This window comes from Ailuropoda melanoleuca, chromosome 11 (genome assembly GCF_002007445.2).
Source record: "Ailuropoda melanoleuca isolate Jingjing chromosome 11, ASM200744v2, whole genome shotgun sequence".
NCBI lineage: Eukaryota > Metazoa > Chordata > Mammalia > Carnivora > Ursidae > Ailuropoda > Ailuropoda melanoleuca.
Genome location: NC_048228.1, coordinates 73,781,105 through 73,853,193, shown reverse-complemented (window position 1 = coordinate 73,853,193; position 72,089 = coordinate 73,781,105). Strand labels below are relative to the sequence as shown.

Below are 72,089 nucleotides of genomic sequence, written 5' to 3'. Positions count from 1 at the left end.
GAAGAATTGGAAAAGTCAATATAGACAAATTGAGGAATTTTGCTGTGGAGGTAAACACAGATATGGGGCAGTAGCTGGTGGGCACAAAGTGGAATGGAGTCAAGAGATAATTTATCTATTTGTGGTGTGTTGGTTTTAAGAGGAAAAACACCAGCAGGTTTGTAAGGTGATGGAACTAATACAGTAAAGTGCAAAAGATAATCATGTAGGATAAACCAGGGAGAATTGCTGGAGTAAGATCTTGAATACATGAGACAATACATGGTCTACTGTATAATATATATATATATATATATATATATATATATATTATATACCAATATAATATATTAACAATGTAATAAACACATGCTTATGACATCTAAGATAATTGCGGGAAAAGCAGAGGAACTGGGTGGACATTTTGAGAAATGGATGGATAGGGGACAATGTGAGGATATTATCTGAGGATATTCTCAGTCAGTGACCAAAAGCTAAATAAGAATGAGTTTGGAGCTTTGGAGATTACATACAAATCAAGACTAGAGGACATAGGTACTCCAAAGGCTAAAAAAGACTTGCTTTCTCTCTTCCCACCATTTCTCCTAAACCCCCCAACCCAGATGTGATAAAAACACAACAAACAGAAGGCTTGAATCTCTTCCTCTCTATCTCTCTTTGTCTGTCTCTGTTTCTCCCTTTTTTATCTGCCCCAGTCACAATGAAGAAGTAATAACAAAGCATCAGGTTTACCACATTTAGGATTTGTGCTGGAATACCACCATCTAAACAAAGGGCAGTAGGTTATTCCTCCTCAAGGGAGTGAGGAGAAAAGGTGAGGCAAAGAGATCTGGGTCATTATGCCTACTAAAAGAGAGAAATATGGAAGAACAATGGGCAAAGTCCAGAAACGCAGATCTGTAGTGAACATCTAGTAAAATATCCTTGGGAAAAAAGATTTGGACTCACAAGAGTTATCTCAGTCGCTTATTTTTACTGTTATCTTTTAGATACCAGCCTACCTATTTACTGATACCACTTCTAGATTATGAAGTCATATAATCAGCTAAAAGGAATATGTGTTTTTTAAAACGTGAAAGACCAGCTTGTCTCTCCCTGTACAGCTTTCCTACCTCCTGCACGATGGCTTTTTTTAATGAAAACAAATTAATTTTTAAATTAAGGAATTAAAAAAATTAATGTGAGCTTCCAGTATACAAAAATACTTTCTCTTTACCGGAACGTTTTGTATTTTTTTCCTCAAACAGACATCAATTTGACAGAATGTTAACTTTTATAGATAAAATTGATTTACATTCATAACCACATTCATGAAATGGCAGATCGTTTGAAAACAAATAAGTAAAACACTGATAGCTACTATATTTGAAGGCTTATTGAAAAGCAGATGTTTGTTAAAATACAGTAAACTCGATTATCTTTTCTCAGGAGTGCAAAGGAGTCTTCTGTGCTTACTCCAGTTTCTTCTCTGGTAGGTGACTACATTTCAGATCAAGATGAATGTGCCTAGTTCTCCCATTCTGAGCCATCATTCCAGTTCTTCTGTATTGTCTCCAGAGGGAGTCAGAATAATGCTCTCCTCAAAGATGTCCACACCCGAATCTTTGCAACCTATAAATATGTTACCTTACATGGCAAAAGGTACTTTGAAGATGTAATTAAGTTTACTGACCTTGAGATGAAGAGACTATTCTGGATTATCTTTGCGGACCCAATTTAATCACATGAGTTGTTAAAAATAGAGGACCTTTGCACCAAAAACAGTAAAATACTTAGGAATAACCTACCCTAAGAAGTAAAATATCTTTACTCTGAAACCTACAGAACACTTATGAAAGTAATTGAAGAGGACACAAAGAAATGAAAAAGCATTCTATGCCCATGGAATGAAAGAACAATGTTAAAATGTCTATAATACCCAAAGCAATCTACACATGTAATGCAATCCTTATAAAAATAGCACCAGCATGTCTCACAGAGCTAGAACAAACAATCCTAAAATTGCATGGAACCGGTAAAAGACCCCACCCACATAGCCAAAGCAATCCTGAAAAAAGAAAAGAAAAGCTGGAGGCATCACGAGTCCAGGTTCCAAGCTACATTACAAAGCTGTAGTGATCAAGACAGTATGTTACTGGCACAAAAACAGATACATAGATCAGTGGAACAGAATAGAGAACCCAGAAATTGAGCCACAACTACTGGTCAACTAATCTTTAACAAAGCAGGAAAGAATACCCAATGGAAAAAAAGACAATCTCTTCAATAAGTGCTGTTTGGAAAACTAGACACCCACATGCAGAGAATGAAACCAAACAACTTTCTTACACCATACACAAAAATAAATTCAAAATGGATGAAAGACCTCAATGTGAGACAGGAAACCATCAAAACCCTACGGGAGAACACAGGCAGAAACCTCTTTGACCTCAGCTGTAGGAACTTCTTACTTGACACATTGCCAGAGGCAAGGGAAACAAAAGCAAAAATGAACTGCGGGGACTTCATAAAGATTAAAATCTTCTGCACAGGGAAGGAAGCAATCAACAAGACCAAAAGGCAGCCTTCAGAAGGGGTGAAGATATTTGCAAATAAATCTGATAAAAGATTAGTATCCAAAATCTATGAAGAACTTATCAAACTCAACACCCAAAAAAACATACAATCCAGTTAAGAAATGGGCAGAAGACATGAAGAGATATTTTCCCAAAGAAGACATACAGATGACTAACAGATACATGAAAAGATGTTCAACATCACTCATCACCAGGGAAATGTAAATCAAAACCATGATGAGATATCACCTCATACCTGTCAGAATGAAAAAATTAGAAAGACAATAAACAGCAGATGTTGGTGAGGATGCAGAGAAAGAGGAACCCTCTTGCAATGTTGGTGGGAATGCAAACTGTTACAGCCACTCTGTAAAACAGTACGGAGTTTCCTCAAAGAGTTAAAAATAGAAATATCCTATGACTCAGCAATTACAGTACTAGGTGTTTACCCAAAGGATACAAAAATACAGATTTGAAGAGATATATACACCCCGATGTTTAGAGGAGCATTATCAACAATAGCCAGAAAGGTGGAATAATATAATAATAATAAATATATTATATAAAATATATAATGAAATATTGCTCAGCCATCAAAAAGAATGACATCTTGCCATTTGCAGTGATGTGGATGGAGCTAGACTATATTAGGCTAAGCAAAAAAAGTCAGTCAGAAAAAGACAAATACCATAGTATCTCACTCATATGTGGAATTTAAGAAAGAAAACAGATGAACATATGGGAAGGGGAGGAAAAAAAGGACAGAGGGAAACAAACCATAGAAGACTCTTAACTGTAGAGAACAAACTGAGGATTAATGGAGAGAAGTGGGTGGGCGATGGTCTAGATGGGTGATGGGTATTAAAGAGGGCACCTGTTGTGATGAGCAGCACCAGATGTTGTATGTAAGTGATGAATCACTCAATTCTACCCCAGAAACCAATATTGTACTGTATGTTAACTAACTTAAAAAAAAAAAAGTGGAGGAAATTTTCAGGTTGTGGTCAGAGAAAGATGTAACATGGAAGGAAGATCAAAGAAATATAACATTGCTGGCTTTCAAGATGGAGGAAGGGCTCATGAGCCAAGCAATGTGGAAGGCCTGTAGAATTTGGAAAGGAAAGAAAAAGGAGTCTCACCTAGTGCCTTCAGAAGGGAATGTATCCCTCTGACTCTGATTTCTGCCCTGTGAGCCCTCTGTCAGACTTCTTACAGAATTGTAAGTAATAAACTGTTATTTAAACCAATAAATTTGTGGTAATATACCCCTCAAAGGTAAAGCATTTCTAAGGTAATGGCTATCTCTTAATCCTGGCATTTTTTTTTACAATAAAAACAAATGTTCTGTGTTAAAAAAGAAACACCACATATAAATAGTCTGTGTTGATAAGTTAAGAAGTTCTAATTTACATTGAAAAATATGCTTTTCCTCAGGATGCCTTTAAAGAAGGGGGTCCCCTGAATTGTTTCAAATATAATGATTTAGATTACAATGTAGCTTTGTGGACTTTTTTTGTATCTCACTGGTTATATAGATAAATATATACAAGTAAGTTTGTTTATATGAAAGTCTGTTCATGCTTGGAAATAGTTCTTATGCACTAACTTGGTATTCAACTTTTCTGCTGGATGAATGGAGTGTTAAATAATGGAGGAGGGATAAAAGGAGTGAATGAATGAGTGAAAGATTTCTTAATTATGTTTTGTAACCATAACTTAAAAAATATCTCCCTAACTTCTGACTCATCTTAGAAAGACCCAACAGATTGTATCTCACCTGCAGATCTCTTTTCCAAAATCTAGTATCAAACACAGGAATAGTGAATAAATAAGTTTTGTGCTAGTCACATCTCATTTATGTTTTCTTTGATTAAACTCACACTAAACTTACTCAAGTATATCAATTTATTTCCTGTGTTTATTATTTTTTAATGCTATAGTTATTAAATTATATAACATAAAGGCTGTGAACATAAGGACACATCCAAAAGTCCATTAGTATCTAGGTTAATGTTTACTATTACTTAAATATTTACTTGAATTACTTAAAATTTAAAATATAAGGCATTATAAAAGAACCACTGCTTAGTTAAATTGTATTTTAGAATATAAAATCTCTTTCCAGTAGGTCCCATCTTGGGCAGCATAACACACCAAAGAAATATAGACATCTAATGAAAAGCTGATATGTCAACAATACTTCTAGAATTTATTTTCTTAAATTATTTTTTGTTCTTGTCTATATGTACCATATGTACTACAGAGTTGTTTATATGGTTGAAGCCATATTTGATCATAATATTTTATTATTTCATTTATATTTAATGGTATTTAATAGATAACTGTCATTATATATGTATATAAATTGTTCTCATAGTTTCTGATAATTTCATATTAGCTACTGAGATAGCATAATTTATTGTTACCTGCTGCTGGTAATTTAGGTTGGTCAGGTATGAAAGTCAATATAAAACTCAATTTTTTAAATTTTATATTGTGTAAAACACTGTTAATGTGATCAATATTTTTGCAACTGGCACACAAATAGAATGTGTGCTCATATTAGTGGTTAAAGAGAATGCTCTGTTTTCTGCTTTAAAAATCAATATGGAACGAACTATAAAATATCAACAACTGATTTTCTCCTGCCTCTCAGGAAGCATCATGGCTACCAAGATGATTTATGTGTTTTCAATGAATGTCAAATAATTTGAATATTGTCTAAGCTAAATAAAATTAAGAAACTTTCAGCTTAGGTCTGGAACAAAATCACATTGAAGCTAAGTATAAAAAAGCTTATATTTCTTGAATTTGCTGTGTCTATTCAAATCCTCCCCTCCACAGGTCTGAATAATAAAAGAAAAAAATTGGCTACACTTAGAAATTCAGGATGAGAATAAAGTAATAATAAATGTACAATGATGGGCACTGCATTTAGAAATAAATTCTGCCAAAATCAAATCTGTCGCATGTCCCCCTAGCCACCTCACTATTTTATTTATAAAACATAGAATCTGCATAAAGCATAAAGCAATCTTGTGCAGATGGACTTCAAAGTCCTCTCTATTTTTCCTGCCATTTCTCAAGAACAGCAAATCCCACTAATCCCTGTCATGCAGCATGTATTCCACTCATGCCAGTTTCTTCCTGGTCACCTACTGATACTCCTCTACTGTTGAAGCTTTTGTTGGTTTTATACAACTGCAGGAATATGAAAAGCAGTGCTGAAGGGTACTTTCTCTCCACAGTATTGAGCTTCTTCAGAAATGCTCAGGCATGAAAGTGATATTTATAGATTCTTTATTCATAAAATAGGGAAGGGATAGTTTTCATTTTTATAACTTACATATGTATGAACATATTTCCAAGTTAGATACAGTAATGTGACAATATATGGATTTAACCTTACTTTTTCTCTCTGTAAGAACAAGAAATAGATTTTATTCATCTTTGAGTTGCCATTGTTACGAAGAGTGCTTTGCACAGTGTTAAAAGCTATAACTTTGTCAGGAAAATGTGTAAGCACCCACTTAGCATGAGATCATTGTTTCAATAATCTTAGTCACATTTATAGAGCAGTTCTTTGAGATAGGAGAGTTAAATGTTTTGTCTCAATTTATTTTAATTTCTAAATAGATTCAATAATGTTTTTTTTTTTTTTTACAGATTATTTTCTAGTAAAAATTTTTGGATCTTACCACCACTAAGTTTCTGGGCACTTCTTTAATGTGTTCCAGATGAAACTTCTCACTTAGGAAGTAAAAAAATTATTATATTCTTTGACTATATCTGTATAAATACCCCAATGAACCCAGCACATTTTTATTTTCTACCACAGTTGTGGTCCTTTAATAAAAACTATATAAAGACTCTGCTTATGTTATACTTGCTTTCTCCATTAATTGCCATGAAATAGTTATGCATAATATCCTATTTCGTAGCCCAGTTGCCTGATGAAATTCTGCTAGAGTATGATTGACAGAAACCTTATCCCACATTGATCCTGAAGTAATGATTTGTAAGTGAAAGATAACTCCAAGATGTTTGACAATGAATCTAATCAAGTCTACATGACTTTGCTTTTCAATCCCTCAACATTTGATATGCTAAAGAATTGTTCATGCACATATGTGAACACAATTTTTTTCTCTTTATTTGACTCTATTATCATGTCTGGGAATATAACTACTCTTCAGAATGCTGACTTTGATTTTTACTTGTTCAAATGTTCATGAATCACTTACTTGATTGTAATGGCTGATAAAGTTAAAAAGATGATTAAATATTAAACCTAAAATGTAAAGGGATCACTTAATATTTTTTGGCTCATTTTATCTGTGTAAAAGTACTAGAAGAATATATAAACAAAATTGATCAGAATGTCCCAAAATATTGGTGCTGATCTTTTCTCTTCCATTTTATATTATTTCATTTTTGACTGCCTTTCAATAGGTCCTACAAGTAATTCTCCAGCTGATTACTCTTATTGCTTGAGTACTTATTTTATTATATAATTCTACATTATAAATGACACATATCTCCATTTGGGAATAATTTTATTTTGTAGTTAATGGACCATTACATTTGGCACATGTTATTAGCAAGCAGAGTATTAGGCACTGGTACTCCTTTGTTTCTCACTCTATTTCTTAATATTGTACAGTCCTTGGCCCAGTGGAGACTGTCTTTTCCCCTTCCCCCACTCCAGTCTGTTCTTTTATCTCATCCAGCAAGAGCCAGGGAGAGGAAAGTGGAATTTAGCAGAAGATTAACAGCACCGCTTTGACTTCTTCAAGGTTGGCTATAAAATAGACTATAGTCGGTATTTTTCAAGGGTTGTATTCATCATGGTGCATTCATTTTAAGCATTCACTGTGCAAACCTATTTTCTCTCCTTGCTACCTTCCCAGATCTCTGTGACCACTACTAATGATAATTATCACAAACTTTGAAAATAAATCACTGGAACGATACTTCTCCAACAATCAAAATTCATTTTCTTTTAGAGTTATGCATTCTGAAAGGAATTCAAGTTAGATGTGACACTAAAAAAAAGAAGAAAAAGTTGTGTTTTCTTTTTTTTTTTAGTCTCTTTTTTTCCTCCAAATTTTTATTTAAATTCCAATTAGTTAACTTGCAGTGTAATATTGGTTTCTGATGTAGTGTTGATGAACACTGGGTGTTGTATGTAAGTGATGAATCACTAAATTCTACACCAGAAACCAATAAAAAGTAGTTTTTAGCAAGAAAATATTCTTTGTTCTCATTCCATAGTTCTGGGCATTAAATTCCTTTGTATGAATTTAAATTCTTGAACTATGATTTTGGGAAAGCACTTCTACTTTTAACATGTCAAAGAATCTGATTCCCAGGTAAAAACTCATTTTAAGTTTTCCTCTAGTGAAATAAACATAGGAAGTTATGTTGTCTCTGAATGACTGTTATACACTGATAATTTCACTAAGGAAGTTATTTTTGTTTAAAAAATTAATTAATGACTTAATGTGATCTGAGCCTGTGTATAGGACCAAAAAAAGGGGGGAGGGCATTTCATTCAGAAAAGTCATCCTATATAATTTGGAGATAGATGTGTAATTTTCAAATTATATGAGACTATATTAAAATATGTTCCAAGCATTATAGTGTCACAGAAGAAAGAAAGACTAAAAGTATAAGACATGAAAATTAGGGGGCCAGTCTTTTCAGAATAAAGAATTTTGAGCTGGGTTTTAAAAGCCAGTAGTTGGAAATATATAACCGACTCTTACTAGTGAGTCTAGAGCAAAGAAATCAATTGAATAATTAGTGGTAGAAGGTGGTTAGAAAGTTGTGGAAGTAGAATAGTTGCAAAGTTTCGATATTTTAGGTTTGGGTATTTTATGTTGAAATCTTGTGGAAATCAATTTAAAAATTTTTGGATGATTTTTGTTGAAACAGTCAACAAAACTAAAAGGCAACCTTTGGAATGGGAGATATTTGCAAACACCATATCTGATAAGGGATTAGTATCTAAAATCTATAAAGAAGTTATTAATCTCAACACCCAAAAAACAAATAATCCAGTCAAGAAATGGGCAGAAGACATGAATAGACATTTTCCAAAGAACACATCCATATGGTCAACAGAAATATGAAAAGATGCTCAACATCACTCATCATCAGGGAAATAAAAATCGAAACCACAATGAGATACCATCTCACACTCGTTAGAATAGCTAAAATTAACAACACAGGAAACAACAGATGTTGGTGAGAATGCAGAGAAAGGGGAACCCTCTTGCAATGTTGGCGGGAATGTAAACTGGTGCAGCCTCTCTGGAAAAAAGTATGGAAATTCCTCAGAAAGTTTTTAAAAAGTTAAAAATAGAACCTCTATTACTCAGCAATTGCACCCCTAGTTATTTACCCAAAGGATACAAAAATGCTGATCTGAAGGGACACATGCTCCCCAATATTTATAGCAGTATAATCAACAATAGGCAAATTATGGAAAGAGCCCAAATATCCATCAACTGATGAATGATATGTACAATAGAATATTACTCAGCCACCAAAGAGAATGAAATATTGCCATTTGCAATGATGTAGATGGAACTAGGGGTTTATTATGGTAAGTGAAATAAGTCAGACAAATACCATATTTCACTCATGTGTGGAATTTAAGAAACAAAACAGATGAACATAGGGGAAAACAGAAAAGAAGAGGGGCAAACCATAGAACAGACTCTATAGTGAGGGTTACTGGAGGGGAGATTGGCAGGGGAATGGGTTAAACTGGTGATGAGTATTAAAGAGGGCACATGTGATAAGCACTGGTTGTTGTATGTAAGTGATGAATCACTAAATTCTACTCCTGAAACTAATATTATACAATATGTTAACTACCTGGAATTAGAATAAAAACTTGAAACAAGCAAAAGTAAGTAAATACAATAAAAAATAAAAATTTTGGATGAAGATTCGGAACAAAGAAGACTAAGGTGTGACAGAAGAGGATAAAATATTTAATACAAAAGTGTCAGAGATGCATACTGTTGGAAAGGTGGACAGCCATATAATGATGTAGGATGTTCTCACCATGTCAACTATTGTGGGAAATGAAAGTCTTAAAATATCCTAGTAAATGTAGCAACCAGAAGTTTATTATATCCTTACTAATAAATATTTTTAATAAAGTACAGTTTAGATTTCTATGAAATATATAGCCATTCAAACTTTGAGTTTTATAGATGACTTCCCTTGATTTTCCTTCTGTTTTTTCCATGGTCACTGGTTTTCATGGTGGGTATGTTAATCCTTTTGCATGCCATCTATTGCTTCATGCCATGGAGGACATTCGTAATGTAAATGAAAGCAAAGGCATAAAATCCCTATCCCTGTTTTGATTTACATTGTTATTGTCTTCATTATAGAAGGAATCTATTATTCATGTGTGCTCACTGTACAATCTCTCCTGTTCTCCTATAACAGCAGCCCAGCTTTTAAAAATTTCATACTATTCCTTTACACAATTACATAATTTGACTATTGATCCTTTACAGTTATGCTTATATACTATTATTAAAATTCAGTTAGCTTATTTTACTTCCTTATTTGAGCAGTATTTCTAATAGGACACATTTCTACAACAGTAATGATTAGACAAAAATACATGTATATTTTAAATGTATTGACAATTATAAGGTTCCCACAACTTGTATCTTCTCTAGTAATTAACAGGGATTCAATTTCCCCACTTTACCAGCATGCTTATTCTCATTCCCTGTAAATCTTTACTAATGGGGTAAATGTTCTGTCATTGTTTTATCTGTACCTTTATTCGATTTATACTAGGATTTATTCTTTTTTTAAAATTTATTCTTATTGAACATTTTATTTTTCTCCTTTTTTGAAGTTCCTGTGTCTGTTTTGTATTGATTTATAAGAGTTAGGTATTATGTGTATAAATTCTTTATTTGGGTCATAATTTACAAAACTTTTTTCCAAATTATTGTTTGTCATTTAAGTCTTGTTTAGTAACTTCAATCAATTTTTATGTAGAACACATATCAATTTTTTATTTTTTTCTACTTCTTGTGCCCCCATTCTCACTAATACTATACATATCTCAACTACCTGTTTATGTTTTTTTAAAAAAAACATTTATTTCTTTATTTCAGGGAGAGAGAGAGCACACAGAGGGAGAACGAGAAGCAGACTCCCAGCTGAGCAGGGAGCCGGATGCTGGGCTCAATCCCAGGACCCTGAGATCATGACCTGAGCCAAAAGCAGACACTTAACCAGCTGAGCCACCCAGGTGCCCCTCATCTACCTGTTTAATCTTTTAGAACTTTTTTAAAGCTTATATTTATATTAATATTTTAAATCCATCAGGCATTTTAGTACTCCCTAAAATGAGGCAAGGATATATTTTTAATATTAATTTCTGATGTAGATGTTATAAAGAGATGCCTCACTTCCTATATTTCTACATGTACTTAGTCTTGATTCTAGACTTTATGTGAATTTTTTAAACTGATTATGTATCTTGATGGTAGAATGATTGTATTTTATCATCATATAGAATATATTTAAATAATTGAAAAAGCACCTCATCATTTTCAATAATCACAGACTTTGAGGTGTTTCTCACATATGTATTTTACTGCATTAATTTTGGAAAACATAAATAAAAATACCTTTGTTATTGAGATTGCAATAAATTTACAGATTTATACTTTTAATGTATTTACTACGTTATTTATCTTGGCATTCTGCCATTTTTCTTTTTTGTTTTCTGTTCCTCAAACTTTTACAGCTTTCATCATATAGGCAACTTATTATTTTCTTTCTAGATATTTTACATACTGTTAATGTTATACATTAGATTTTATTTCTATTGTATTTTAAGCAAGTTACTGCTGACAGGAAAATTATTTTAGCTACACTAACGTGGCATACAGAAAGGAAACTTTTTCTGTTGTTTTATTTCTTTTTTAAGTATGTCTCTCTGTTAGTACTTCTCTCTCAGTTGTATCCAAGATTAGGCCACAATCCCGTTGAAGAGTTCAACCTGTGAGTAGAAGTCCTACCTCTTCTTTTGAAATAGAAAACAATTACCCCCAGAAAGAGAGCAAAACCAGACTGGAAGATCAGATGTATGATACATTAATGGGGATTTTTTTTAAAAGAGTAAAGTAATACGGAAAGTGTAAAGTATCAATATTTATGTGTGCATATGGAGGTGTGTGTCTATGTATGTTTCTATGTGTGTATATGTGTGCAGTAATAGGTATATCAAAATAAATAAATCCTCCTACCAGTTTACTTTTCACATATTTTCACAGATTTTTTTTTCGAGGTCTCTATAAATTCACATAAAGGCTTATGGTAAGCCTTTGGTTAATATTTGTTAAATAAAAATACCCAAGGGAAACAAAGTTCTAATCTTTTGAGTTTCACATCATAAACAGCATATATTTTTGGTGTGTTGAAGTGAGTCTGAAGAGTTGGCTGAGTATATCCCCTGAAAAATCATAGTGTAAAGATTAATGAACTTCATTAATATTTTCTGTTTCTCATTATCTCCTATATGATATAGTATCTACTGTGGGTTTTGTTTAAGGCAGTGCCAAAAATGATGATAGAAGACAGTGGTGGAAATCAGGTATTTAATATTCCATGGGTTTGACTGTTGTGAGAAACTCCAAAGTTGCTAATCCTATACTGATTGTTGGTTCTGCTGAGGCACAGATTCAACTTGTAAATGCCAGGAGGTGGTGTGACAGCATTTGCCACTTAGCTAGTAAATGAACATACAGAAATTAAGTTTTCTGAATGCAAGACTTAGTTTGTGTGAAGGATTTCTCCTTGTTGGTTTCATAAATTAGCATAATCAGGTAACTACTTTTATTGCTGTCCTCTAGGAAAATCAAGACACAAACATTCACACACACACACACACACACACACACACACACACACACACACAGGCAAACCTCAGTGAAGACTATATTTGTCTTAAATTGTGAGATAAACTTTTCACCTATTCCCAGTGCTATCTTCATTGATGCTTGTCCATTAAAATGTATTTATGTTTATTCATACCATGAGAGTTATATGCCTAATTTTAATTACTAATTCAACTTGTCATGTATTTGGCATCATTTCCCATAGCACACCATGCTATGAAGTACAGTCATATAGAGCTAATTCCTTCTAGTCACATTAACATTGAAGAAAAGCACAGAAGCATGTAATTTTGTATAAGAACTATAAGAATCACATGCTAAAGAAACTTGCTGTCACTTACATAATTCACTTAATTGATTTCCTACTATTTATTAAGTCAAATATCCCAAACACTGCTCAGAGAAATAGAATTCAATAATCTTTTATTCAATATAATTGTTCCCTTCTCATTGACTTTTGCCCAAGGCATATTTCTAGCTGTAAATGTAACATATTCTAATACATATATCCAAGAATTAAAAATGCTACAGATGTACCAATGTACATAGGAATTACCCAGTGAGAGTAATATATGAACTAATATTAATGTTAAATCACACTGTATTTAGACTCATAAAATCCAAATGGGGCATTATAGTGTTTCAATGATTATTTATTTATTTATTTATTTATTTATTTTTATTTAAAAATTTTTAATTTTGTTTTTCTTAGGGTGAGAGAGAAAGGGAGAAGGAGAGAGGGAGAGAGAATCTTAAGTAGGCTCCACGCCAGTGTGGATCCCAAGGCAGAGCTCAATCTCACAACCCTGAGATCATGACCTGTTTAAAACCAAGAGTTGGATGCTTAACTGTCTGAGACACCCCAGTGCCCCAATGTTTGCTGAATAATTTTTAAAAGAAGCATTCAAATAGAATTGGAAATTTTGATTTCCAGTCATTTTAAAACAAAATCATGCTACTAAGAATCATGATCATTTGTGGTAACAGAGAGAGAGATTGCTGATATCTTCGTATCTGTTGATGCTGAGCTTGGAGAAAATGGAGGTTCTAAAAAGAAAACAATTATATAAAAATAATATGTAATAAAATCGATTGATTACTATCCTTTGCTTTTTCTTCATCGATCATTCAAAAAAAATAAAACCACTTCACATTCATGATTGTTTATATTTTAAAATATATAGCTTAGTTCCATCATTAAGTATTTTCACTGGACATAATTTATTATTCTCTAAATTTTATTTGACTAACTCCTATTTTGTACTTCCCATAAAGCATCTCTAAGTTTTCCCTCTGAGAAACCATCTGTAAATTTCAACTATTAACCAATCAATAAATAGCCAATAAATCTAGCCATGTCACTTAGAGAAGTAGCCAATGTTAGTCAAAAATTGGGGTAGGAGTTAGTGAAAATACTTAATGAAATCAATATGACATAGTTTGAACGTCTTCACTTCCAACAAAACACTGAATCCATCTTTTTTTTTAGTCCGAGTATCATCTATTTCCGTGTCATTACACAGTGCATTTGGCCTTTTTAAGAAAATTCTGTTTAAAATCTTGAGTTACTTAAGTAAAATTGGATTTAGAATTACTTAAAAGCTGAAAGTAACAGATTTAAGAAATAAGAGGACTCAGAATATGCTAAATATGGCAGGCTTAATTTAGCAACGAATTAATAAAATATAATCTCTAATGAAAATCAGAGATAGTAGAAATAACTGAAAGCAGACAGTTGCTATAGTAACGGGATACATTTACTCTGGTGTTGATTGAAAGGAACATATCTCAGAATTAACACAGGCCACAGACGATGGTATCTTTGGAAATCTTTCTGCTTGCCAACTTTTCTGTCCTAGTAAAAGATGGAGAGATTGAAGGTCGGGATGGATCTGAAGATATTACAAATGAGAAAATTCTTTTTGAATCTAGCAAATATTAGCAGAAAGTGACTCTGAATCTATGTAGTTCAAGTGATGGGGCAAATACTTAATGTTTAAAAGTTGAGCTGAGGTGGCAAACAGATTTCATCTTGAGTGCTATCCTTAATTGATTTGGTTGTGGATGCCTGAACTGGTAATGCAGCCCCCTGTTATAGATTCAGTAGAGAACAATATGGTTAAGAGATAAGTCACTGATCCTGGGGGACAAATGTGCAAGTATTCCTGTTGTCTGCTTTAGGGACATGGCCAGGGAAAGCACACGAGAATCAAACAGCTCTTCAACAATGCGAACTAGCAAAACTGAACTAACGGTGTACGTAAGATTCTAAAAGCCCAAACAATTTAGTATAATCCAGTGCTTCTAGCCTGAAGTTATTCACATCCAAAATACCAGTATACAAACACCCAAACAAAAAAGAAGGAATTTCTTATTTTGGAGAAGAGAAAAAAGTATAAGAAATTAGCTCACTGCACTAACTATAGGGTTGTAGCTACAAAATCAATTGCTCCTATTTTGAGTGTATGTGTGTGAAAAAAGTTAAAACAATTTTTCTCTTCATGGTACCTATTAAGAACACATTTAGTAAGTTATATTATTTTTTACTTATTTAATTTGATTAGGAAGTTGACTCTTGTCTCGGTCTGTTAGGCCTACTTATCAGAAGATGGAGAGAAAAGCCCAACCAAATAAATGAGTAAACTACATTCTGTTGAGAACAAAAATACTTTCCAGAGAAATTTTGGATTCTGGGGGGGATGGGCATGTTTTTAGGGATTTATTTATTAGGATATTCTGTAGTAAGAATATTTGTATTGAATTTGCAATAATGAAAAATCTTTATTTGGAAAAATTATATAATAATGGCTTCCACACATTGTTACAACTTTCTTTCTATGAAGATAATGTAAACTGTGATATATAAAGCAGATAAACTCAGAACTGTCCTAGTTGATCAAGAAGGGAGGACTGGGTACCTCAAAGGCTCAGATTCTTTTGCCACCACTCCACCCCACCTTGCAGCAGCCTCTGGATAGGCTTTGTGGTATCTCTTATGCTGAGAATCATTGGAAAATAGTTCAGACAAAAGTTTTGACCAACTCTTTTTTCTATACAAATGTCAGAGTAGTTTTTAATAACTGGAGATATTAAAGTCCAATAGTGGCTTCCTTTTAACTTCAAAAAAAAAAGCAATTTAAGAGTAACACCAAAAATGGCCTACTGTGTGGAGAATTTGTGGACATGGACACAACTTAGAGTAGGAAGAATCAATCAAAGTCTAAAGCATTACTCCAAGTGTGATCTAAATCATGACAGTGGCAATACTGGGTGAGATGGGGGAGAGATAGGACAGTGCACAGGTTCAAAAGGGTATTTGGATGGGGGGATTAGAGTGTTGGAGTGCTTTACTGGCAACAGGAAAGATAAGGAAGAGGGGCAAATCAAGAAAGAAGACTAGATTTTGGCTTGACACTAAAGTGAGAGTGGTATTACAATATAAGTTCAGATAGAGTAATTTCAGTTTGACACATGGACCCTCAAGTAGAGATACTGGTTAGACCAATTTATAGGTCCATGAATCAGGAAAGAGATGGATATAGATAGATAAACAGACCATTGGATGAAGACATATCTCCATGTTATGGATACACATGTATACATATATACATATACACATATATACATATGTATATATGGTTGACAATTGAGGTCATGAAAATTGATGAGATCAGTCTGAATATGAAGGACAGAAGAGAGAGGGAGAGAAAAGGGGAGAAAAATAAGACAGTCTACAGAAGAGCACTGAGTGAGGAGCATGGGAAGAGGAGCCCATTTAGAAGAATAAAATAGTGGTCCCATAATATATTCCTCTGGCACTATTCTTAGACAAATATCTTTAAAAAAAATTTGAGTGTAGTTGACACACAATGTCACATTAGTTTCAGGTGTACAACATAGTGATTCAAAACCTCTATATGTTAAGTCATCCTCATCACAAGTATAGCTACCATCTGTCACCATACAACACTATTAAAATATCATTGACTATATTCCTTGTGCTGTGCCTTTTATTACTATGACTTATTCATTCTATTACTAGAGGCCTGAACCTCCCTCTCCACTTCACCCATTTTGCCCAAACCCCCCAGAGCCCTTCACTCTGGCAACCACTAGTTTGTTCTCTGTATTTGTAGGTCTGATTGTGCTTTTTGTTTGCTTGCTTGTGTTTCATTTGTTTTTAACATATAAGTGAAATTATATTGTATTTGTCTTTCTCTGTCTGACTTATTTCACTTAGCATAATACCCTTTAGGTACATCCATGCTGTCACAACAGTTGAATATCTTTTTAGAACTTGTTTTACCACTAAATTTTTAGTATTCAGACGTTATAGCAATATCATTTACCTTTATAAACATCAAGAAGAAAAAATAATTAGATACTGCAGTTACGATTACAGGAAAGCTAGGGTTATAGCTCCATTTGTAGATATTCCAGATTCAGAAATGATTTAGTCCTATTTTGATTGGTGAATGGAATTGGAAATCCTATTACATATTGGCTTTTTCATTAACTGTATGTAACTCAAAATCAAAAAGTTATGGCAGCCATTATAGATTATAGTCCCATGAATATATTTAATTCATCCATAAAAATAATTTAAAATGAGAAATACTAATCTAAAAATATATCTTATAAAAAGCAATTTTATCTTGGAAAAAATCTGGGAGTAAATGAATTAAAATTTGAGTAGTAGGGGCACCTGGGTGGCTCAGTCAGTTAAGTTGCTGCCTTCAGCTCAGGTCATGATCCCAGGGTCCTGGGATCTAGCCCCATGTCAGGCTCCCTTCTCAGCGGGGAGCCTGCGTCTCCCTCTTCTGCTCTCCCTGCTTGTGTGCTATCTCCCTGCCAACTAAATGAAATCTTTTTAAAAATAAATAAATAAGTAAATAAAATTTGAATTGTATATTTCAAAGAAATTCTATATAGCCAAAGTTTTAGAGGAAAATTGATGACTGTTCACATAGTTTTAAAGGATAACAACAACAAAAATAAATACCTAACATAAGATTATAAAAAATAAGTTTCCAAGGGAAATAAAGGGAAGAAATGAAAAGAGAAATGAGAATTTAATTTCTTTAAAATTATTTTAAGTAAAAAGGGCCCTAGGAGTTTCAGGCATAGGGTTTCCTACAGTGCACTAGAATATGCTTCCCAGCTCTCTGTATTATATTCTTAAATCCTATTCACATGATCTCTACACAGTAATATGGAAATTTGATATTATTAGCCTTTTCTTACAGATTAGAATACTGAGGTTAATAGATGTGGAAGTTGCATAGGAAGTAATTAATGTAGCAACAGTTTGTACTTTTGTGTGTTAAATCCAAAAGCTGTGATCTTTCCACTCTATGATAATGGTATCTAGCCAATATTTTGCTAAAATAAAAATCTAACTATGTCATTTTCCTGCTTAATATCCTCTAATTTATTATTTACCTTTTTAAGTTGTTATGGTAATATTTGTTTCTAGGTTTACATATATTAAGGTAATCTAGCACATATGGGATAATATCAATGATTACATTAGTGCAAGTAGCTTCTCCCATTTTGCATATGCATGCTTTAAATACTGTAGGTCAACAACTGAGGGCTGAAGTCAAGGAGAGGAACCACTACCAACCTATAACATGGCGGAGAAGGAGCTGGGTAAATAACATGTTCTGACCTCACTGTCTCCCCATCTTCTGATAACATGCCAAGTCCTACTGCTAAATCTAACTAGAAGTGGGCAAGAGAGTTCTAATAATCTGGTCCATGGAGATCGGTGTTCCTAGAGCACAGAATAGAGAGGAGAAAGGTAGAAAATGGATCAGGAAGAGCAAATAAAAAATGCTCAACACAATTGCTAATTACAGGGATATGATACTCTCAATACTTATGCACTTATGATGTCATTTCATATAATCCACCAAAGACCACCTCTTACATTCTTTGAAAATAAACTAGCTTCAGAACCTTCTTTTATTCATTATCCTTTAATTTACATAATATAATGAGTTCACTGATCATACTTTTATCAGCATGCTGAATTGCCATAACAACCATTCATTTTCAAACATATCTTGCATGTTTCTTTTAAATTTCAGCTGCATAATTTCCACTTAACCTCTGTACCCATGTTGCTCTTTCAAGTACCATAACTAACTTCCGCTTTCTCTATTGGGTAATGTTCTGCCTATAATTCTGACTAGTTATGTTCATTTTTATTTATAAATTTTAATCTGTCCCATATTTTTCCCTTTGTCACATAAAAAAATAGTGAATCTAAAACAAAACAAATATTTCAAGAGATAATTTTTTCACAAGTCATTTTTTTTAGATAACCGCAATAAGATATTTTGATAGAAAATGTGCTCTAAAGACACACCGTTTATATGTCATTTCTATTACTTAGTAGTTTGTTGTACTTCTTTAGTGTCCTCAGGAATACAGTGAATATCAGCAAATTAATGCACATATTTTCTCTTTGTAGAAATTTTAATATGCATGTGTATATTATATCTTCTCAACATATGTGTTATCTCAGTGTTTTATAGGTGAATAAATTGAGACTCAGAAATCATAAATGTATTGTCCATGATCACAAGCTAAAAAACGACAAAATAGCAATTCCATCCGTATTTACTTCAGAGTTTGCATCCACATCACTGTATAAAATTTTAAGGTGAATATACACAGATTTTTATTCATTTTTAGAGGTTAACATATTAGTAAGACTTCAATTTTGGTATGATAAGAAAGTCCTGAGTTTCTAAATATTTGTTAAAAGGACCATCTGCTCTTGGAAAGAAAAATAGAGGCATATATTTACCTTATCAGTCCTTTACAAGAAAATAATTGAACAGCAGACAGAGATATAATAGGTCACCTCAGAAAAGGACAGCATTTACAAGAAACCATGACATGATAAGAACAGGGATATTATGAGTTTGCAACTGTTGTCATCTATCATATTGGGAATAAAAATAAGGATGAGATTTAGAAAAAGGATATGCGCAGGCAAAGCCGGTTTAAATTATAAGGGCTTGCTAAAGCTTTTCACTGGGCCTTCCTTGGGAAATATTTTTTGACCATCAAGAGCAATTAAACAAATAACGCAGTATCACAGGTAGGGCAAATGCAAATGACTCAGGTCTAGCAACAGAGGGCAGGCATCATTTCTGTAAGAAAATGGAAATCTCAGGAGCATTATGAAAGTAACCATAGCAGCTGCCTTTGAATTCTGCCAAAGAGACAGATGCTCTTGGAACAGCCCCTTCCACTGTTGGTGCCTGAATCCCAAAAGGGCACTATTGTCATGCCATTCCACTTATATTTTATTATTTTACTCATAGCCACGTTTTACTCAGACTACTGAAACTTTCACAGAAATTAAATGCCATGTGTTCACATTAGGCTTTCACCAGCAGCTCCATTCTATATGAAATAGTCTATTCCAACAAGAATCCAACCTAGATTTCACTGAGAATATTCCCTCCTTAGCCATCTAAATGGCATTTCTTTTTAATTTAGCACTAATATTTTAAAAGACAGAGGTCTCTGTTTTACATATTTAAATGAAAACTATTCAAACCTATAGTCATTAGGCATAATAAGCGTTTACATAAAGTAATATCTGAAAAATATACATGCTGAGTAGGAAGCTGTATTTATCAAGAATAAATATAAAATCCCATGTTTCCCATGTGCATTCACTGTAACTGCTTCAAATTAGGACTAATTACTTCCTAATAGGGGAAAAATCCCAAATTACATTGTTTTATTCAGGAACCCAGAAAGATTAAAACAGAGGGTAATTTTAGCTCAATTTTCTAAACTGTTTATAAAATATGTATTCATAGTATTTCTTTTCTTGTTGCTATTTCAAGGTGCTATAAATTGAGTGAAAGGAAATAATCATAAAAAGTACAGAATTCTAAGCCCATAATTCAGGAAACTTCGAACAATTCTCAGTTTTTGCATTATAACACATAACAATTCTATGTTGGCACATAAGCCAACATAGTAAAGCAAAATAAACAAAAGAAACCATTGACTTCTTTGACCCTTAAGTTATTCAGGCTATCATATGCGTTGCCCTGAAATTAATACCCTCAAGAATGAGAAAAACGGTATGATGATTAAGGTCATGGGTTTTGGAGCCAGACTTCCAGGCTCAAAGTATGCGTCTGCCATGTAATAACTGACAAAACCTCGGAATTTTTAAGTTATCTGTTTTTTTTTTTCCCCTGCAAACTGTGCATAACATTTGTATGTGTATCATAGGGTTGTTGTAAGGATTATAGTTAACCATGCAAGTACTTAGAACCTATAATTTCTTTTCAAGATTAATTTCAAGCTTCATGAGTACATATCTTTTCATGTAAGTATGTTGAGAAACGCTTGGCAAATGTTATATTCTCAGTTCCTTATATGATTTTCTACTAAAAATATGATTGGGTCCTTAACTACTGAGACTTACTGGAACAGATATTTAAAAGAAGGTACAATAAAAGCCATGCATAGGATGCACCAAATTGGGAGCAGGTGAAATGGGTTCAATTTCTGTCTCTACAACTCATAAGCCCTGGTTCCTCAGGCTTACATCCTCTTCTGGGGAACTAAAAAGGGAATGATGGTAAATAGATAATACATGTATTATAAATCTAAAAGTATGAATTTGACTAATACTGATGAAATTCATAACATATAGTATATTTTTTAAAGTATACAGATATTTTAAAAACCTATAATGGAGTTATAGGAAAGAATTAATTATCTTAGATTGGTGTTCTGGTGATATTTATACAATTTACTTCTGTTTTTTCACATCATATTATGACCTGTTTGGTTATTTAACCATATAAAACTAAGAAATTATAATATCATTAAAAACATGAAAGTAGAAAACAGACATTTGAACTCATTACATAAATCAAAGCTGTAAATTAGGGAGATTTGTTCTGGACACACAAAGACAGAAGAAATTTATGGCACACACTAGATACTTAAAACTTAAATGCAGATTTAAATACTTAAAAATACTTAAATATTTTGATATTAAAAATGTAAATGTGGATAAACCCACAGAGAGAAAAAAAGATCACGAAATATATCTGCATTGCTTGCAGGGTTAGGGGAAACCTTAAACCTTAACCTGGTTCCTCCAAGTAGTTTGTATTTATATCTCATCACAGTCATAATGATTAGTCGATTTTTGATAAAATAAGTCACAAGGGAAAAATGGCACAGCACACACCTGTTAATATTTTCCTGTAATAATGTATTTTGAAAGCACATCTGATTCTATCATTTCTCCTTTGTGTATGTTTTTTTTAAAAGATTTATTTATTTATTAGACAGAGATAGAGACAGCCAGCGAGAGAGGGAACACAAGCAGGGAGAGTGGGAGAGGAAGAAGCAGGCTCCTAGTGAAGGAGCCTGATGTCAGGCTCCATCCTGGAACGCCGGGATCACGCCCTGAGCCAAAGGCAGATGCTTAACGACTGCGCCACCCAGGCGCCCCTCCTTTGTGTATGTTTAATAAATAAACCACACTATCCCAAAATATACTAGGAAAAGAAAACAAAATTTCTAATTACAGAGACATTCATTATGTCCACTCTAAATGCAATACAGTTTTATTGCTAGCCAATATTTGCTTAGTAGTATCCTGTTTCTTTTAAAAGTTTATACTAGTCCATTCTCGTAATTAATATCAGTCACTAAATATATACTGGCTTAGCCCTTTAAATATCATACATAAACATTACATTTCAGAATAATTATTGCCTAATTTATGGTAAAACCGAGTCCCTCTACGCTTTTTGGCTTTAGTGAGTATCAGTGATATTTACTGATCATGAACCATGTGCCATGGAACAAATACAAGTGAATTAGAGTAAAATAACACCATCTAGAATATCACAAAGTTACTTATCTTGAATTAATAAATTAAATATCACTTCTGCTGGGATTTATACTAGCTGTCTATTGCTATGTAACAAATCACCCCTCCTCGCATTGGTGGCTTAAAACAAACATTTATTATCATTTTCTCACAGTTCCTCTGGGTCAGTAATCTAGGCACTGTTTAGCTTTGTCTCAAGGTGCCTGGCAAGACTGCAAGCATGGGGTCTGAGGTCTTATATGAAAAGTCTCATTTCCAAGCAGAACTTTTGGCAGAACTTAGGTCCTCACTAGGTGCTATCTAGCACCATCAGTTCCTTCTGTGTGAGCCTCTCTCTAGAGCAACTCACAAGTCAATTGGCTTTTTTTCCATCAGAGTGAGAAAGTGTGAGAAGGGAGAGCAAGAGAGAAGTCAGAGTATTTGTAACCTAATCTCAGAAATAATATCCCATTACCTGCTCTATTCGTTAGAAGTGAATAAAGTGAATCTCTGGGTCCAGCGCACATGAAAGGGAGAGAGAATTTACAAGGACATGAAAACTAGGAAGTGGGGATTATTTGGAACCATTTTAGAGATTGTCCAGCACAGAACTGCAGCAAAACAAAACAAAACAAACGGCTGGTAGTGGATATTTAAAGCTTTGAATTTCATTTTGTAAACATTTTTTTAAAATTATAAAACTTTATTAGATTATTACAATAATATTAAAAATCTTGGAAAATTAGGATTCTAGCCAGTTTTATATCTTGCCACAATTTCAAATCTATGAAATGATGCCTTCTTAATACTTTCCATCTCCATTAGCAACATAATCACTTGGGCTCCAGTGATTTCCCATAACTGCCTGTTTCATGTAATCATTTTATAATTACATAGAAATAGCCGGAATTACAGGTTGTAAATAATAAAGAAATTAGTATTTTATAGATTCCATTTTTGGCTCCTTTAATATTGTTAATTTGTTGACTGCTTATTATTTTGATTTTAAAGTAACATTTATGTTGTAATAAGTAGATGTATGAGATATAAGGTGTTGAAACTAGTGGTTTGAATTGGGAGTGGATTTTAAAATATGTTGCAGAGAGATACACATATATATCCATATATTTGTTTTATTTTGTTTAGGAAAACTTACTCTTGGCAGCTGGTTTGACTAATTCCCTGATACCTGCTTGCACACAACAATATTCACAGCTCATTAAAAGTAAAAAGCATGACAATACATTCTGTTTCTGATGCTGGAGGAAACAGATACTCTTACACATCACAAACATTAAAGCTGGTGTCTGTTGTATTAGGTTGGGTTCTCCAGAACCCGCGATAGAGTTTGACATGCAGGCGATGAGAGCTATGAAAAAGAGGAAGAAAGCAGACTTGGACAGAGGAGGAAGAAAGTTAACTGTGATGCAAACAAACAAAATCTCAGCCAGCTCACAGGAAGATCTGGAATATATATTATTTTTTAGGAGCTGAAATGGACAAGTCTTTACATCCTGCTTTAACTGGTTATTCAATATGGAGGTGCTGGAAGGTTTTCTGGGACTGAGTTAGATCCTAACACTATTAACAGTTGGAATCTGCTGACAGCTGGGGCCACAAGTCCTTCTTTGATGTGCAACTTGAGAAATTCCATTTCCATCACAGTGTTTACAATGGGAATAGGAATGAGAATGCGGATTAGGAATAAACAATACAAGAGGGGCCTAATGATGGTAATGTGCCTTGGCCTGAGGAATATCTTTAAAACAACCACTCACACATGGGGTTATTTATGGGCCATAGTTCAGTCCTAGGTCAGCCTTTTTTCCTTTGGGAATTCACATCATTTCCCTGAGCCTCCATGGTCTTACCTGATCTGTAAAACAGCAGTAATAATACTTTTCTCATAAAATACTCCTAAAGCACGTGGTTCTTCTTTGAGGCTTGAAACTTTGTTTTAAACATTTCTATGCAATAAAATATTAAATGTACACGAACAGTTACTGAATATACTTTCAATTAAGTGTAGTAAACATATTAGAAATTTGATTATCCTATTAAAAGCTGACAATACCAAAGCTCAGTCAAAAAAGAATTTACATATTGGAAAAGAACTGAAAGCTCAATGGAATGTATTATCAGGCAGATTACATGCCAGGTTCAGAGAAGTCAAGTAAAGTAGAAAGATTCATGATCTAAGACATTAAGGTTCAGAAAGACTAAGAAAAAGTTTATCATTGATTAAGTAACTTCTGTATGCTAGGCACTGAACTGGGCATTTTAAAATATTTTTCTAATTTACATATACATTGACTTTATGAATTATAAATTATTACTGTAAGCTTATAGAAGAAGTAACTGAAGTAGAGAGTGGCAGATTAAGTTGTCCAAGATCAAACAGCTAGTAAGTAGTAAGTTCTATATTCCATTCCAGTCACTCTGGCCCCAAAGACCGTATTCTTTTCAGTTAACAATTCAATTGTTGAGCACTTATTTTAGGCCAAAATCTACCTGTATTTTGTTCAGTGTACCAAACAATGGACAAATAAAATCCTTTATTCTTGGCTTTGCAGTTTGGTTATTTTCCTCAAATATTAGTATGGTACCTAACTGATATTCTATTGATTGGACCATTGGCCAGGTAGGCAGTACTTATTCATTTTTCTCTCCTATGCATCACTTGGATGTGAAGTAAGAGGCAGAGTTTATAAGAAACTGAAATGGGTGTCAAAATGGTTCAGAAATGTTGCTGAAACAGCCCAGTGTGAAGTCAGGGAAAATGAGAATGACTACATTTATGGGTAAAACACAAAGAGAATCAGGCAGAGACAAAAGTCAAAAGCACCAAACCAAATATTCTGGACTTAAAGGTGGAAACCAAATGCTAGCTTATAGGATGGAAACCAGACCCAAAGCTTAAGTAAACAATGAGCTACCACTACACAACTATTAGAATGGTCAAAATCCAGAACACTGGCAACAACAAATTATAATGAAGATGTGGAGCAACAGGAACTCTCATTCATTGCACATGGGAATGCAAAATGGGACAGAAACTTTGGAAGTTTGATTGTTTCTTACAAAGCTAAACATTCTTACCATATGCTCCAGCAATCATGCTCTTCGGTATCTATCCAAAGGGGTTGAATACATAACCACATAAAAAACCTTCCCATGGGTGTTTATAGCAGTTTTATTTGTAACTGTCAAAACCTGGAAGCAATCAAAATGTAATGATTCATATCATTATTGTTCTCTATTAAATCACTGAAGTAGTAGTAACTTGCTGCATTACATTCCAATAATTTTACACATTACTACACTCTTAATAATAAATGTTACTGTCTGTAATATTTCTAGTAAAAAATTGAGTAAAAGTACAGTGGTTGACTTTAAATATAGGCATGGGTTTCTTAGAAAATCCCTTTTTCTTAATAACTTTATTTTCTATAGTCATTTAAAAATGCATACTTTTAATCAAAGGAAAGAAATTGTGACATTGATGGTAAAAAAAAAAAAAAAGGATAAAGGAACCTGAGAAGTATTTACTATTTGAACTACTTTTTTTTTTTTTAAGATTTTATTTATTTATTTGAGAGAGAGAGAGACAGCCAGCAAGAGAGGGAACACAGGCAGGGGGAGTGGGAGAGAAAGAAGCAGGCTCCCAGTAGAGGAGCCTGATGTGGGGCTCGATCCCAGGACTCTGGGATCACGCCTTGAGCCGAAGGCAGACGCTTAACGACTGAGCCACCCAGGCGCCCCATTTGAACTACTTTTTAAGTAAATGATATTTTGTTGTTGCAAATTAATATAACATATTTACAGTTATCTCTCAATCACTTAATTAATGAAGACATTTAATTTTATAAAAGATGATTGTTAACAAATAACGCTTTGTTATATAAACAATTTCCCAATTCTAGAGCATTTAAGAAGCAGAATATTATGCTTATAAAGTGGTCTAAGATTTAGTGATTCATCACTTGCATACAAAACCCTGTGCTCATCACAACTGCCCTCCCTAATACCCATCACCTATTTAAAACATCCCCCCGCCTACTTCCCCTCCAGCGATCCTCAGTGTGTTCTCTATAGTTAAGAGTTTCTTTTATGGTTTGCCTCTCTGTTTTTTCCCCCTATGTTCATCTGTTAAGTTTCTTAAATTCCATATATGAGTGAAATCATATGGTATTTGATTTTCTCTGACTTCCTTCACTTAGCATAATACTCTCTAGCTCCATCCATGTTGCTACAAATGGCAGGATTTCATTCATTTTTACGGCTGAGTAATATTCCATTGTATATATATATATATATATATATATATATATATATATATACACACACACACACACATATATATGTATATGTGTATATACCACATCTTCTTTATCCATTCCTCAGTCGATGGACATTTGGTTTCATTACATAATTTGGCAATTGTTGATAATGCTGCTATAAACATTAGAGTGCATGAAACACAAGTAGCAACCTCTTTGACATCAGCCATAGCAACTTCTTACTAGACACGTCATTGGAGGCAAGGTAAACAAAAGCAAAAAATGAACTATTGGGACTTCGTCAAAATAAAGAGCTTCTGCACAGTGAAGGAAACAATCAACAAAACTAAAAGGCAATTCCCTTCTCTATCTTTGAGAAACAGAGTGTGAGTGTAGATAAGTTTAGTATTGTGAGTGTTAAAGTCAGATACTGAGGGAAGGAGAAACTAGACAAAAAATGAGAAAAGTGAACAGGAAATGAATACTCAGATGAAAAATATAAAGATGTGGTGTTGAATAAATAATGTTAAGGAGTTTTAGCTTTACAGGCTCCAAATTCCTACTTCTGAAATATGCAACACTTTATGAAATGGTGATGAAATAGATTTTTTAAAATTATTGAACTGATTTTCACTTGTGTATGAGTGACACTTAATGTGACAGTTTCAGCATACTAACACAGTCAGTACTAAGTAATAATATAGTTTCTACCTCACTTGTTTTGTTCATTACTATGAAATAATTTTGGCAGACATAAAATAGCATTTTCTATAAAAATTATACTTGTTTTGCATAAGTTAAACTATATTATGGGAGGTTTTTATGGTGTATTGTTCTCCTTAATTGAGTTTCTCTTATTTTACAAAAACTTCATTTCAGGATGTTGAAAGATATGGTCCTTCTTTGATTCTAGAAATTCAAGTTTTTTTCCAGTAAAATCCAGTACCAATATGGGGATATGGCAAAAGTATTTTCAAGAAATACTGTGATGTAATAACTCATGACTAGTGGAAAGTATCGATTCACTTGAAGACAAAAGATATTACGAACAACTGAAAAGTAGATTTCAGAAGATAATCAGCACTGAACATAGAAGAACAATCACTTTTGGAAAAACCCTCATTAAGGTAAACGAAATACAGGAAAAGTTTCACAGTAGGGAAATAAATATGATATACAGTCTAAAAATTAATCAGGCTGTAAAGCAACATTAAATAAGTCAAACAGATGGTAATGAACACAGTATTCACAGCCCATGGTAAATAGTGACATAGAAAATGACTCAGACACCAGGTAATGGAAATAACAATTACTCTTAATAGCAGACAGCAGTGTAGGTGTCAGCTGCTATGGGCTTGAAGGGAGAAGAGACACATTATTCAAAAATCTTTTTTTTAAACTATAGAATATATGAAAAGATGGCATTTATTCTAAACATTGCAATGAAAAATATAATATTCGGATCAAAAGACAATTGAAACATGCTTTACTGGCAAATCTAGAAACAAGTGTATTTTTAAAATTTTCTCCCAAATGTCTGTATTTTATTTTTGTTTTTCTTTTAGAGGGGGAGAGAGAGAAAAAAAGAGGGGGGAGGGGCAGAGGGAAAAAGAAAACTCCAAGCAGACTCCGCAGGGCCTGACGCAGGGCTTGAACTCACAACCCTAAAATCATGACCTGAGCCCAAATCAAGAGTCTGATGCTTAAACGACTGAGCCACCCAGGTCTCCCCTGAATGTCTGTATTTTAAAGACACCGTTGTTACTGTGATAATGTTTATAGTACAAATGCAACATACATTAATGTAAATAATAGAAAAAACTAACTTGGAAAGTAAAACATGAGATGATTGCAAAATAATACTCAGTAGATTTCAAAGACCTATTAAAAATGCAAAAATATAATTTATGGACCTTTTTAAATTACATTTTTGGATTGACAATATCTTTGATATGTTGGGTTAAATAAAATATATTACAAAATTCAATTTCACCTGTTTCTTTTTACTTTTTAGAAATGCAGCTAACAAAAAATGTGAAATTAAATAAGTAGCTCTAATTATATTTCTATTGGAAAGAGATGATAGAAATGGGGGTTTAGAAAACCATGGTATAGTTTCTTGGGACATGGTTTTATGTACTCTTTAAAAAATTGATTTCTTTTCATGACACCAAATTCAGGCCTTGACCATGACAGTCAAGAAACTTACAAAGGCATCCAAGTAACATTTCGGAGATCAATAAATTATTTATTTACATTCTATTCCTGTGTTATTTATTATGTTATAGTAACTTGAACAACCTGGATTTGAATTTTAGTCCTATCACTTCCTGGCTCTCTGAGATCTTTAAATTCTCTAAGCTTATGTTTTTCATCACCTATTTAGAAAACAAAACAAAAACAAAAAACCCTCTTGGTATTATATGATTATGGTTTGAAGGTTTTAGTATTTAAGTAATAATTTGTATTGCATTCAGTTCATATTAGGAATTATTATTATTATCATAACTATTATTGTTATTAATATTAGAAAAAACCTTAGGTTTTTTTCTGAGCTTGTGAATACCTGGAATGGCTAGCAGACTCTATTCACACCCTTCCTTTTTTCCCCCCCATCAGTGTTATGAAGGGCACAGCAGGGAAATCACCAGCTAGAGTATGAAGGTAAAGCAATTTTACATTCATCTTCCCTTCAGAAGGAAATATTGAAATGTCAGTTGCTGCGATGCCTGATACACTGTGAAATCATTTACTATCCATTGGGATTATGAGACCTGGTGATGCGTCGCCTTTTCTGAATATAACTTCCCTGAGAGAGTTGTTGCAACATGGCCATCTGTTTGGGTATCATGGCTGAGATATATTTTAGAAGTCTATCTTCCTTTTCCCCTATTTCTCAACATAGGCATTTTTACATCCATAAACCAAAGTCTTAAAGCGTTTTCCTCAGAGCACCCAAATTGAGAGCAATGGATTTAAAGTCAGGAGACCTAGTTTCTATTCCAGGCTCTGCCACTAATGAGTTCTGTGACTTTGGGAGAGCTGTTTAATTTCTCCTGCCCTTAATTTCTTGCTTTAGACAACAGAGTTTGAACTGAATTTTTTAAACATTCCTTTCAGATATAATTGCCTAAACTTTTTTGTCATGTTTGAAATGAAAATATTGTGTTATTTTATGATTTTTTTTCTGCTATTCCCCTGATGTTACCTATTTTTTGTCTTTGTCATTTATCAATTCATTCGACAATTATATGAGGTCTTGCTTCAGATAATGTTCTAGGTATTAGGAAAACAATAGTAAACAAAATATATCCTTTTATGGATTCCCTGGGTGGCTCAGTCAGTTAAGTGTCTGCCTTTTGCTCAAGTCATGATCCTGAGGTCCTGGGATCAAGCCCCACTTCACGCTTCCTGCTCAGCAGGGAGTCTTCTTCTCTCTCTGCCTCTCTTCCCAGTCATGCTCTCTCTCTCTCAAATAAATAAAATCTTTTAAAAAATTATATCCTTATGAATCTTACAGTTTGGTGGGAGAAATAAACATCAATCAAATATTTACACTGACATCTCCACATAAATGCATGTGATGTGATTGCGACAGGTACCATGCAGGCATAAAATTTGGTGATATGAGAATAAAATAGAAGTATGTGGCTTTTGGGGGGAGATCAGAGAGGATATGTGTGTGTATAAACAAATATTATTTATTTCCCTTTTAGAATACATATTCTAGTTCATGCACTATTTATTCAAATTTTGAATCTAATTCTTATTATATTCCAGGCACTGTTTTACATACCTCAATTTACAGGAATGAATAAAAACTTTATGGAGCTTACAGTGTAATTAAAAAAGCAACAGTAAATAATCAAGAGAGTTCTGCTTCTTCTTAAGATGTAGGAAGCAAGAGAATATGACTCCCATCCTAACAAGTCAAAAAAGGCAAACATTTTTCAAAAGCACAACTTTTCTCAGAAGTATAGAAGACTTGTCAAAAGACAATGAGGGGAACTGAATTTCAAGAGTGACAAACTTCTCCCAGGAGAAAAGGGAGAAGTGAAAGGTTTCATTTTTGTCAGAGCAGAGAAGCCACAGGTGGCTTCAATAGAAGCATGTGAGAAATCAACTAAAATGTGGATGAATTACTACAGATCTAGTTGGCTTGCCTCTTGGTTTAGAGTAACTAGAGCCACAGACATGCTGAAGGCTTTCCACAGGCTTCCTCCAGATGCTCAGGAGAAAGACTGGACAGGGCTGAACACAGGAGTGAGTCCTCTCAGTTGTACAGGCAGGCATGAGATGATTTTCAGCCATGTTGTCTGCTCCTCTGGACCTCTTACAGGAAGCAAGTCTTACGTTGCTGAGGAGAAGGTGAGGACAACAAACCCTCTCAACCCTACGGTCTTCATGGGGTGGTAGAAGCAAAATCGGTGTAAGAATAGGAGATTCTCGAAACATGAGAGACTATGGACTATGGGAAACAAACTGGGGACTTCAGAGGGGAGGGGGTGGGGGAAGGGGATGGAGGTGGTGGGTAGTAAGGAGGGCACATATTGCATGGTGCACTGGGTGTTATACGCAACTAATGAAGCATCAAACTTTACATCAGAATCAGGGGATGTACTGTATGGTGATTAACATAATATAATAAAATAAAANATACAATAGCAAAATTTGGGTAAACTGTAAGAGATAAGAAAAATAGTATATGCTAACAGTAAGGAGTGAAAGAAATCATGTAAATATTTTTGGTATACTAATTCAAATATTAGAAGTAACAAGGAAAATTCTCATTTGTAGTCTTAAATATTTATACCCATGTGATGAATAAATAAATGTAATAAATAGAAATATAATGTGATGAACAGAATGCCATACAAAAGCTGTTGGAACACACACACACACACACACACACACACACACACACACATAAACCAGTGAAAATATAAAGCACAAACAAAAAGGGAGGAAGACATATGAATGACAGTAGAAATTAACTAAAAGAGAAAAGTAGAACTATTGAATGAATAAATCAAAAACCAGTTCTTTGACAAAATTAAAAAATAACCAAACATTGACCACTAAGAAAGAAGATAGAAAACACATACAAACTAGAGGGAGATGAGAGAGGGAAAGAAATGGGGATATAATATCAAGTGATAGGAAAATTTATAAAACATGAGATGAATTTGCACAGAAGTTCTAAATAAATATGAAATTTTAGATTATAATTATTATGTAAGAAATTTTTAAAGATTTATTTATTTTAAAGGGTGAAGAGAGAGCAGGGGAAGGGACAGGGGGAGAAAGAAAATTTCAAGCAGATTCCCCCTACCCCATACCAGGCTCAATCTCAGGACCCTGAGATCATGACCTGAGCCAAAGCAAGAGTTGGATGCTTAATCAACTGTGCGACTCAGCCACCCAGGCACTCCTAAAAAATTTATTTAGTTTGTATTAAGTGGATACTAGTAGACATATACAGATAACAAAAATAAATTCCCACAGAATTAAAGTTATCAAAACCACATTAAAAAGCACTAGGCTAGATTTTTCTCAGGAAAGTACTATGAAACCGCAAAGATTAGCAAGTTCCTAGATTACCTGATTTTCTACAGTCTGTAAGACCAAAAACATACAGACTCTATTCCTTAAACAAGTATATTGATGCCTAAACGTGATAAAGATTGTACAAGATAAAAAAATACACATCAATTCCATTTGTATCAATGCAAAAATCCTTAACAGGAAAAAAAAAAGCAAACAGATTCTAAAAATGCATTTAAAAAATACAATACAACCATACAACTAGTCAGTGGTTGTTACAATTTGGTTTCCTGGTCGTCAAAGGTCTGTTTTGCCTTGCTTCCCATACCACCTTCTGAAGTGATGTGACTCTATCATCCATTCACTGCACCCAAATCAAAGTTCAGGATCTCTGGGTGATTCACAGTAATTTTCTTAATATCTGAATTTTGTGCTTTATGATCAGATAACTTATGTATGATATAAAAGTAACTTGTCTGCTCACTACCTTCCTCAATTCATGCCCAGTATATAGTAGTGTAGCAAAAACAGGATAATTGCAAGGAAGGAAGGAAGGAAGGAAGGAAGGAAGGAAGGAAGGAAGGAAGGAAGGAAGGGAGGGAGGAAGGGTTAGAAATACACAACAGGCACTGGACCAATGGCAACAATAAATTTTAACTGTTTTAAGCATGTATTTAAGGGCCCTTAAATACATTCACCTTGTTTTTAAAAAATTACTGTAATCCATTTCCAGACTTTTCTCATTTTCTCAAATATAGACTCCATACCCATTAAACAGTAACTCTTCTTTACTCCCTCCCCCCAGAAAACAATCATTCTACTTTCTTCTCTATGAATTTGACTTTTCCAGATACCTCATGTAAGGGGACTCATACAGAATTTGTTTTTTTTTTTTAATTTTTTTAAAGATTTTATTTATTTATTTGACAGAGATAGAGACAGCCAGAGAGAGAGAGGGAACATAAGCAGAGGGAGTGGGAGAGGAAGAAGCAGGCTCACAGCGGAGGAGCCTGATGTGGGGCTCGATCCCACAACGCCGGGATCACGCCCCGAGCCGAAGGCAGACGCCCAACTTCTGTGCCACCCAGGCGCCCCAGAATTTGTTCTTTTGTGACTGGCTTATTTCACTCATCACAACGTCTGTAAAAATCAACAATATGTAGCATACATCAGAACTCCCTTCATTTTGAGGCTGAATTATCTACAGTATGTGTGCGCCTCATCTTGTTTATCTATTCATTTGTCAGTGTACATTTGGGTTGCTCCTTTCCTTAGGCTATTGTGAATAATGTTGCTGTGAACATGGGTATAGAAATATCTGTTTAAGTCCCTGCTTCAGTTCTTCTAGGTATAAACCCAGAAATGGAGTTCCTGGATCACATGGAATCATATATTTAATATTTTGAGGAACCACCATACCGATTTCCATGGTGGCTACACCATTTTACATTTCTACCAAGAGTGCAGTAGTGCAGAAGTGTTCCAATTTCTCCATATCCCTGTCAACACTTGTTGCTTTTTGTTTCTTTGTTTTCATAAGAGCTATCCTGATGTTTATGTAGTGTTATGTCATTGTGGTTTTGGTTTGTATTTCCCTAATGTTAGTGATAGTGAGCATCTTTTCAATAAGCATATTTATTGATCATTTGTATATCTTCTTTGGAGAAATGTCTGTTGAGGTTCTTTGCCAATATTGCAAACGAGTTGTTTGGTATTTTTGTTGTATAGTTGTAGGAGTTCCTTATATATTCTGTATATTAACCCCTTTTTCAGATGCAAATATTTCCTCCCATTTCATGGGTTGACTATTCGCTCTGTTGATAGCGCCTTTGGTGCACAAAAGTTTTTAATTTTATCGAAGTCAAATTTATTTTTTCTTTTTTTTTTTTGGTTTGTTTGTTATTGTTGCCTTTGCTTTTAGTGTAAGATATTGCCAAATCCGATGTCATGGAAATTTCCCATATGTCTTCTCCTAAGAGTTTTACAGTTTAACTTTTACATTTGGGTCTTTGATCCATTTTGAGTTAGTTTTTGTATATGGCTTGAAGGAAGAGCCCATTTTCATTCTTTTGCAAGTGGATATCCAGTTTTCCCAACACAGCTTATTGATGATTGTCCTTTTCCCATTGAATGGTAATGGCCCCCTTGCCAAAAATCACTTGACCGCATATTTGAGGGTTTATTTCTGGTTCTCTATTCTATTCCATTGGTCCATGTCTGTACTTATGCCATACCATACTTTTGATTATTATTGCTTTGTGTTGTTTTGAAATCAAAAAGAATGAGACTTTCTACCTTGTTTTTCTTTTTCCAGATTCTTTTGCTAGTTGGAGTTCATTGAGAGTCCCTATAAATTTTAGGATGAATTTTTGTACTTCTGCAAAAAAACATCATTGGCATTTTGATAGGAATTGCATTTAATCTATAAATTGCTTTGAGTAGTATTGACATATTAATAATATTAAGTGTTCCAAGCCACAATTCTGTGATATCTTTCCTTTATTCACTTCTTTAATTTCTTTGTTACACAATGTACAAGGCTTTCAATTCCCTGGTTAAGTTTATTCCTGAATATTTTTTTATTTTGATGAAATAAGTGAAATCACCCTTAACTTCCTTTGTGATTGTTTATCAATAGTGTATAAAATTGTAACTGATTTTGAGTGTTGATTTTGTATCTTGCAACTTTGCTGAGCTCATTTATTAGATCTGTTTGTGTGTGTATGGAATCATTAGGATTTTCTACACATAAAATCATACTGCCTAAGAACAGATATAATTTATTTCTTCATTTCCAATTTAGATGCCACTTCTTTCTCTTTCTTATTTTTTTTCTCTCACTCACTCACTCATTCTTTCTTTTGGATTTATTTATTTTTACCAAGTTGCACGGATTAGGACTTCTAGTTATATGTTGACTAGAAGTGGTGATAACAGGCATCCTTGTTTTGTTCTTGATCTCTGAGGAAAATCTTGCAGTCTTTCACCATAATGCATGATGTTAGTTTGGGTTTTTCATGCATGACCTTTTATTGTGTTGTAGTTTTCTTTCTTTCATTTGCTGAATGTTTTTATCCTGAAAGGTTGTTGAATTTCAACAAATGCTTTTTTCCACATCAGTTGAGAAGATTATATGTTTTTTTTTCCTTTGTTCTATTAACATGGTGTACTTCATAATTGATTTTTATATGTTGAACCATTCTTGGATTCCACAAATATATGTTGTATAATCCTTTCAATAAGTTGTTAAATTCTGCTTGCTGATATTCTGTCGAGAATTTTTATGTTAACATTCATTAGAGATGTTGGCCTATAGATTTCCTCTTTTGCGATGTCTTTATCTGCCTTTGGCATCAGAGCAATCCTGGCCTCATAAAATAAGTTTGGAAGTATTGCCTCCTCTTCAATTTTTTTGGAAGAGTTTCAGAAAAATTGGTGTTCATTGTTTAAGCATATAGCAGAATTTGCCACTGAAGCTATGTGGTCCTGGGTTTTTCTTTGTAGGGAAATTTTTGAAGACTAATTCAGTATACTTACCGGTTACAGATGTATATAGATTTTCTATTCATGATTTAGTATTGGTATGTTGTTCTAGGAATTTGTCTATTTCACCTAGGTTATGCAACTTGTTGATATACAATTGTTCATAGTATTCATGCATAGTCCTTTTGATTTCTATAAAATTGGTAGTAGTATTCTCTTTCATTTCGGACCTTAGTTATTCTAATCTCTCTTTTCTTCTCAATCTGTCTAAAGTCTGTCAATTCTGTTGATTTTTTGTAGAATCAAATCTTGGCCTTATTTTATTATTTTTCTGTTCTCTATTTTATTGATCTTTTTATATTTTTTATTATTTCCTTCCCTTTGGTAGCCTTTGCTTTAGAATACTCTTTTTTTGTGGTTAATTCAGATATAAACAAATGTTGCTTTGTGATCCTTTCTTTTTAATGTAAGCGTTTATATCTATAATTTTCCCTCCCTGTTTTTACTGCATCCCATACATTTTCGTATGTTGTTTTCATTTTCATTTGTCTCAAGACATTAAGTTTCTCTCGTGATTTCTGCTTTGATCCATTGTCTGATTAAGGGTAAGATTTAAAATTTCTACATATTTGTGGATTTTCCAGTTTTCCCATCTGCTGTTTTTTTAATTATTATTTTTAATAATATTTTTTATATTGTTATGTTAGTCACCATACAGTACATCCTTAGTTTTTGATGTAGTGTTCCATGATCATTGTTTGTGTATAACACCCAGTGCTCCATGCAATAATGTACCCTCCTTAATACCCATCACTGGCCTATCCTAATCCCCCACCCCCCTCCCCTCTGAAGCCCTCAGTTTGTTTTCCAGGGTTCATAGTCTCTCATGGTTCATTCCCCCTTCTGTTTACCCCCCCTTCATTCTTCCCTTCCTTCTCCTACTGATCTTCCTGATATTTATGTTCTATAAATGAGTGAAACCACATGATAATTGTCTTTCTCTGCTTGACTCATTTCACTTAGCATAATCTCCTCTAGTCCCGTCCATGTTACTGCAAATGTTGTGTAATCATTCTTTCTGATGGCTGAGTAATATTCCATTGTATATATGGACCACATCTTCTTAATCCAGTCATCTGTTGAAGGGCATCTTGGCTCCTTCCACAATTTAGCTATTGTGGACAATGCTGTTATGAACATTGGGGTGCATATGGCCCTTCTCTTCACTATGTCTGTATCTTTGGGGGAAATACCCAGTAGTGCAATTGCTGGATCATAGGGTAGCTCTATTTTTAGCTTTTTAAGTGACCTCCACACTATTTTCCAAAGTGGCTGTACTCAACTTGCATTCCCACCAACAGTGTAAGAAGGATCCCCTTTCTCCACATCCTCTCCAGCATTTCTTGTTTCTGCCTTGTCAATTTTTGCCATTCTAACTAGCATAAGGTGGTATCTCAATGTGGTTTTGATTTGAATTTCCCTGACGGCTAATGATTTTGAACATTTTTTTCTGTGTCTGTTAGCCATTTGTATGTCTTCATTGGAGATTGTCTGTTCATATCTTCTGCCCATTTTTTGATTTGATTATTTGTTTCTTATATATTGAGTTTGAGAAGTTCTTCGTAGATCTTGAATACCAGTCTTTTATCTGTTGTGTTATTTGCAAATATCTTCTCCTATTCTGTGGGCTGCCTCTTAGTTGTTTTTGACAGTTTCCGTGGCTGTGCAGAAGCTTTCTATCTTGAAGTCCCACAAGTTCATTTTATCTTTTGTTTCTCTTGCCTTTGGAGATGTGCCATGAAAAATTTGTTGTGGCCTATGTCGAAGAGGTTGCTGCCTATGCTCTCCTCTAGGATTTTAATGAATTCCTGTCTCACGTCCAGGTCTTTCATCCATTTGGAGTTTATCTGTGTATGGTGTGACAGAGTGGTCAAGTTTCATTCTTTTGCATATAGCTGGAGCTGGAACAGAAAAACAGGCCTAACCCATGCATTAGAAGGCAGGTGATCAAGATTAGAGCAGAGATCAATGAATTAGAAACCAAGAGCACAGTAGAGCAGATCAACAAAACTAGAAACTGGTTCCTTGAAAGAATAAATAAGATTGATCAGCCACTGGCCAGACTTATTCAAAAGAATAGAGAAAGGACCCAAATTAATAAAATTATGAATGAAAGGGGAGAGATCACGACCAACACCAAAGAAATAGGAAGGATCAGTAGAAACTATTATCAACAACTATATGCCAATAAATTAAACAACCTGGAAGAAATGGATGCCTTCCTGGAAACCTATAAACTACCAAGACTGAAACAGGAAGAAATTGATTATTTAAACAGACCGATTAATTATGAAGAGATTGAAGTAGTGATCAAAAACCTCCCCCAAAACACGAGTCCAGGGCCTGACGGATTCCCCGGGGAATTCTACCAAACATTCAAAGAAGAAATAATACCTATTCTCCTGAAGCTGTTTCAAAAAATAGAAATGGAAGGGAACCTACCAAACTCATTCATGAGGCCAATATTACCTTGATCCCAAAACCAGGCAAAGACCCCATCAAAAAGGAGAATTACAGACCGATTTCCCTGATGAATATGGGTGCCAAAATTCTCAACAAGTCCTAGCTATAGGATCCAAGAGTACATTAAAAGGATTATCCATCATGACCAAGTGGGATTCATCCCTGGGATGCAAGGGTAGTTCAACATTCGCAAATCGATTAGTGTGACAGATCACATCAACAAGAAAAGAGTGAAGAACCATATGATCCTCTCAATTGATGCAGAAAAAGTCTTTGACAAGATACATCATCCTTTCCTGATTAAAACCCTTTCGAGTGTAGGGATAGAGGGTACATTCCTCAATTTCACAAAAACCATCTATGAAAAGCCTACAGCGAATATCATTCTCAATGGGGAAAAGCTCAAAGCCTTTCGCTTAAGATCAGGAACAAGACAAGGATGCCCACTCTCGCCATTATTATTCAACATATTACTAGAAGTCCTTTAATGGGAATTAGACCAAAAAAAGGGATAAAAGATATCCAAATCGGCAAAGAAGAAGTCAAACTGTCTCTCTTCACAGATGACATGATAATCTATATGGAAAACCCAAATGACTCCACTCCAAAATTCCTAGAACTTATAGAGCAATTCAGTAATGTGGCAGGATACAAAATCAATGCTCAGAAATCAGTTGCATTTCTATACATGAACAATGAGACTGAAGAAAGAGAAATTAGGGAATCCATCCCACTTACAACAGCACCAAAAATCATACATTATCTCGGAATTAACTTAACCAGAGTGGTAAAGGATCTATATTCTAGAAACTACAGATCACTCTTGAAAGATATTGAAGAAGACACAAAAGGATGGAAAAACATTCCATGCTCATGGATCGGAAGAATAAAGATAGTTAAAATGTCTATGCTACCCAGAGCAATCTACACTATCAATACCACCCTGATCAAAATACCGATGATATTTTTCAAAGAGCTGGAACAAACAGCCCTTAAATTTGTGTGGAAACAGAAAAGGCCCGAATCGCCAAGGAATTGTTGAAAAGGGAGAACAAAGCTGGGGGCATCACATTGCCTGATTTCAAGCTATACTACAAAGCTGTGATCACAAAGACAGCATGGTACTGGCACAAAAACAGAAACATAGACCAATGGAACAGAATAGAGACTCCAGAAATGGACCCTTGGCCCTATGGGCTACTAATCTTTGACAAAGCAGGAAAAAACATCCAGTGGAAAAAAGACAGTCTCTTGAATAAATGGTGCTGGGAAAATTGCTGTTTATTTGTAGTTTCCTTCCATTGTGATCAGAAAAGATACTATTTTGATTTCAGTCTTTTATAAATTAGTAATACTTGTATAATGGCCTAACATATGGTCTGTCCCAGACAGTGTCCCATGTGCACTTGAGAAGACTGTGTACTTTTTCTTTTGTTGCACAGAGTGTTCTGTAAATATCTGTATGCATGTCCAATTGGTCTACAATGTTAAGTCCTCTATTTCCCTATTGATCTTTTGTCTAGCTGTTCCATCTACTAATGAAACCGGAGTATTACAGTCTTTTATTACTGTAGAACTTTATGTATCTTCCTTCAGTTCTGTCAGTGTTTTCATTTATTTAGGAGCCCTGATATTTCTTGCATATATGTTTATAATTTCTATATCTCTCATGAATTTGATCCTTTAATATAATTAAGCCTTTTATATATGATGTCTTTTTCCCTCTTGAAACAATTTTTCATTTGATCTTTTCCCCTGATAATAATATAGACACCCTTAATCTCATTTGGTTACTATTTGAATGGAATATCTTTTTCTATCTTTTCATTTTCAACCTATACTCATACTTAGATCTAAAGTGAGCCACCTGTAGACATTCTGTAATTATATCCTGGTTTTTGGTTTTTTACATTATGCTAATCAGTCATCTTTAGTTTAAGAAATTTAATCTATTTACATTTAATTATTTTAAATGTAATTATAATTATGGAGAGTGGGAGAATTACTATTGCCACTTTGTAATTTGTTTTCTCTATTTCCAATAGATGTTTTTCCTTTCCTTCTCTTTCTTTTTCTTTCTTTCTTTCTTTCTTTCTTTCTTTCTTTCTTTCTTTCTTTCTTTCTTTCTTTCCCTTCCTTCCCTCCTTTCCTTCCTTCCTTCCTTCCTTCCTTCCTTCCTTCCTTCCTTCCTTCCTTCCTTCCTTCCTTCTTTCCATTTATGTTTCCTTTGTGTTAGGTTGAAATTTTTGTAGTGACACATTTTGATCCCCTTCTCATTTCCAATTGTGTATATTCTACAGATATTTTCTTTTGGTTACCACGGGAATTATATATAACATTAAAGTTATAACAGTGTATTTTGAACTGAACCATTTAACTTTTTCATTTTTAATCACAAATTACATATTTATGTTAGACATATTTATAATTTATAATTATAGTAGAATAAATGTATAATTATTTTCCTACATTTATCTTTTAAATTCTATAGAAAAATGAAAAGTGGATTTAAAAACCAAAACGATAATACTGGCTGTTATATTTGTCCATACATTTACCTTTGTTAGAGAAATTTATATTTTCATGTGGCTTTGAGTTACTATCTAGCATTTTTTTTTTCATTTCAACTTAAAGAACTCTCCTACTAAGCATTTTTCTGCAGGTCAGGTCTAGTGGTAATAAATTTCCTTAGTTTTTGTTTATCTGAGTATGTCTTCATTTCTCATTTTTGAAATGTCATTTTACTAGACACTGACTTCTCAGTTGACAGTTTTGTTTACTTTCAACATTATAAGTATGCCATCTCGCTGCCTTCTGGCCTCCAAGTATTCTCCTGGGAAATTCACTTGTATTCTTACTGAAGATCCATTATAGATGATGGCTCAGTTTTCTCTTGTTCCTTTTAAGATTCTCTCTCTCGTGTGTGTGTGTGTGTCTTTTGATAATTTGATTACATTGTATCTTGACAAGGGTCTCTTAGTGTTTACCATACTTTGAGTTCATCGACCTTCTTGTGTTTGTTTCGTATCAACATCTTTCCTCAAATTTGGTAAATTTTTGGCCCTTATTTCTTTAAGTAAGCTCTATAACCCTTTCTCTCTTTTTCCTTCTGGGACTCCCATGTTGCATGTATTGGTCCACTAGATGGTGTCCAATAAGTACATTAAGCTCTATTGAACTTGCTTTTCTCTTTTTGTTCTATAATCTCAATGATTTTCAAATGACTTCCTGTGTGTTGATTCTTTTGCCTATTCAAGGCTGCTGTTGAATCTCTCTAGTGAAATTTTCAATTCAGTTGTAATTTTCATCTGCAAATTTGTTTGGTTCTTTTTTATATTTTCCATATTTTTCACATTACTCATACATCATTTTCCATATTTCCTTTAGTTATTTTTCTGTTTTCCTTTAGTTCTTTGAGCATATATGTTTAAAAGATGTATTTATTTATTTTTATTTATTTATTTTTTTGAAAGAGAGAGAGAGCATGCACATATTGGGGAGAGGAAGAGGGACAGAGAGATTCTGAAGCAGACTCCCCACTGAGTGTGGAGCCCAGTGTGGGGCTTGAGCCTGTGACCCTGAGATCATGACCTGAGCCGAGATCATGACCTGAGACAAAATCAAGAGTTGGACGCTTAACTGACTGAGCCACCCATGCACTCTTCTTTGAGCATTTCTAAGACAATTACTTAAAAATCTTTGTCTAATAAATGTAATACTTGTGTTTCTTCAGGAACAGTTTCTGAAGATTTATATTGTACTTTGAATAGGCTACATCTTCCTGTTTCATTGTATTCCTTGTGGCATTTTGTCAAAAATTGGGCACTTGAAACCACAGCCATGTCCCCAGTCTTTGTAAACCTGCTCTGTATAGTTGAAGACCTTCCCTAATTAGCAGAGCATGTTCTAATTCCTGGGATCAGTCCGGAATAAAGGCTGAAGGTCTTGTCAAGTACATTTTGGGCCTGCTTTTTTCTTGTGTGTGTGTGTGTGTGTGTGTGTGTGTGTGTGTGTGTGTGTGCATTTTTCCAATTCCTAAGTATATTTGGATACTTTTAATTGTCTTAATTTCCCTGGGTCTTACCCCTGCTTCTCAGGGCCTTCACTATTGCATTATAATCATCAACCAGTAATCTCTTGCGATCACGTCCACTGTCTCCATGGCTTTTTCTAGTCTGGGATGTAGATTAGGTGATGTAGAGACCAATCTCTCCAGTAGCTCTAAAACAAATTAAAATGCTGCAGATTAGCTCTGCTCTCTGTATGGTCCAAGGAAGTTAACTGAGAAACAGGCCTCCGCTTCCCCTAAACCACAATGTGTTGGGAGGAGGAGGGCCAAGGGCAAGTAAAAACACACTAAAATTTCCTACCATTTTTAACATGGCTTTTTCATGGTTAGAAGTTGATTTGGTTGTTGTAGATCTTTGACTGATTTCCAGAGACACGAATTATTTTAGCCAGTCTAGTTGTTTTTAAAATGTTTGTGGGGGGGAATGGGGGGTTGGAGCTTCCTAGCCTACCGTACTGTTGATTATTCCTATAGCTTAGATTCTTGAAAGGTGTTGTTACTGAGCATACAATCTTCGGACTTCCCTGTCTTCTTCTGCATCTCTTGACGATATTGTTTCACTACCACTTTGTTTGCATGTTCTACACCCTCGTTTTCTTTCCCTTGAATGCAACTGGTCTTTTACCTGGAAGATTAGTGATTTCTTATTATCTTTCTGTTACCTTTATTTTAAATTCTAATAGATACAAAATTATGTTTCAAGATTCATCATTTGGAGTCAGTTCAACAATATGTAAGTGCACCCTTTGAAAACATTAATTCAAGCCATCTTTGAATTCCAGAAAATTTTCTTTAATTATAATTCTAAACATTAGTTCAGTTTTATTCTTGTGATTTTTTCTTCAGACAGTCCAATGAGACAAGCACATCTCAGAGATAATGAAGATTTGGTCTCAGACCACTGCAATAAAGCAATTATTACAATAAAGTGAGTCAAATAAATGTTTTGGTTTCCCATGCATATAAAAAATTAGGTTTATACTACACTGTAGTCTGTAAGTGTGCAACAGCATTATGTCTAAAAAGGTATATATGTAGATTAAATAAAAATATTAATTAAAAAATACTTCTTTGCTAAAAATTGTGTTAACCAACGTCTCAAGTTTTGTTGGTGTAGGGCCTTGCATTGATGTTGGTGGCTGCTAACTAATGAGAGTGGCAGCTGCTGAAGGTTGGAGTGGCTGTGGCAATTTCTTAAAATAAGACAACAGTGAAGTCTGCCACATTGATTGACTCCTTTTCACAAAAGATGTCCCTGTACCATGCTATGTTGTTTGATAGCGTTTTACCCATAGCGAACTTCTTTTAAAACTGAAGTAAATCCTCTCGTACTTTGCTGCTGCTAAATATACTAAGTTTATGTAATATTCTAAATCCTTTGTTGCCATTTCACCAATCTTCACAGCATCTTCACCAGGAGTAGATTCCATCTCAATAAGGCACTTTCTTTGCTCACTCATGAGAAGCAACTCCTCATCTGTTCATGTTTTCTCATGAGATTGCAGAAATTTAGTTACATCTTCAGGTTCCACTTCCCATTCTACTTCTCTTGTTATTTCCATCATATCTCCATTTACTTCCTCCACTGAAGTCTTGAACCCCTCGAAGTCATCCACGAGGGTTAGAATCACCTTCTTCCAAACTTCCAATAATGTTGATATTTTGACATCTTCCTAATAGCATCTAGAAGAGTGAAATTCTCTGGAAAGTTTTCAACTTACTTTGCCTAGATCTATCACAGGTATCACTATCTATAGCAGCTATAGTCTTACAAAATCTATTTCTTAAATACTAAGACTTGAAAGTTGAAATAATTCTTTGATCAACGGGCTGCAGAATGGATACTGTGTTAGCTGGCTTGAAAACAACATTAACCTCATTGTACATCTCCATCAGTGCTTTTGGGTGACTAGGTGCATTGTTAAGAGCAGTGATATTTTTTGAAAGGAATCTCCCCCCCCGCCCCGCCCTAAGCAGTAGCCTCAATAGTGGGCTTAAAATATTTAGGACACCAAATTGTAAACATATGTACTATCATCAGGCTTTGTTGTTCCATTTAGAGAGTACAGGCAGAACAGACTAAGGATAATTCTCAAGGGCCCAAGAATTTCTGGAATGATAAATGAGCATTGGCTTCAACAGAGTAGTCACCAGCTGTATTAGCCCCTAACAAGAGAGCCTGATCTTTGAAACTCTGAAGCCAGGCATTGACTTTTCTCTAGTTCTGACAGTCCTTGATGACATCTTCTTCCAATATAAGGCTGTTTCGCCTACACTGAGAATCTGTTGTTTAGGGTAGCTACCTTTGTTAATTATCTTAGCTAGATCCTCTGGATAACTTGCTGCTGCTTCTGCATTAACACTTGCTGCTTCACCTGGCACTTTTATGTTGTGCAGGCAGCTTCTTTCCTTAAACCTCATGAACCAAACTCTGCTAGCCTCAAGCTTTTCTTCTGCAGCTTCCTCACCTTTCTCAGCCTTCATAGAATTGAAGAGAGCTAGCGTCTTGCTCTGGATGAGGCTTTGGCTTAGGGGAATGTTGTAGCTGATTTGATCTTCTATCCAGACCACTCATACTTTCTCCATATCAGAAATAAGGCTGTTCCACTTCCTTATCATTCATGTGTTCACTGGAGTAGTATTTTTATTTCCTTCAAGAACTTTCCCTTTGCATTCACAATTTGGCTGTTTGGTGCAAGAAACCTAGCTTTTGTTCTCTCTTGGCTTTCAAAATGCCTTCCTCACTAAGCCTAATCATTTCTAGCTTTTGATTTACAGTGAAAGACATGTGACTATTTCTTTCACATGAACACTTAGAGGCCACTGTAGGGCTGTTAATTGGCCTAATTTCAATATTACTGTGTTTCAGGATCTAGGGAGGCCTGAGGAGAGGGAGACAGACAGGGGAATGACTGGTCAGTGGAGCAGTCAGAACACATACAACATTTAACAATTAAGTTCACTGTTTTATAGGGGTGTGGTCTGTGGCACCCCAAAACTATTTCAATAGTAACACTGAAGTTCATGGATTACAGATCACCATAACAAATAGAGTGATAGTGAGAAGATTTGAAATATTGTGAGAATTATGAAAATGTGACTTAGAGACATGAAGTGAGTAAGTGCTTTTGGAAAAACAGTGCCAATATACTTGGTGAGTGCAGTTTTGCCACAAACCTTCAGTGTGTCAAAAATGTAATATCTGCAAAATATGATAAACTGTAACAAAAAGATGTATGCTTGTACTTATGACAGGTCTTTGTTCCCTATTCTAAATCTATGACTTTGTCTCATCTGTTTTTACTTTTTTTTTTCATTGTAGTTCTCTTTGTTTTTACTACTCAAATTCCTTTATTTTGTTTTAGTCAAATCATTCTCTTCCGAGATTTTTTAAAAGTAGTCTTTGTTTTTGGATTTTTTTTCTTTTCCTTGGATTTCTTTCCTCAGTTCAGGCAATTTGATTTCAAATTTTTGCGCACGTGTGTGTGTGAATTTGTGTGTGTTACAGCTTTATTAAGAAACAATCCAAATACCACATAACTCACCAATTTAAAGTGTATAGTTCAATGGTTTTCAGGATATTCACAGACTTCTACAACCATCACCACAATCTAAATTATGAACATTTTCATCAGCCCCTCCAAAAAAAAAAAAAAAAAAAAAAAAAAAAAAAAGATACCTGTACCCATTAGCAACTACTTTCCATCCATCTCCCCAGCCTAGACAATCAGTAGTCTACTTTCTTTCTCTAAACACTTGCCTAATCTGGACATTTCATATAAATGGAAACAAAGTATGTTCTTTTGTGACTGGCTTCTTTCACTCAACATATTATTTTCAAGGTTAATTCAGGTTTCTTTCTTTCCTTTTTTTTAAGTTTATTTGTGATCCATTTATATTCTGAGTTGTTGACTCCCTGATTCATAGTGTCTTTCATTTTTTCCATTACATAATGTTATTCAGTTTATATTAGGGTCTGTATTATAATTTTTCTCTGCTTTATAATTATTGTTGGTGTGTATTTTCATCTACCTGACAGTTTTGACAGTCACTTTCTACTTTCATCTTGTAGTAGATCTGAAGGGGAAGCTATGTGAGTTTTTCTGTGTATTTTTAAAGTATCTTTTATTTGTCTGAAACATTAATTAGAGTTAATTATATGTAGATTAGTCTGTCTGGTTTGAATGCCTTACTAAGATTCTTAGTTCAAGCTTACCATATTCTGATAGCGCAGTGAAGTTTCTTTACTAATTGCTGCCTTTTTCCTGTGTATGTTGAGGGTAGGAGAGATGAATTTCTTCTGATGCTGTGATCTTATTTTGTTTCTGAAGAGTATATATATATATATATATATATAGATATATATATATATATATATATATTTTTTTTAACAGCATTCTCACCTCTATCCCTTTACCACAACACTTCCAAATAATGCCTCCTCTTCATGTGGGCTGTATCATCCCCCAAAATGATTCTTTCCCACATTACCTTTGACTCTACATGTGGTCGAGCCCTCCCCTTTTGGTTTCCTAATAAACATTGCTCTGACCCACAGGTATTTGACATGTTTCAGTTTTTTGTCATTCAGAGTGAGACTTTCTCCTTCAAGGATGATTCTATATGTGTTGTCCTACTATAAGGACTGTTGCTCAATCTGTTTCATCAATAACCTTCCTGTTTCTCTTAGAAAAGGTCAGCTGAGCAGGCCATCCTAATTTTGGATGTTTTTCCCCTTTTACATGTAAACTGCAGTTTTTAGCAAACTATAATTCCTAATTATACTCTGGCATAGGTTACAGGTGGCTTTATTTATTTGGAGGTTGTGAGGAAAAACTTTACATTCAGAAGCCAGTTATTATACTATCCAATATTTTCTTAAAAATGGGATAGTTCCAGGGTGCCTGGGTGGCTCAGGCAGTTAAGCGTCCGAGACTTGATTTTGGCTCAGGTCATGATCTCAAGGTCATAGGATCGAGACCCGTGTTGGGCTCCATGCTCAGCATGGGGTCTGCTTGTCCTTCTCCCTCTGCTCCTCGCCTGCACACTCTCTCTCTCAAATAAATGAATAAAAATCTTTAAAAAATGGGATAGTTCCCCTCATCTATTTTGTTTTGCAAAACTATTAGATTCATTATGGTAAATAAACTAAATAATCTTACAAACAGTAGTTTTATCCAATTCTTAATGTCATTGCTCTAGCATCTGACTGATTTTACTATTTTAGACAAAAACATTATGGATTTGGTCTGAGTTTCTAAGGTTGAGGCTACTAGTACCCAACACTGTGTCTTGTACAGAAGAGACTGCATGTTCGATACTTCTTTTAATTAGGTGGGACCAAGTGGATATTTCTGGTCATTAAAATGTGAGTGGAAGAAATGTATTTTTCTAGGCTAAGACAGAAAATAAGTAAGTAGAGAGTTCTATTCTCTCTTCCCCTGCCAGCACAATAATGATAAAGCTTCACTTTATGAAAGGAGAGCCACAAGATGGGAGTAGCTTGAATCATGGAATTTCTACAGGGGAGACAGCTTTTGTTGAGAAATACCTGAAATCACACTGAACTTCGAATGAGCAAGAAATGTACTTTTGCTATGTATAGTTAGTGAGGCTTTTTTTGTTGTTGTTGTTCCTACAGGATAAGTCTAGCCTCTTTTGACATAGATGGATAATTTAGAGGTTGAAACAACCTCCTCAGAGCAAAAACAGATTTCTAAGTTTCCATGTTTCACAGAAAAAAAATTAGCTTTTCCATATAACTCAAAAAATCATTAAACTGGTGAAGTTCTTTAGTGGAAAAAGTTAAAGGAAAGTCCTCATACATAATGCAATTAGGAAAGTGAAAGCTTCTTATATCCTTCTGAAAGTTATATTTTTCTATAGATAAACTGTAAAATAAAATGACATTCTATTTAAAGTAGAAATCTGCTACTTTATTTAATACCTTAAGGAATGAACAACCCACACATATTTACATATCAAGTTTGCTGAAAGAAGACATATTGAAAATTGGACATTTGTAAACAATATTTTATAAGACCTTTGCAGACATTCAAATTTGTGAAAATCAATAATATATAAATCCCCTCATGAAATAGTATATTATTTAAATGACCATTTAATTAAGTCTCAAAACAGCAAAGTATGAAATAATATTTGATTTCAATAGATTTAACTTGGCATTCAGTTGTTTTTTCTAGTAAAATAAACTATATTTTATAATTTAATGTGTCATTATTATATTAATTATGAACTTGAACTGAATTGGCAAAGCTAAAACAGTAATGGTAAATGATTGCGATTGCTGCTGCATCATATGTGCATGTGTTCACCACAAATAGCATGAACATATATTTAGAAACAGATGTTCTTCCATTACTGAATGGTGCAATTCTAACTGAAATTTATTTTGCCCGTGGTTCATCACGTTGTATTTTCTGTCTTGGTGGGGAATACTTTCTCAGTTTTGTATTCATCTGATGCCTACTTTCCTATTAACTTCACATTATGCAAATTAATATGATTCCGAAAATTCTTGAACAAACCTTTGCTCATAACATTGGTTGCTTCAAATGCTGTGCTGGGACCTTCAGCACCTGTGTTACATGGAAATATTATCATTATTTTTTTTTACAGGCTTCTAACTTCTTCCCAAATTATATTTGCATCTAGAATTACATGTTTCCTGTGCACATCTTCATACCACACATTAATTATCTTCTTCACTGTCATAAGTTATTATCAATTCTGTACAGGCTGGAACATTTTATAAAAGAATTTATATCTATTTCTAGATGGAGTTATCTGAGATAACTATATAGAGTTATCTGAGTTAAACCAGATTTATTGAAACTTATATTCTGTATTTTATATATCTATATATCTATGTTCCAGTTAAGGAGCTTTGCTTTCATAGTTTAATTTTCATATCTTTCAAGAAGCATTATCCCGCTTTTCTAGGCGATTTTAAAAAATGCATGTTATTATTTATTATTTTTTATTTTTAACCCAGGGTACTAGATATGGAATGCATAGTTGAAATGAGCAAAGCTTGACTTCAATAATAGATGCTGTTCAGTTTTACTCTTACTTAAGTGAAACAATCCTATAATAGAAACTCCACAAAAATTACAAATAAATACCACACCATAAGCACATGTGAGTGCATCACAGAATTCTTTGGTCTCTGCTCCATACTAAAACACTTGCTTTTAATTTCCCTGAATACCAAGAATGTACTGTATTTAACACATTCTTTTTTTTTTTAAGATTTTATTTATTTATTCAACAGAGAGAGAGACAGCCAGCGAGAGAGAGAACACAAGCAGGGGGAGTGGAAGAGGAAGAAGCAGGCTCACAGCAGAGGAGCCTGATGTGGGGCTCGATCCCATAATGCTGGGATCATGCCCTGAGCTGAAGGCAGATGCTTAACCGCTGTGCCACCCAGGTGCCCCTGAACATATTCTTGTAATACCAGTTGGACAGATTTCAAATTACTCTCATACCTCTAGCAGGGAGGGATAAACAGGTAGGTACTTGTTTCTATTCCGTAACTCCAGGTCACACTAACACAAGCTGATCTATTTTACCTATTTTACACATTTGTTATACATAAAGAAAAGGATACACAATTATTATTAAAGATGAAACCATTTTACTGGAACAGCAAAGGTGCTACCAATTTTTAATTCATTTGGAATCTACATTAGTACATATTGATTTAAAAAGTAAAGGACTCTCCTACCCCAAAATTTGATCACTAAATGATGAAATGATAAAGAGCGAATACAGAATATATCTGAAACTGGCTTTGCAGACAAAAGTTTTCAAATACATTTAATTAGGCTATTTTGCTCTGTCTCAGATCAGTAAGAAAGATCCAAGGAAGCAAATCAAACCCTCTTGATGTGGCTTCTAAATTTTTTTCTTGTGCAGGGCAGTCAGTGAGCTAAGCACCCTACAATCTGAAATTCTTCTTCAGAATCTAATATGCTAACAATCCCATTCGCCACTTACTAGAATCAGAACATTTGTAAAAGTGTGTAAATACATAAATGAATGTGTTCCTATTTTTATCATTCCCATAACTTGTCCATAAGATTTGAGTCTAAAATTTTTAGCAATATATTATTCAGTCTTACAGGTTACGAATTTGTTTCTTGCCAAAGCCATTAAACTTGTATCAGAATTATCTCAGAACCTGTATAAATATTTAGATGTTCGCCTGATTTCTCATGTTTTTTATACAGCAGTTTAGGAGTTGTTTTGCAATATTTTATAAGTTCCCTCAAATGACTAGTCTGAGTACCAACATTTGAGAAACTGCTCCAAACAAAATTCTAACCATTTGAATACTGTACCGGGAATCAGAAGAAACAGAATCTGTATAACTAGGCACTTGACATTTTGTTTTCATGTGTATATCTTAGATCCTCTTTTTCCTCTTTTTCCATGAGCCACCTGCTTTCGAGTTTGAAAGTTTGGTAGTTTGATCATCCCATACTCATTTAAGAGGCTTGGGTAGAGCCCAGAATCTTCATATATAACAGGTTCCTTAAGTGAATCCTTATAACTGAAGTCTTTCAATAATGGGTAGAGGGTAATTTTCATTTATTTATTAAGTGACTATTTTGACTTCTTATTATACCTAGTATTTCCCTTCATTTCTGAAGGTGGATGATTTTCATTATCTTGTATCACACCTCACACTTGACTATGTTTCCCCACCCAATAAGATGGAAGACATGCCACAAAACTAATTCTGGAGACTGTGTTAAGGCTACAGAAATTAAAAGGGTGAATCCTTTCTCAGATTTATAAGTGCTCTTTCTCCCAGTGAAGAAAGGAAAAGAGAAGGGAAATAAAAACACGCTTTCATATACCATCTCCTTCCCATATTTAATACGCTACATAACCCACTCTGTTATTAACCATGATTTGTATTTGAAAAAACAGATTTCCTAAGAGTATAAGTAACTTGACTAAGTTCATGAAGCCAATAAATGGCAGAAGTAGGATACTAATTGAGATCTTTCTGAAGCCAAGTCCCACGAACTATTTTACACTATGCTACAAAAAAGTATGGTAAAAACGGTGGAAGAATGGAAACTTCTTATGTAATGCTAGAATGGATTCATTATTTGATCATTCTCTTGGTAAGACTTGTGCTGCAAATGTCTGGAATTTTGTTTAAGACCAACATTAAAATCTGCAGCTATTTTATTTTTAAAAATATCTCCATTTTTAGATACCTTATCCTAGAAATTAATTATTTTAATTACTGAGGTATAGTCCCAATTATTTAGAATATTGAAATAAGAATTTTACTATTTTAGGAAAATGCAAGGTTAGTTATATTTCAGGAGAATTTTGAAAGATGAATTTGATGGGAAAGAGTGAAATCCAAATTGTGAAGGATGTTCCTAGAACACTGAAAACCTACTAACTTTATTTTTTTTCATTTTATTTATTTATTTATTTATTTATTTTTTTAGAAAGGGAGAGAGCCAGAGAGACTGGTGGGGCAGAGGGAGAGAATTTTAAGCAGGCTCCATGTTCAGGGTGGAACCCAATGTAGGGCTCAATCTCACAACCATGAGATCACCACCTGATCTGAAATCAAGAGTCAGATGCTTAACCAACTGAGACACCCAGATGCCCCAAAATACCTACTAACTTTAATCATAAGTATGTAAAGTCCCTCTCATGCTCATTTTCCATCAGATAGGCATATTGAGTGTAACGTAATTCAAGTTCACCAAATTATACAATGCTTATGATATAAACAATTTGATATAAAACTTGGATTGTCCTGATAATGTCTTGATTTTATGTTTAATACTAAAGTTCAACCAGAAACTAGTAGTGAGGGCTCTGTTTGAGGGAATTATTTAAACCATCTATAAAGACAAATTTTAGAGGGTTTAAAATTTATTTTTTTTGTATTCTTTAATGTATTGTTTATAATGTTTCTATATCAGAAATATTGACATTGTATAATTCTGCTCACACCAATAGCTTTCATTTATTTGTAATCCACATTGGATGAATGTACTTATGTGTTCTTATGGCAGCAGCCAGACTTTGAAGCCCATAAAATCATTTGCCTCATTTTTCCTGTCCTGAATCATTTAAAGCTTTCTTATTTTCATTTTTCTCCCTCTATTCTATTCTCCTTACCTCATTTTGCTTTTCACATTTCTGTCAATTTTCTTAAAGAAATATGTTTAAACAGAGGGATGCTACATTGACAACAAATGGGAATTTCTATCCGCATACACAAAAGGTACTCTATCCCTTGTCAGTTCTCATCACGTTGACGCTGTCAAGTACAGTGCATTACAACAGTTGAGTTTAGAGTACCTCAGTTATAAATCCTGGCACAGTGGTATGAACATTGGTTTTTGGAAGAAGTCTGTAAGTAGGAACCTCTTGGCATATGAAGGGGAAATCTGTAAAAATTTAAGTTATTGATAACTTTAATGAAAGAAACTCCCTGGTGCACACCCTTTAACCATATAAATCCAATTTAGATTAAACGTGAAGACTTAAAATATTTTCATTTTAGATTAAGTTCTCTGGACTCTTTGTGTTTATTGTTGTATCTATGCCTTGTTTGCAAACTGACTACATTATATCTGGTTATTGTAATCAACTTTATACCACATAGTCAAATACTATGCTCAGGAAGCACCCAAAAGAGAGAATCATATACGATGCTGACAATTTAATGGATATTATTTTGCACTGAATGGATTGCTTTAAAAAGATTATTTTATGTTAATGTTTAGCTCTTTATATACAATTTAAAGTATCATCTTTTTAAATTAACCTTGAACATAAATACAATTCATTTCAACAAAAGATAATGTATGGATATATGATTTATTTACTTTTTTTTTAATTGGACGTAGTTACTTTTAGAAAAATGAGAAGTCTTAGGCTCTATTTCAGATTATGTTGCTCTCTAGTAGGGATTTTGGGTAAACCACCACATCTTATTTTCTTCTAATGTCTACAGCAATAAAATGAAGTATATAAAACTGTTCTTTAGAAAGGGTCTATGATTTAGCTTACAGGCAGTTAAAAGAAATAAGACACTTGTGCGGTATGAATAAATCCCCCTGGATAGGTAATTTTGTTTAGTTATCTTTTCTTTTGCTATTTCATTTCAATGTTTTGTTCACATAGTCTGGCACTGTTTCTGCTTTTTCATCTGAAGCATGTCCATTATTGGCATATATCTGGTATAAATAGACAGTATGAGAAAAAGTGTAACAGAAGGAAATGCACTAAGAGCTCAAATCTGCTATACCTATTATTTTTTTTCCCTCTAGCACCTAGAATATGAGCATTGGCTTTTCTGTGAAATAAAAATGGGCAAAATACTTAAGACTACAGTAAATATGTTGTGTAACTTTTGATTATTATCTCATATTACAGATGTCTAATATACATGTTCTCTCTGCTTTTGCTTATAATACCCAGTAGAGCTGTGCTCCCTTTGGAGGCTCTAGAAATGAATGAAATCCCAAACTCATTCCATTGGCAAGATGCATTTTCTTTCACTTGTAGAATTAAAGAAAGTATTTCCTTGTTAATTATCAAAGAAAGGCTGGTCTTTGCTCCTAGAAGCTGCCCCATTCCTTTTCATCTTTCTATGTATCTCCCTCTTCCAACAATGGCAGAGAGAGTCTCTCTCATGCTTCATATATCTCCCCCTTAAATTGTATCCTTCTGATGGATTCCCAAAATAAAAAAGAAGCCATTGCCTTATTAAATTTTTCTCACCAATGTTTAGTAATTTTCACTGTATAGGACTTGCACCTATTTTGTGTTTTTTATATACATACATATATATAAATAATATACATAAATATTTTGTTTTATACATACATATATATATATTTGCATTTCTTATTTAAGATAACCATTTTCCCACAACAAATTTATAAATTCAATACACTCTGTTGTTTTAAACCACCAAGTTTGTGGTGATTTTTTCAATAGATGTCTCAGATCATTAATACATCAAGTATGAGAAATTCTAGAGGATGCAAAACTAATCTATAGTCACAATAACAGATATTGGCCTGAATCAGGAATTATGGAAGAGTTGCCTAAATGACATATAGGGACTTTTGGGGGAGATGGAAAATGTTATATATATTTTGGCTGTAGTCATGATAAAATGAATATATATATGTGTATATATATATATGTCATAACTCATGGAAATATATAATTAAAATAATATTGATCATATTTCAATAAGTGGGAAATGTTTCCTGAGTTCATTACTCACTTAATCTTATAGGCAAATCATCACATTGCCTATAGGCATCGTGGGTAGGACCAAATGGACAGATGAAAATAAGTTATATCTTTTCACTATGGTCAAGTCCTATAAAGATACCATGGTCTCATTCTATTTATCCCTGGATTTATTCTGTATCTCAAGAGGTGCACAACCTGGGAAGCAGTGAGATAACAACCCTTGGTTTCAGATGTGTTCCTTACTGGTTCTCTAGAGCTTAGACTTGGGCATATGGTTGTTTTCATAACCATTTTAACTTATTGGTCCTAATATATGTTTTCTTTTTATTTTACAATGTACATATATAATGGTTACAAAAAAGGCACAGGATAAGATGTAGAGTATAATAGAGAAGCTGACCTACTGGCTGTCAACTTTATTTTAGTAAATGATACATGGTATCATACATCATTTCTCAGAGTAAATAATGTATGATAAAAACATACAAGTGACTAGATGCTAGCTTAGTGAAGAGGCTGAGGCAGACAGATTCTAAAAAAAGGGAACAGCATATTCAGATGTCAAGTGAAAGTATATAGTTAGAGTATAGTACTTTTAAAGAAAAAAAAATCAATATTACTGAAGAGAGTTTAGGATGAAGAGTTCTTGAGAGATGTAGCTAAATAGGTACAAGAAAAGCAAGGAAAGAAGGATGTGACTTATCCTAAGAGCAATGGAGGGTTCACTGGTTTTTAACGAGGGAGTGAAATGTTGAAAAGGTCATCTGGTGCTGGAGAAATTGAGGATTTTCCAATTTTGGGACCCAGGGTAGTATCTACTCCACACCTAGCATTATTGAGTATAGGAAGTGGCAGTGGTAGGTTGAGGGAGATCAAAGCTCCCATGACTGTCAGAGGTTATGTGTACAAGTTTGAGGCCAAATTCCTGAAAGACTAGTCTAAAGGCTATAAGGCCAGAAAATTGGGCTGTTAAAACTCGGAATGTTGGAAACAAAACATTCATTACTCCTTTTTCTAATAATAAACATCTTTTCTTTCAGAAAGAGGCATTCATTCACTTGACATGGAATTTAGCTCTCACACCTACATAGATGAACCTACAACCTAAACTAGCCAGAGTAGCCATAATAAATAGCTCACAGGTAGACATGAATTAAGCAGACACACAGTTATTTGGGGGCAATTAAAATGGATACTGAGGGAGAATGTTAGCTTTTATTATTCCTTAATTGTCAGCTAAAGCAGCATTGTAAATCTACAAGTTTTAGTAGTGATTTCTGTCATAATATAGAGATAAATTAACTGATTTTATTTATTTATTTATTATTTATTTAAGCTAGCTGGAGATTTAATGCTGTCCTTTACAACTGCAAATATTCTAACTGATATGTGTATTAATGAAAAAAACCAAATTTACTTGGTATCAGAATATAATAACAATGAATTATAAATATACCTATAATTTCATATAAATATATGTATATATGGTGTTGTAGGATATCATAATTTACAAAAGAAACATAATCAGAGCATATTAGAGACAAAATATGCTAGTATATATTGAGTATGTGTCATATGCTGAAATGTAGAAACGAGATGAACTAACACATTTTAACAATTTAAGGTCACGTCTTAATGGTGTATACAAATATTTAAAGCATGTGCAAAATCCATGAAATGTACTGTGTGTTTAAGAGCCTTCAGCCCAGCCTTTGTATTGATGTCCAGTTTTAACATTAGATCAAAAATGCTTTGTCCTGAAGCAGAACAACCTTTTGAATGTTATTTGCATTCCATGTAAGATTAGTGCAAGAATCTTAGGATTTTCTGGGTCTTTTGTAAAGATTGCTTTGAAGGCCAAAGTGCATATTGCAGTATTCCAGGTGACATATTTTGTTCTCACTCATGCATTAAATATCATATGCCAACTTTGCAATGATGCATGCACTGAATATACCTGGACAGTTCCTTAATTGTTTGGTCAGAAGAAACACACTGGAAAACGTATGTTATAATATCAACATTATCTAATGTTTTGTATTTCCCCAAAGACTAAAATAAGGAATATCATTCTCAAAAACTGAATAACATCTAACATGGTATTCTACCTGCATAATTCATTAAGAGTAATAAAAACTATATGGATGTTAAATGTATTGAATCAATGATGATGGCAGTCCATAAAAATATTTACCACTTTTACTCAAGGCTGTAGGGAGTTACCGACAGTTATACAGATAGGTAGCGCAAAAGCAATTTAAATATACTTTTCAATTTTAGGCAATTTAATTATATCTATTGGTAATTACTAATAGGATTATTGCACAGAAAAATAACATTGTTTGAAATTCAGTATTTTTGTTTTGAAGGCTCCATGGAATTAATTTAATGATTATGAGTATATCACACACCTATAATTCAGACAAATGGAGTTCAATTAATGAAAAATCAATAGGGAAACCCAGAATATCTTGTTTCTTTGTTTATAACTTTAGTGTCACAGGGACCCAGATCACATCAAGCACATAAATTTGCTAAATACCTCTGGGTTGGGTAATAGGCATACAGACGTTGGTTTCCACTGTAGACTCTGCAGTGGTCCACGAACACCTGGCCCCAGTGTCTCTCCACGTGGTCTGGGAGTGCCAGGAGAACACAGGATTAGAAAATCAGCCATGGATGAGAGAGCCTTTGTGGAAGTCCAGTAGTCCAGTAGAGTAGTTCCAGCACACTGCTGGAAGAAAAAAAAAAATTGAGTTTGGATGCATTATAGATGGTAAGAGGAATAGTTTGACTTTACCTATATAACACGTCCCCCAAGGGGGCACAGGTTAGTTCAAAAAGACCACTTTGTCCCATGATTTCTTACTGGGAGGAAGTGATCACATGTGACTGAGCATCCAGATTCCCCAGCTGTGCAGGCTGCTACCAAAGACGCCAATCTCTCTCTCACCCATAGAGAGTACTGAGTTGTGAGTTACATGACTGGGGGGATGGAAGATGCTGGGAGCTGATAGGAGTCTCAGAAGGCATTAAAGGAATATGGTTATGGATGTTGCTAACTGCATTGTGGATTCCATCAGGAGACCTGTCCATGACCTGCTGGGGATGCCTCACCTGTGGATCTCCCCAAATGACCCATGGACACCCCTAATGCTTTGTCCACCTCACCCAACATATCCCAAACCATGTGGCCAGTTCATTGTGCACACTCCACTGGCTGTGTAAAGAATGAACTTTGGCAGATGGCTAGTGAGCCTGTGTAGAAAATCCGTCTGAATTTGCAAGCCAGAAGAGACCACAAATCTGAGCTGTAGCATCACCGCTGAGAAAGCAAATGGGAGGCTGTCAGCAACCTGCCTGGCATGCTGCAGGATTGAGGGAAGGCACAAAAGCTTACAAATTCTGCCACAAGAGGAAGTGTAAAGCAGGTATCTCTATAGAAGATTGGAAAAAGCCTCAGAATCCCTGACAGGGCAGACATAAGCTCTTTCTCTATTGAGGTCAGTCATTAAAGACTGGAGGGAGTGACTGCTGCTTCAAATATGAAAACAAGCAAGGGCAGGGCTTCAGGAAACATGAAAATCAAGGAAACATGACAGCAACAAAGAAGCACACTAACCTTCCAGTAATCAATCCCCAAAACATGAGCTGTTATTTACCTAGTAATGAATTCAAACAGTTGTTTCTTCTCTTGTGATGAGAATTTTTAAGAGCCACTCTCACCAGCTTCCAATATACAATGTAACAGTATTAACAATAGCCACCATGCTGTATATTGCATCTCATTTATTTTATATCTGGAAGCTTGTTCTGTTTCCTGACCCTGCCCAGCTCGGGTCCTGCATGGGCCTGGAGGGGCTAGACACCATATCAAGGGCATAGTCACTGCTGTGACCACCACACTGCCCCAGGTGGCGTAAGTGCCCCCAAGCAAGACAGCACCTCCTCTTCATGGTGGCTTGGATCCTGGCTGACCTCTGCCAGCAAGTGCGGAGGGGTCGGAGGGCAGAGAGGGCTCCTGGCTGGAGAGCTGGGGCCTCTTGCCGCCTGCTCCCCACCCTGCACCCTACCGGACCAGCCCGCCTCCCCCAATGGTGAAGGCACAGAGTTGGTCAGCCCCTCTTGGAGTGAGCCTCAGCTCCAGCCAAAGGGAGGGAGCCCCATCGGGAACGGGCCTCCGGGAGCAGCAAGTGGCATCGGACAAAGGGGAAAGCGGGGTCAAAGCCACGAGGACCTGGAGTCCCTCCCACAGAGAAAGCACAAGTGCCACTGCACCTACTGCGAGAAGTTAACTGAAAATCCTCGCGCCTCAAGGCTCACCTGAAAACTCTCACAGGTGAGATGCCTTTCGCTAGTTGCTGGGGGACTGTAACAAGTTCTTACGCGCTCACGGGCGGGGCAAAAGGCACGCGCATGCGCGCGCACACGCACACGCACACGTTCAGCTGCGGTGCCTTTGAAAAAACCTTCCAGGACAGCAATCACAGAGGAAATGTGCGTGGCGCCCGCCATAGCCACCTCCACACGCTGCAGCAGTGCCGCGGGGGCCCGTGGAGAGTAGCTCTGCCCCTGGCAGCCTCTCAGGACCCCCAAGGCCTCTAGCACGCGTTCTGTGGGCCTTAGGCCTGAGGAGCCTCAGCTTCCGGACCCTCCTTCCTTACCACAGCCTTGAGCATATGTTCTCTCTTCCTTTCGTGATTCCATGTTTTTCCCTTTTGTAATAAGGAAGAAGAGAGAACTTTATGAGGTCAACAACAGCAGTAACATTTCCTTCACCTTAGGCATCAAAGTAAATTTGGAAAAAAAATTAAGAAAAAAACTATCCATAAATTGCACCAGGACATACCCACGAAAGTGAGTTTCAGCGGCGTTGTTTCCTCTTTTTCAAAGATGGACGTGTTCCATGGGGTCAGTGAGGATACCTTCTTCCTGCAGCTGTACTTTATATATTTGTACTCTGGAATTTTCTGTGCCCTTGGAGTGCACACTGGGGACAAACCATCACAGGTAGAGCTCAGGGTCTGGCCTGTGGGTTAGCCCATGGATCAACTTGGAGTTGACATGGTCACCAACAGTTCTGCTTCCTGGGCAGACTGTTAAGCAGAGGACCTTACGTCACCCTCTTCCTGCCCACCAGTGCAGCCTGCAACCTCGGCACAGTGGGCCTGGCCAGTCTCAGAAAACGCAGATTCTGAGATGAATGCTTTAAGCCATAACATGCAAAAGGAGGCCTTCATCTGAAGGGGTTGCAGAGGCATTCGACCTTCTGGGGGGCCCTGCTTGTTTCTCTCTCCCTGCCTCGAGGAAGGAGACTCTAGGAAAACTGGAAGCCGAGCTCAAGCCCTGGTTGGGCATACCATCCTGCCGTTTGATGTCCAATGCAGCAGGCCCACCCTACACCTGCCTGGCCCTTTTGCCTGTCAGTAGTAAATGCCCCTCACAGAGATGCCTGCTACTCAGTGTCCCTGAAGAAGGCACATGGGGACCTTTCACTATTATACTAGTGGTATAATAAATACCACGTGTGTGTTCCCTCAAGGTCACCACTCACCCTCACATCAGCATGAAGTCTGAACTTGTATCCCCAATCCAAGAACACAACCCTACACCTGTCCCTCCAGCTCTTCTCTCTTCCATCCCCACCTCCCTTTTGTTGTCCTAGGAATTTAGTTATCACTTGAGATACCTGGAGTCATTTTGTGATGTCACAAAGGAAGGGAAGGAGTACTTCCCTAGAGATCAGTTTGCACAATGCTGAAGAAAGGCCTAGTTTTCAATAAAATGGTACCTAAAAAGTGTGATTTATAAATGGGTAACAGGGCAAAGTTGGCAGTTTGTGCCTGGCCCTGTCTCCTGTGATAAATGGGGCTGAGGGCGTGGATTTTACTTTTTTTTTTTTTTAAGATTTTATTTATTTATTTGACAGAGAGAGAGACAGCCAGCGAGAGAGGGAACACAGGCAGGGGGAGTGGGAGAGGAAGAAGCAGGCTCCCATTGGAGGAGCCTGATGTGGGGCTCGATCCCAGGACTCTGGGATCACGCCCTGAGCTGAAGGTAGATGCTTAACAACTGAGCCACCCAGGCACCCCAGAGGGCGTGGATTTTAATACCTGTATTTAGGGAGTGGTAGAATGGCATCCCTCCCTCCCACTATAAACTAAGATCTAGGCAGCTGCAGGGGAAATGCTCAAAGCAGGAAGGAGCAGCATCTCAAAGAATGGGGAGTTGGCTTGATCACTTGTTGATCAGCTACTTCTCAGGGGAAAAGAAACAAAGGGATTCAAAGGAGGGACTTCCCTTAACACCTACACATAGTGTCTCAATTACTGTTACATTTCCTACAAGTCTTCAGGAGGCAGCCACTGGTTGGGAAGGTGGGCAGGAAATAGAGTTTGGGAAGCCATGAATTTTTGCCAAAGCTGAAGAGCATGGGTTGTGTGGGTGTGGTCATTTAAGTCCTTGAAAAGGAGCCAAGAAACTGAAATAGTTTGTCTGAGGCCCAGAAAGTCGAGAGGTGGATCTCTCCACTGGGAGCATAGGACCAATACTGTTAGGATATCTCATATCCTCCGTGGATACTTACCATTTTTCTAGTCCCAGAAGGTTCTTAGGAGTTGCTCACTATCAGCATAGAAAGAGATGGAGATGATGTAGTGAGACAGAAAAAAGTATATTTTTTCCAGGCACTGTCCACCTTCCCTTCTGGGAATGGTTGACAGGGAGGAGCTTGAGGTCTGACTTGGGGATGGAGGTTAAAGTCAAGAGAAAAGGAGGCTAGGCAGTGACCTTATGAGGCCCAGACAGCTCAGATGAGAACATCTCTATCATGCCAAGTGATCCCCATGAATAAATAACAGTAATTAAATAAAGAGGACTAAAAAGAGCAGCCAGAGGCATAGTTTCTAGATCAGATTCTCACCCTCTCAGAGATATGCATGTACACACACACACACACACACACACACACACACACACACACACACACGGGAGGGGTGATGAGATAATCCAGGATTGGCTTCCCCATCCCAGGAATCTGTGGGATGGGCAGCCTGACTGAAGGTTGCCACCCATGGTCTAGCACTATGGTGGGGCACAAAGTGGTGGTGGCCAGCAAGGCATGTGTGGTGGAGAGTGATGGTTGGTGAGGACTTTGCGGCTGCTGGTGGTGGTGCTGAGGACTCTGGCACCAGCATCTGGACTTCCAGATTTTAGATATGGAAGGTGTTTTCCAGAAAATTGTACAAATGCATGAACTTCTCCATGTGTACTCCTGTTCTTTGTCATGGGAGAATTCCATGTCAAACACAGCTGTTTGGAGACACATCCAACTCCAAAAGCATGTTTTTAGTCCTGTGTGTGGGGTGGGACCCTGTTGCTGACCATATTGGCTGATAGACCTCTTATATTGCCCCTGCAGATGCTGGTTGGTTTTTCATTTGGGTGTTATTGACTCCAGCTGGCACAAGTGGTAAAACTTTCACTGCTTCTCCTCACAGCCTGGCAAAGCCATTTCATAATCATGCTCTTCTTCTTAGGGGAGATGAAGTTCTGTAATGTACTTGAGCTTCAGTTCCTGGATGTGTTCATTCTGTGCCTCCTCCAGATCCTGCCATGTGCAGATGTACTCATCATGCTGGTCCTGGATCTCTGCCTTCACCTGCAGCTTGGTGTAGAGCTTCTTGTTTCTTGATTATGATTTCCACCATCTGCTGCAGGGATGGAACATGGAGGTGTCCTAGAGCTCCTTGGTCTCATCTCAGATCATCATCTCCTGCTACATTTCCTGCTCTTGGCATTTCTGCTCAACAATCTTCGGAGTCTTCAGTTCCAACAGCAGTTATCTGCTTTTTGGTGTGATCCATGGTGTTCCTCTCCTCAATGGGCAGCTTGCTCTACATGGCCTTGTACTTGGCTCTGAGTAGCTCTGTAGCCTGCTGTTGCTGCTGCAGATCTTCCAGCATCTTCTCCTCTGCCAGAAGCTTTTGCTTCTCCTCATTCACCCAGATGCAGACATCCTGGATGGCCACCTTCTCCTCCTCCAGCCACTCCTTCTGCTCCTGCAGGTAATTTTCCAAGTTCTTATCCAAGGCTGACTCCAGGATAGGCTGGGGTGGGTGGTGGTGATTGTTGTCATCCTCCTCTTTGGTCACCCAGGTTTCAATCACTGGCCACTCATGGTCCTCTGCTGGGCTGACACAGCGTTTTGCTGCTGTTCTTTCAGAGTCACTTTGCCAGCATCCCTTTTTTCTCCAATTGGGTAGTCAGATGAGCAGTCTCCTCCTGGAATTCCTGCAGCAGTGTGTCCTTGGGGTACTCATTTACTTGGGGCTTTTTCTTGATATTCTTGGCTTGAATGGTAAAGTGCAGTATAGAGAGGCTCTCACAGTAGCCATAAGTCCACAACCAGTGTGGTCACCATTATGGGCTGGGTGTTCCTTTTTAGAGTCTGGAGAAGCCAAGTGAGCTTGGAATCCTGGTAGGGTATGTGGGTACTCCTGGTGTTCACCAGTCGTTATGTTGTCAAGGCAGACAGTGAAAGGTTGATTTTGGGTATTTCTTTAGGCTTCTCTCCACCTCTACCACTACCTCCACTACCACCACTACTTGTGGACTGCATGGCTGTTCCTTCAGCTATATTGGGGCCTGCTTTGTTCTGCATCTCACTGCCAGGCAGGTCTACCAGGTTGATATTACCCAAATGGATGTGGTCCTGACTATCAAAGCCATGCACACTCCATGGTGATGATGAAGGTGGCATGGGGTGGGAACTGACCTCATACATATGTGTGCTGCCCACCACCTGGGTCTGGTTCCCTGCATTTATGGAACACTAGATCTCCTTGATGTTCTTGGTGATAAAGAAGAGGTCCTTGATTTAGATGCCTATCAGTGTTCTCCTTCACCTCTGGCTTCTTGTTGGGCTCCTGGGAGTACAGGTCTTGAAACTTCTGGTAGATTTGCATGTAGGAGTCATGGGCCAGGCATATTGGTCCTAGGAGTATAATGTATGGGTAAAAATGTGCTCAAAGGCATTGGGGATGACCCTGAATAGTTCAGGCTCCACCCAGGTCCCCTGCTTGGTGTCATTCTTGCCAGTGCTCATCTGACAATAGGCAAACACCATGCCACTAAAACTCTGAAGTGTTGCGTCTACCAGGGGCCTCATGGTTCCAACATATAAGTCTGTCTGCTTGGAAGTGGCGTCATACACAGTATCAAAGCTAAAAGTATCACGTGACTTCCCCCATGGTAGAATAGGGTTTTTTAGGGTCACCTGTCTGAGTTTCACATCAGTGATGAGGGTCTGCTCATGAAAAACAGCCTCTTCTTTCTGGCTAAGGGGGTAGCACTGGGCTATCAAATTCAGGACCTCACTGGCTTTGGGTTTACTGGTCATCGTCTGTTCTGTTCTTCCTGCCCCCAGCCCACTCCACAGCCTCTGCTGTCCTCTCTAGGTCTGGATTATAAGGCCTGCCCAGTCCCCAGACACTATTCTTCATTCTGCCAGCAGCCTCCTAGGGTGGGGATGCTGGGAGTTGGGTCTCTCATTGCTGTGGTTTGGGCCTCCATAGCTCTCTGGTCCTTGCTTCACCAGCGAGGGAGGGAGAATTAGATGGAATTCCTGGGAAGCAGTGGGAACCATGCCTGCTGAATGATAGTGTTGGAACCTACTCCATGTTGGGGCAGAGGGAACACTGCCATAATCAGATATAGCAACAGTAAGATAACGGAGGAGGAAAATGGGATGTGGGTAGGCAGCAAAACTGTCATCTCCTTCTCTCGGGATCCATGGCAGGGACTGCTGGTCTTGGACAGCTGGAGGTTCCAGTCCTCTTGAGGGCAGAGGCTCACTTGGAGACCTGTCTGCAAGCAGGGATATCATGGCTGCTTCTGCCTCTGCCATCCCTACCACTGCCACTGGAGAGTGAGAGAGAAAAACAGAAGGGGATGGGGCAAAAAAGCAACATATCATCAAAAGATCCCTAAGACCTCTCTCTCTCTCTCTTTTTTTTTTTTACTTTTTTAATTTAAATTCAATTAGCCAACATATATTACATCATTAGTTTTTGATGTAGAGTTCATTAAAAACCTTATACATTTGTGGGGAATGGCTTATCCTTAGATATTTCATAAGATCATGTATATATGTTGTATAAAGTAAATACTAACAGATCTGAAGGGGAAAATAGACAAGTTTAAAACAACAGTGGAAGACTTCCATACCTCACTTGTAACAATGGCAAAAATGTATTCATCTTACCTAAGTGTGGAATCAGTAAAGAGCCAGACAGAAGACAAGTATGTGGCATTAGTTCTTAACCAAGTGGATCTGCTCTCATCCTATGCATTCTTGAAAATGGAAGAGGGGAAGAGGCTAAAGGGTACTTGTATACTTGGTTGTCTCAAGAAGTGTTTTTAATTATTATCTCCTATACTCAGGTTTGACCATTGGATTATTAGTAAAGGACTTTTCAAAAAGCCAGTGACATATTTGGCCTTCATACAAGAAGTAAAGGAAATAGAAAATAGATGCTAAGAATAGTAACACCGAATACACGGAAATCAGAACTTACCAATAGCAATAAACAGTTAAGATATTTGAAAGAAGCAGTTAAGAAATGGAATCAAGGAAACTCTGCCCCAAAAGTGCCAGACTCACATGTTTGCATAATTGAATTCTATCAAAACTTTATGAAACATATAATTGTTTCTATTCAAATTCTTGAAACTAGAGAAAGATGGAAAGTTTTAAATTATTTTTATGTAAATCCATGATATCATTAATAACAAAAACTGACAAATAATACAAAAATGATAATTACCAGTACCAAACTAGTAAAATAAAACATTAGTAACTATAGTCCCTTGGTATATTAAAAGAATAACACATCGCAACAAAGATGGGCTCAATAAAGAACTGAAAACAGCGTTTGGGGCCCCTGGATGGTTCAGTCAGTTAGCTTCAGCTCCAGTCATGATACCAGGGTCCTGGGATTGAGCCCCATATCTGGCTCAGCGGGGAGTCTGCTTCTCACTCTTCCTCTTCCCTCCCCACTCCCCTCCATTAGTGCTCTGTCTCTCACTTTCTCTCTCTCAAATAAATAAATAAAATCTAAAAAAAAAAAACCGAAACCTGAAAACGTGCTCAATCTGACAACCTTGAGATCATGACCTAAGTCAAAATCAAGAGTCAGATGCTTAACTGACTGAGCCTCTCAGGTGCCCCCATTTTCCTTTTTAAAAATAATTATTCTACTGATCTGAGATGTTGTCTTAATTATATACTGAATTTTTGTATATATTTTCACTTATCTCTATATTTTTTATTGTGTTCCATTGATCTGTCTGCCTATTTGTGTGGTTATTTCACACTTTTAATGTCTGCTTTAATTACACTTGTATGTATTATGTGCTAGTCCACCTGTTTTTCTTTTCTTTTGAAAAACTCTCCAAGATAGTTGCTTGCTCATTTTTTTTCCCACCTTAATGTTAGCATGGGCTTCTTTAACTCCATTTTCTAAAAGTTGGTGGGATTTTTTAGGATTACATTCATTTTAGAATAGCCAAATTATGAAAATAGCCCAAGTATCCAACAACTGATTAGTGGATAAAGATGTGGTGTATGAATATATATGTATGTATTAATATATATATATGGATATATATTATGTGTACACAAACATACATATATACAATGGAATATTAGTCATAAAAAAGAATGAAATCTTACCATTTTCAATGACTTGAATGGACCTAGAGAGTATTATTCCAAATAAGTCAGAGAAAGACATATACCATATGAATCACTTATGTGGAATTTAAGAAACAAAACAAACAAGCAAAGGGAAAAAAAAAACAAACCAGAGTCAAACCAAGAATAAAACTCAATTATAGAGAATAAACTGATGATTACCAGAGGGGAAGTGGGTGAATGGATTAAATGTGTGATGGAAATTAAGGAGTGCACTTGCTGAGATAAGAGCTGGATATCGTATGCAAGTGTTGAATCACTAAATTGCATAACTGAAACTAATATTACATTTTATATTAACTAACTGGAATTTAAATAAAAACTTAAATTTAAAAATTAAATTAAAAAAAGTAAATGGTATATCTTTTCCCATCCCTTAAAAAAAAAGGAGTGTGAACTTTGGGACATGATTAGGCCATAAGTGGGGAGCTTTGATGCATGAGATTAGTGCCCTTATAAAAGAGGCCCAAAGAGCTCCCTTATCCCTTATGCCATGTGAGGTTACAGAGAGAAGATGGCCATCTCTGAAATAATAAGAGAGTCCTCACCGGACACTGAATCTCCTAGTAGCTTGATCTTGGATTTCCAGCCTCCAGAAATGCAAGAAATAAGTTTTTATTGTTTATTTATAAGCCACTCAATCTGTTACAGCAGCTTAAATGGACAATGACACAATGTGATATGTTCCATTCATGGGCAGTGGCATGAGCTACAGCAAAGTAAGTGGAAATGTAAAATCACTTTCTAGCCTTAAGAACTAGAACACTGTCACTTCCACATATATGACATTAGTCAAACCAAATCATAGTCAAGCTAAAAGCAAGGGTGGGGAAGTACATTATGACCACTTTGATGCCATGGAAATGGTGTGAATGCAGGAATAATTGAATATTGGACCAAACATTCAATATACCACAGTCTACCCTCTTCATTTCGATTATTCATGTCATTCCCACATGTAAAACATACTCCTCTCCATTCCAGGACAGCCATATTTTTTATGCAGTCATGGCATCAGGTTTGAAATGTAAAGTATTGTGATTTAGTTCAGATCTGAATGTAGTTCTTTTACTCCATAGACCTGTGAAATAAAAAATCAAATTATCTGGGGGGCACCTGGGTGGCTCAGTCGTTAAGCATCTGCCTTCGGCTCAGGGCGTGATCCCGGCTTTCTGGGATCGAGCCCCACATCAGGTTCCTCTGCTGGGAGCCTGCTTCTTCCTCTCCCACTCCCCCTGCTTGTGTTCCCTCTCTCGCTGGCTGTCTCTCTCTGTCAAATAGATAAAATATTTTTTAAAAAATCAAATTATCTGGGAAAGAATACACACACAGTACACTCTTATTTTCAAAAAGGAACGAAGATTCGCTACAGACACTAGTCTAGGTCGATTTTAAAAACACTGAGCAAATTGTTAACAGTTACTCAAACTCTTGGGTAATGGATAAAACTTAATTAGGCATTTAATTCTAATTCGTCACGTTGTTTCCCATATCCACGGTTTTCCAAAGCTTTTGTGTCACATAATGAAAAAGATTATACATTTCTATCTTACACGGCCACTTCTGAGGAATACCTTGGAACACATACCATTTTTGGTGGCCTGTCTGCATTGCCAGCCTACTTCCTGCCAGCTGTAATTTTGGGGCCCAGTGCTAGGCATTTATTTTGGATCTATAATGACATTGTTTTGCTCATATAGCCCTTTCTGAAACTTTCTTGAATTTTATATGTCTGAAGACATCTAATTCTGTGCCAAAAAACATATTCACAATTATTTTTTTGAAACATGTTTTTCTTTTTGGACTAAATTGTTGGTAATAATATTAGGCTGATCTGGGACTTTCTTGGGAGGCCCATTGTCTCTCAAAAAAAGAAAAAAAATAAAGAAAATCTCATTCTTCTTGAGCTAGTATCTACCCAGAGTATGCTCCTATCATCGTATTGGCAGAGGGGTAGAGAGGTAAGTGATCAAAGTAAGTTACTAGGACAATCATAATGTCAAGAACTTTACACTTATGATGAAGCCATGAGATGGATTGGAATGTCATAACAGCTAAAAAACTGGTATCAATAAGTACATATCAAAATATAAAAAAAGGAGTAACTTTCCAGTTTTTTAAATTATTTTGAGTCCTTTTAAGTACTTTATAATTTTATGTTAAAATCCTTATACACTTGGGGGGAGTGGCTTATTCCTAGATATCTCAAGTTGTTGCTATTTTTTTTTTTTTGGTTCAAAAAGGTAGTTTTATTAAATCACAGGGACAGGACAGAAAGAGCTGCTGCCCTGGGATTGCGAGGAGCAACTGATTATATACTTTGGGGTTGGGGAAAGTAAAGGCAAAGGGAAGTTCCAAAAGGATTTTCATATGCAACTTGTTGCTATATTAATGGAGTTTTCTTTTGCTCTCTTCTACCCAGTAGAAATGAAAGTTGTTGATTTCCAATATTAATATACCTTATATTGTCTTTTATACTGCCTTTGAGAGTTTCCTCTTTTTGTGGTAATTTTCAGTATCTTGTCTTGGGTTTTCCAATCATATCTTCTATAGAGGATGCTCTCATTAATATGAGAGACAAAGATCCTTACACTTTATGCCAATTCTTTTTGGTTCAATGACATACTTCTTCCCCAGATATCCTTGAATACAGCATTTTAATTTTGCTTCTTCCATGTTCCTGGCCACATAGTTAAACCATTTTCCAATTTTCCTGATTCCAAGTATGATTAATTTTGGTCAACTTGACTGGGCTACAGGGTGTCCAGATATTTAGTTAAACATTATTCTTCATGGGTCTGGATGAAATTAATATTTAAATAATTAGACTGAATAAAGCAGATTGCTCTCTTCAATGTGGGTCGGCCTTATCCAATCCATTGAAGGCCTGAATAGAACAAAAATGTGAAGTAAAAAATAATTTGCTCTCTTTGCCTGTATGAGCCTAGATATTGGTCTTTTCTTGCCTTTGGACTCATTACAGATTAGAATGTATATCTTTGACTCTTCTGGTTCTCAGGGCTTTGAATTGGAACAATACTTTTCACTATCCTGGATCTGCAACTTGTAACTGCAGATCTTTAAACTTTTCAGTCTTTACAACCATGTGAGTTAAATCTTTATAACAAATATCTTTATATCTGTATCTGTATATCACCAATACATATGTATACATCACTATGTACATATATCACTATATATAGAAAAAACTATGTACAGATAGGGTAATTGTGCAGCCTTTAAATGGGGATCAAAATTATGAGTTATACACTAAGCTTTAAACCAAATATTTTCTAATATTGATGCAGATCCAATTTTAAAAATGTTCAGTAAGGAAAGATATAGCCACATACAAGATTATAGACATTTAAAATTAGAAACTCATGTGAAAACACTTCTGATTATTTAGAAAAAGTAATCATAGAATAATAGCATAAACACTTTGGACATAATTTTTCAGAGTAATGAAAGGTATAGGAAAGATAATATCCTTCATTATGCATGCTAAGGCGTTTAGAGATAAGGGTCATACCTGTAGAACAAATAGAAAGAACAGTATTAAAATTTACCTTTCCCATGGCTGTGCTATCATTGGTGGTTCTAGAGCAACTATTTCAAGTACTGTGTTCTGGATAATGTTGTATTGAAATCTTCCACAGATGCTAAATATTAATAAGTATTCAAAATATATTTTTGTCTCAATTAATTATATCTGATGTTATGTAGATATCTGCCAAGGATTTGTGTAGTTTGAAATTACCTTATTAGTAGTAAGAGGCAAGAGTTTAAAAATGAATTTAGAAACTTACTCCATGAGGGGCTCCTGGGTGGCAGAATTGGGTAAGTGTCCAACTCTTGGTTTTGGCTCAGGTCCTGATCTCAGGGTCTTGAGATCAAGCTCCACACTGGGCTCTGTGCTCAGCATGGAGTCTGCCTGAGATTCTCTTTTCCTCTCCCTCTACCCCTCCCACTTGCGTGCTTATGCTGTCTCTCAATAAATAAATAAATAAATAAATAAATAAATAAATAAATAAATCTTTAAAAACTTACTCCATGGGATCTAATATAAAGAGATCAGGAATAAAACCTAAAACCTAAGTGACAGTGTTAAAGAATGGCCAAATGAACAGAAAAAGCATTGTCACTGTTTATGGAAACTGAAACATAGTGGAAAATAATAATCTCAATACAATTACTACTGACTTGTTTAGTGTTTTTCTGATATTTTAGCCCTTCCATTTTGTTCACAAAATTTTTTATCATTTAGAATTTTGTCCTTGAACAAAATCCATTGAGAACATCTATTCTAGAAATTTGAGTCAATTAAGTTTTTTAAATGGTGGATACGCTATAACGAGGGTTAACACCATTTAATTTTTAATTAGAATGTTACCTTGTAGATGGAGATATAGGGAGCCCATTCACTATTACTCAAAAATTTAAATAACTTTCAAATTATGCAGCATAGATTACAAGCTATAAAAATTCTCACTGACTACTTTGTAGAGATTTCCTTCACATTATTTGAGAAGTACAAAAGTAAAAGGTTGTACATCAGATCTCAGATCAGATGCTTGCTTACTTAATTCATGTGTAACTTTGTCTTCCTGGGACTATCCATAAGATTAATTTTTGTTTTGTTCCAGAAGTCAAGTTAGGTTACGCCAAAAAACAGATTTAAGTTAAAACTTAAAAAAAACTTCTTTTGTATTGGAGAATATATTTAGATTATTTATAGAAATGTCCTCTTTTTAAACTTGATTGAATGAGTAAGATTGCTCTAGTTATTTTTTTTAACTTAAGAGGAGAGAATAAAGAGCTTAGATTAAGAATTACATTTTCATGTTTTATTAATTTTCTGGGTAAAGATTTATACCAGCCAAGAAAAAAAGTTGTAAGGGTACAAACTAAAAGTAGTAAGATGAGTTTAATAAGAGTATTGCCTCAAGTCAAATGAAAAGAAGAAATAATTTCCCTTGATTTGCTTTGAATACTTAACCTGTTTACAATTTCCATTCATTTATTAGTGTCAGATATATTTACTAAAAACCAATTAATGCGTTTTGTTTTCCTCCTAATGTAAGACCCTTGATTAGGAAATGAGAATGGCTTGTCTTAGCCAAAGGTGTCATTTGTATGGATTGGTAGGATGCATGGATACTTTTTGAATTATACAAACATTTTCTATAATTTTGAATATTATTTTCAAGGCTGATGTAAGAAAATTTATTTCTCTCGTCTTTAACTGAAATCACTTGGTCTTACTTTGACCATAAAATAGTATGTGAAATTTACAGATAAATCTGTTTATTACTTTTATATAGATTTATCTTCCAGATAAATATACACTTATCTTCCAGATAAAATGCATTTAATTTAATACTGATTTTATTTTAATTATATGGTTTAATTCAAGAAACATTAATTATTAAAAGTGATGTTGGTCATTATGTAACTTTCATAGATATTATACCTTAAATGCATAGGGATAATCAGCAGAATGGTGAAAAAGATTTTGCCAGCCTGTGAACATCAATGAATTAGAGCTAGCATTGATTTATAAGTGGTATTTGGCATCATATTTGTTTGGTAGATTGTTATTTGTGTTCCAAGCCAAAAGTTACTTGTCAACCATCATATATGATGTGTAATTAACAGAGCAAATGAACAGACCTATGTGGCATAATGTCACAGTATCTTAAAATATACGTGAATGTTTAATATATAGATCATAAATGTTTTTGTAGGAATGAGCAAGTTATGCTTTCATTTTTGAC

The 72,089-nt window shown here is 35.4% G+C and overlaps 1 pseudogene; it reads right to left on the bottom strand.

Annotated features, from left to right (window-relative positions):
* Window positions 1-58,939: 58,939 nt before the first annotated feature.
* LOC100466837 lies at window positions 58,940-63,957 on the bottom strand (annotated as a pseudogene).
* Between the last annotated feature and the right edge of the window lie 8,132 nt (window positions 63,958-72,089).